General features: G+C 33.7%; 1 pseudogene; it reads left to right on the top strand.

The window, feature by feature from the left end:
- The first annotated feature begins 43,800 nt into the window (after positions 1-43,800).
- On the top strand, positions 43,801-44,718 carry LOC115275893 (annotated as a pseudogene).
- The last annotated feature ends 23,966 nt before the right edge of the window (positions 44,719-68,684 follow it).

Here is a 68,684-nt window from a genome sequence, read left to right as displayed (position 1 = left end):
ACACACACACACACACACACAGAATCTGAAGCAGGCTCTAGACTCTGAGCTGTCAGCACAGATCTCAACATGGGGCTTGAAACCACAAACTGTGACATCATGACCTGAGCCAAAGTCGACGCTCAACCAACTGAGCCACGTAGGTGCCCCCTAAATATTATTTTTTAACTGCTAACACAATGGATAAAGTTACTCATAATACTGGCTATGGATAATGCTGATTACATTATGCACAGTGACAGAGAACTTTTAGTAGTTCAAATACATGTGCTTTTTTTGGTAGCATAATGATGTTTTTTATGTGTATATTTTGGCTTCTGATTTCTGGTTTTCATTGTTAATGTAAAATAACAGTTACCAAAGAAACTAAACATGGTATGTAAGTGTGTGTTCTCCTGTGGTCCAATATGTTTTTAATCCTTGTTTCAGTGTCTGAATAATAAAATATCAGAAAGGACAGGAATAAGAATGTAGAATGTGGTGTTTTGGTAATACTTTTACTTTCCAAAGTTGCTTCTGATTTTTATTTGTATAAAATTATTAAAATACATTTTACTTTGTTGTTTGCTTAAATATATATCTAAACATAAAATATGAAGCCTTCAGACATTAAAATAGTTTGCTCTATTTTCTTTAATGAAATATGGATAAACTTCTTATCCCCAAATCTTACATTAGTGAACAGATCTTAGAATTAACATAGACACTATAAAACTGATATATTAGTATTTAAATAGAGAATTAATTATTTAGAATATTCTGTGGTTCCAAATAAGCAGATAATAACTAAATTTGATTTTGTATCCAAACTATGTATTACAAACAAATTCCAACTTAAAGCACTCATTAACACAAATTTGGCAAAGTGGAAAGAATCATAAATTAATGTTTTCTGTTTTCTTTTTCATCTTTCCATTTCCTTCTTGTCCTTTCCTCCGTTCCTACCTTCCTACTTGCCTTCTTCCTGCCTTGTTCAAGGAAATCTGCTAAACTGTCCTTCTGTTTCTTTAATTCCATGCCCAGCCTGTACCCAAGCACATTTCCTGGACATCAAAAAGAAGACTTTTATTTAAAATGAAAATCTACAAGGAAAGCATTGAAGAATATATGAATAAGGTGAATTTTAATACATATGGCTTGCCCCTTCTACAAATTATTTTAAAAATTCCACCCAGAATGAGTGTCTGAAATCCATAGTATACAATTATTTCTCTGATGATCCAGATTCTTCTGAGATGAATTCTTCTGCCTTTTTATATTGAGGTATAATTTTAACTAGTAAAATGCCCATATTTTAAAGATGTACCTTAATTAATTTTACTAATGTATATATTCAAGATTATATATGTATATACACTGAAGATTTGATATATAAACCAGTATGTGGGTATATAGTTTTATCTCATTATGCTTATAAATTACATTTCTCAGATGCATAATTATTTTTAAAAGTTTTGTAGATACTGTCCTTGGGAATGTTCTTATCTGTGAAGTATCTATTCAAATTTTTTACCCAATTATAAAACTTCATATCAATTTCATCTTATTGATTTATACGTATTATTTCTATGTTATAAATACAAATTTTCAGATATTTTCTCCCACTCTGTGGCTTGCCTTTTCATGTTTCCATTACCCACATGGTATAAAACACAATTTATTTTTATTTTATTCCTTAATATTTTACATAAAATAATTATTTTTATTGAATTAATGCATTATTCAACTTTCAATATTGGGATATAATGGGAAATAGATAACATGACTTATAATGATTTTTTTATAATTCAACAATTAAATAGATAATCCAACATAGAAAGTTGTACATCATTTCTTTCCATCTTTATTTATTTTGGCTCAACAGTATTGTGATTTCTCTAAGAATCAACTACTAGGAAAATTATTCATAAAAATAGACCCTTTAATTTTACTTAATGTGCTCCTTTATATGATTGTTATATATCCATTTTTTCCAATCACTATATTTCCTGAGTAAATTGGAGATATCTCTGAAATGGAAGTTCTGTGAGCTTTCAAAGCAGGTGTTATTAATTTAAGCGAGAGGAAAAAACGGTTTAAAAAATATTAACAGGGGAAATAAGGGTATATCTCATAGCTGGCAAACTACTGATTTATGGCTTTCATTATGCTTGTACAATTAGAACAAGGATGTGAAACCTTGTGGTTAAATTATTATTCTTTCTATGACCAGATTTAGTTTTAGATAAACTCCATGAAATAGTCATGTTAATAATCTTACAGAAAAAGAAGAATCATACAAAATTCCCAATGCAGTTTGCTTTGTTTTCTGTTACAGTCTCTTTCATTTCCTTTCTTGAGAAGGCATAATATACTAGAATAATTGAATCTAAATTATTCATGCTTTTTCCACCTCAGCTAATTTTTCAATAAAATAACTGGAATATATAAACTATGCACATAATTCTCTGTGAATAGTGATTGGAGGGCAGAGTTATTATACTTTTTAGCAATACCATTTTTCTGGATGTTCTAGAAACTTCTTAGCAAATATAATCATTCAGCAAATATTTAGTGCCTAGTAATTTCAAGGTCCTATGAGAGCCAGAAAGATAAAAAGATATTCCCCATCTTTAAGGGAAAAGAAAATGATACCAAGCTAAAAGAAGAAGAATGTACAAATTATACTATAGAGGGTGATAAAAAGGATACAATGTCCATGCAAAGAGATTAAGCGATGCAAGAAGGTGAATGTACAGGGTACAACGAGGGCACTAAGGGGAAAAGCCATTGCAACATGTTTAGAAAATAGAGGGAATGCTTAAGAGGGAAGGCTTAACTCACTCTTGAAATTTATTTTGGTTTCAGGCAATTGATCTTTGAGAAGATAGTCTAGCTAAGGCAGAGCACAGGTGAAAAGTCATAAGGTTATGAACAGGGATGGAAATCTTAGGATCTTACATTAATTTGATATATCCTGGTGCATATGTTTGGAGACAAATGAGTGGAAGGATTACCCTGTGGCCAATCTGGATTTTATCCTTTAGAAGATGGGGATATCATTATGCAGAAGTATAATGTGTTTATTTGGAATTTGAGTTAGATCACTGTAGCCCGTGGTTGTGAAGATAGCAGACATAATAAACAGACTGGTAAATTACCACAGAAGCTGAAAATTAGAGCTCATCTTCTCAATTCATGTCCTCGGCTTTACAAGTGGTGGAATGGTCAACTCTGTCATCTGAAACTGTCCTGCTGACGCTGCCATTAAAACCGTTTATGTGCCCCTGCACACAATAGACAGGTTCATAGGAAGTCATATTGCTAGATGGCAGCACCCCCACCTGATTTCTGGTCTCTAGAAACTATTTACATCACTCTATGCTGGTTTTTCTGAGGATCACTATATATGGGTACGTGAACAGATGCCACATGTAGGAGTAATGGACTTTAATTAAAAATTAACAAAATTACATCAAAAGAACAGAAATAACAAGGACAAAAATAGAGAAAGGGGGACACTAATAGAGTGACCATGAGCAGTGACCACAGTTTGAGAAGGAAAAGTTGAGAGACATGGAAGAGAGGATGGAGGGAAGCTTATGTTAACAAAATCAGTAAGATCCTAGACTTTTACTTCTCTCTTGGTTTTACACTTCAAAGACAACATACTCGGGTCTACCTGGAATTCACTGGTCTACCACGTGAACTTGTTTCTACCTGTTCCACTGTCACTCAGTCTAATTTGCAGAAATAGCCAAGAGGAGAGGACTCAATGCAAATGTTCTTTAGAAAAAGTATATTAGGACGCCCTGGTGGCTCAGTCGGTTGAGCCTCTGACTCTTGATTTCAGCTCAGGTCGTGATCTCACCGTTCATGGGACTGAGCCCTGAGTCAGGCTCTGTGCGATCTGTGTGGAGCCTGCTTGGGATTCTCATTCTTTCTAAATAAATAAATAAACAAACAAACAAACAAACTTTGAAAAAAGAGTAGATAAAAATGCGATGTAAGGATCAAAGGTGTAAACTAGTCTCCTTATAAAAAATAGATGGGCTTTCATGGGAAGGGGAAGATACAGAAACTCTGAAAGGATGAGAAATGCCATGAGTCAGGAAATATGTGGACTCAGAGACCTAGGATTATTCATCCTTGTATTTTAATACCTGACATAATTCCAGGCACATAAAAGGTACTTAACAAAGTCACTGAATCAATGAATTGGGAATGTTCTTTAGCCTACTGAATGAACTTCCAGCACATACTACGGCTGCATTATTTTTATTGTTGTGATGAAGAGGAGGGGAAAGATAGGGAAAGTAGGTACCATAGCTTAATGAGATTGGATTTGTCCAACCTGTTTAGTACAGATTTTGTGTTTTGTTTTGCTTTGCTGTAAGTATTGCACATAAGTTTGAAAATGACCATTATCAAATGACTATATAACTTTAGAGAGTAGGATGTTGCTATTTTCTTAAACACCAAACATGCTACGCTGTCTTTCATTTGCTTTTTAAGATTCATTCTTCATCTTCCTCATCTGACTGCCCCAGAAAACTGACCTCCATTGATTAAATTGGCTGGTTCTCTTGCTTTCTGGCTTCCTACTGACTTCAGCCAAACCGGATCACCATTTAAAGTTGTCAATAAGGGGAAGGGGAAAAGATCACACAGTTCATGTGCCCCTGGTACTTGTCCTGCAGGTCATCTAGGATTGGCTGCATTCCAGTTAGGGGGCTGCCTCACCTTCTGCTCTATCCCATGTCTTTTCACGCCTGGGGGGATACTTAGCCTTATTATTGCTAGCCCATATTGCTGCAATATCCCTGTGATTCCTCTACACCATGCAGAAATGCTTATTTGACTCTGCAAATTATTCATTCCTATTTTGACATTGATTTTGTGGTGGATACATATGATAATCAATAATAATCTAATACATCTAATTTGACATTAATTTGGTAAAATAGTCAACATATTTATAATTGATCTATTTTAAAGCATAAACAAGTAGAACTATTAAAGCTATGGTAATTTTTTGCTTTTAGAATCTAGTCTCATTCACTTATTTAAATTCCTCATTTGATGGCTAACAAACTATAAAAGAAACAGAAACATATAATCCTAGCATGGATTATGTGAGAAATCAATAATGTTTGCTACTAAGAACAGAAAATAAACCTAGATGGAAACAACTGTGAAAGCAGTGCCATTCAGTTTCATCAGTGACATTTATAAATGAGTTTAATACAGAGAACAAGTATAAACTATTCCAGATCCAATAAGGATATGGTTCATAACCCCAAAGGTCCATGTTTTCAGATTATCTGTCTTCAAATATATAAAAATAGAAATTTATAAATTTGTGAATTTTTAAGTTATGAATTTATTTATGGAAATAAGAATTTTTTTATATTTCAAGGGAAATCATCTTGGGAAGCTTGGTACTTAGGTAGAAAATGATATTAAATAGATAAAATATGAGCCATGTCTATAATGTCATTATATATATACATGTAAATCTTTATAAAGAAAGCTATAGTTTACATGTTACTGTTTCAAATTAGAAGATGTTTTATTTAGATTTTTAAAATTTATTACTACAGGGATTTCCTGTCAAATCTTAATTACTATCAGACTAAATACAGCATGAAAATTTTAGAAAAAGGGGTGCCTGGGTGGCTCACTCTGTTAAGCATCCGGCTTCGGCTCAGGTCATTTTCTCACGGTCTATGGATTCAAGCCCCACATCAGGCTCTGTGCTGACAGCTAGGTCAGAGCCTAGAGCCTGCTTCAGATTCTGTATCCCTGTCTCTCTCTAACCCTCCCCTGCTTGCACTGTCTCTCTCTGTCTCTCAAAAATAAACAAACAAAAAAACATTTAAAAGTTTTTTAAAAAAAGAAAATTTTAGAGATGAAAGGCTATTAGAATAAAAGTACTTGAATGAATGACATTTTATTTTGAAAAATTAAAAACACTATAGAACAAGCACTTTAATTTTATTGTTAACTTATATATTATCATAAGTGCTTTCATTTAATTAAATGTGAAAAATAGTAGATTATTTCAGGATTTATCTTCTTTTGTAAAATCAGAAGCCAAGGTAATTGTAGATATTGTAAATAATTATAAAGTTATCTTTACCAGAATATTTAAAAGACTTCTGCATGCAATATTGATGGGAAACTAATTTACTCCTCCTATATCCTGATCACTATTGAAATTAATATCAGAAAAATAAGATTCAAGGAGGATCACAGACAGCTCTGAAACTTGAAAAACTATTCATCCATATGCAGAATCTTTTGCTTTAGAGAGTAAATCTGGGAAATGTGTTGATTTGTGGTTACTTCTCTGAAGATGAAGGAGAGACAATGGCAAGTATACAAAGCATCATTAATGTCCCCAGGTTGTAAGGAGCAAGGACTGAAGGAGACAGTAAGCCAAGAGAAGCTCTTTATTACCTGTTAGAATCACCAGCATTTGAAAACAAGTTTTCTTAGGAGGCTAAAGGTAATAATGCAGCAGCAGCTAATTTAAAGCAAATGCAGTAATGAGATTATCTTTGATTTGGCAGTGCCACTATCCTATAACAATGGAAAGAGAGCTAGGCATAGACACAGTTTGTAACAGATGTAATGCCTGGGCCAAAAAATTTTGGGATATGCAAAATTGGCTCCTTACAGAGTGCATACAAAACCTTCATCAAACATCGAACTCTTGTCAAACATCTTGTGCTGAGACCACCTATGGTTCCAAATTTGTTGGAATTGGTACAATGCTGTGATAGTAATGCATGTTTATGTCAACTAAGCATTTAATCTAACGTACATTGGGTCGGGTCTAATGGTAACCAGGTGCACTGGATGTTGGCAAAGAATCTCATTTCCCTTGCTTTGGGGAAGATATCAAAGTCATAAAAAGCTCTGTTTATTTAAGGAGGAGTAGATTTTAGAACAAAAAACAACAAAGTGCCTGGAGCACTTAAAAAATGTCCATCATAAAATCCAGAAAATGTGTTAGTTAAGATTCAGTAAGTAGAAATCATGCTTAAAAATTTCCACAGTAGAGAAAAAATGAGCCGTTTCTCAATGGATTTGAGGAAGAAGTGGTAGTTAAGGGAATTACAGAAATCAAGTTGAAAAGTTAAGATGTTGTAAGAGAGTGGGATATTTTATGGAAAAATTGAAGATTTAATACATAGACAACTTCCAGGTAATGATGAATTACCAAGGAAGCTATAAGAGTAGGTGACTGAAGTGGATTGGAGGTGAAGCTCAATAGATTTCAGAGAAAGGAAGCAGAAACTCAGATGTGGATAGCCTAGCCTGGAGGTCATTGAAGATAGTGTAAAAATAATTAATATCAAAGGTAAGTAGAGCCAGAAATGAGTACAAATTCTAGGATATCAAGTGGCAGCAATAGAAACAGGTTATAAAGTAGTGCTGGGGTCCATAAGCCCCAAACATTTTTCATATTCACGTGAGGAGGAGGACACAGACTGAATAGTCTGTCAGGTCGACAATAGTATGACTGACACACCACAGGTGCTCCATGTATGTCAACTAATATCATTGTGGGTTTTGTCATAAAGCAGGATATCAGGTGGTCTACATTTTATTAAATAAATGATTTCTTTTTCCTTAAAGGCATTTTAATTGTATCATGGAGCTGCCAAAGGAACATAAAAAAGAATGAGTGCACACTACATATTATAATTGGTGGTAATCCAGATCAAATGCACATCTCTTTTAGAAAGTCATTCCATACTACTTACATTTCATGATGCCCAAAGACTTTGGCAAAACTCATCTGAATAATATAATACTAAAAATTATTAAATGCATTTTAAACACCTATAGTTATTTTTTCAGGGCCAGAGGTAGGGATGGGGTAATACTATGCATTCTCTCAATAGCACACATCAGCTCTGCTAAAAAATAAAAAATACAACTGTACAATTTAGGCTGCTGATATACTTGCTGTACCACATGTAGAGATGCAATTGGCCTTTTCAGATGTTGAAACATATGACTGAATTAATGTAACCCATTTCACAAATTCTATTTCTTTATTGTGTCATATATGGAATATAACAATGCATGTAACTACCATATTTTAAGTTTATATTTTAGGACAATGGCTACTGTAAAGCATCATCTATCCTGAGCTCTCAAAGAGAAGCTAGCAGTGGGTTCTTTGGTGAACCTGCCTGGGTTCATATTTTGCCTTTACTTTGTACTAACTGTATAATCACAGATGATTTACTTAGCTTTTTGGGACTTAAGTTAACATCCATTTTTAGTTACTTCAGTATGCAGACTGGTTAAACATATGATTTTAAATACTATGTTATAGAATCCGTGGTGGTTGGAACATCACCATATTTTTTTAATTTTTTGTGTATAGAAGCAACTGGTACTTGATTTAAGACAAATATGACCTTGCAATGATATTGATTTCCACTTTGTTCATTCTCTACAGTATTAAAAGTGTTTATATAAGCTAAATTAACATTGAGCTTAAAAAATATTTCCAACTGTTTCTGATTGCACTTAAGGAATAGGTTAGAATGCCATAATATGCCTTACAACCTTTATCTTCCAAAAATATTCTTTGTATCGCTAATAAATTTGGTAGTTTTTAAAGGAATCCTGATAATCTAATGTTATCCTGTTTTGTACATTTAATATAACATTTTCACTCTATCTGTGCCACCATCTTTAAGTTTGTTGCACTTTTTGACATGCTTGGTTAATATTCCAACTCTAGGCCATTTTGTAACCCGAAGACAAGGAAATCAGAGAGATACACAGATAGATGTAACATGTCACAACCACTTCTACCAGCTCCTTCACCTGGCAGACTACTCAGTCAGGGCGTGTATATGTAAGTATATATGTGTGTATATATGTCTAGTACTTTTAGAGGAGGCCTATATACTTCCTCACAAAACTTAAAATTTCCCTTATAGCTTTGAAGAAGCTCGCATTTTCCTATGTGTCTTTTTCTAATTTAGACATTTTGATGTAATTTATTTTAATCCATTACAATACAAACCATTTTTAAATGGTGTAATTCATTAGAAAGCAAGTATTATCATTTTATTAAAAATTCATTATCTAGGTATCAGTAATCGCTCTTAATATTTGCCTTAGAGATGAAACAATGTTGCTTTACCTGCCTCTAATGTTATAGTAAAATAGAGGTCTCTGGTATCAATTCATTTAAAAGAGCATTTTTTTTAACCTGTTCCAGGCAACTAATGCTTGCCCCTCAACCTTGAAAGTGGATTCTAACCAGTACACTTCTTTTTCTCCCCATCGTTAAATAATTCTAGTTTATATCTTTAAGACTTTTCCAGAAAAATATTCAATATTAGCTCAAACATGTCATCTATTAATGACTCAGTCATAGTTACAAGTCAGGAACGAGAGACTATCACTACAGGCTTTACTGAAACAAACAGACAAAAATTAATGACAACAAATTAGATAACATAGGTGAAATTCCTACAAAGAAAAATCTTCCACAACTGGCTAAATAAATAGCGTATCTGATAGTATATAACTAAAGCTGATTCTGATGAGTTTATATATGATAAACCTTATAGCAACCAATAAGGAAATAACCCAAAAGATACAGTATAAAATCACTACAAATTTATAATCCTACATAGAATATACTAATTTAATACAAAATAAAACAGTAAGGAAGAAACAGATGAATAAAAGAGATGAGGCATATTAAAAAAATAAAACATATTACTATGTTAGTAATACTAAATATGAATAGATTAAGCAATCCAGTCAAAAGGCAGCAACTGTCAGGCTAGATTAAAAATAAGGTCCAACTATATACTATTTATTGGAGAAATAATTAAGATTCAAATGTAAAACAGATGAAAAGTAAAATAAAATCTCAAAAGACTGAGAGAAGATAACTCATGCAAACATCACTCATAAGAAAGCTGAAATGGCCATATTAATATGAGAAAAATAGACTTTAAACAAAAATTAAAAAGATATTAGCAATACTGCTTATAATGATATAAAGATAAATCCAACAGAATTATATAACAATTAAACATACATTATTTACCTAACAGCAGAGCCCCAAAATATGATTAAGCAAAAACTGGCAGAAATGAAAAAAGAAATACATTAATATAAATTATTCAATACCCTACTTTCTTTTTTTTTAAGTTTATTTATTTATTTGGAGAGAGATTGAGCAGGGGAGGGTCAGAGAGACAGAAAGAGAATCCCAGACAGACTCTGCGCTGCCAGCACACAGCCCAGTGCGGGACTCAATCCCATGAACCTTGAGATCATGATCTGAGCAGAAATCAAAAGTCAGACACTCAACTAACTGAGCCACATAGTTTCCCCAACCCTACTTTCAATAATTGATAGAACAAGGTAGAAAATCAACAATGAAATAGAAGACTTGACTATAAACCAGTTAGACCTAACAGACATGTATAGACTTCCCTCATGACAATGAACTATTCATTCTTCTCAAATGCACATGAACATTCTTCAAAAACTGCAATGTTAGGCCATAAACAAACTCCAGTTATTTCTTTTAAAAATGGAAATAATAAATACAAAGTTTGATTATTGAATGCATTGGGATGAAATTAGAAATCATAACAAAATGAAATTTGGGAAACTCAAAGATTTGTGAGAATTAAGAAACATGGTTCTGAATAACCAGTGGATCGAGGGAAAATCAAAAGGAGAATTTAAATATTTTGGGATGAATTAAAATGAAGGCACAACATTCAAAAATTTATGAGATTTAGTTAATGCAGTGCTTAGAGATTTATAGCTGTAAATGCTTATAATTAAACAGTAAAAATCTCAAATCAATAACCTCACATTCCATTTTAAGACTCTAAAAAAGGGGCGCCTTGCTGACTCAGTTAGTTGAGCATCAGACTTCAGCTCAGGTCATGATCTCACGGCTCTTGAGTTAGAGCCCTGCATCAGCACAGGCCCATAAAGCCAGCTGTGCTGACAGCTCAGACCTGGAACCTGCTTTGGATTCTGTCTGTCTTTTTCTGCCCTTCCTCTGCGCTTGCTCGCTCTCTCTCAAATATAAATAAAAAATTTTTTAAAAACTTTAAAAAAGACTCTAAAAAACAAGAGCAAGTTAAACCTAGAGCAAGCAGAAGGGAGAGTATAACAAATATTGGAGAAGAAATTAGAATAGAGAATCAAAAAAGAAATAAAGAAATTTGGGGTGACACTTTGGTTTGGGTTTCATCCAAAACTTGTTGCATGTACATACACACACATGCACACATATATTTTAAAAGGACAAAAGACCTTAACACTTATGCAAAGATTTCAAAAGATACATAAGCATATCAAAAGACATAAGTAGCATTAGTCGTAACTGAAACAAAAAGGTACCACTACATACATACCTTTAGAATAGGTAACATCCAAAAAAAATTGACAATATTAACTACTGGCAAAGACTATGGAGCAACAGAAAGTCTCATTATTGCTGGTGGGAATGCAAAATGCTACAGCCATTTTAAAAGACAGCTTGAGGGGCACCTGAGGGGCTCAGTCATTTAAGCATCTGGCTCAGGTCATGATCTCATGGTGGGTTTGATCCCCACATCGGGCTCTGTGCTGACAGCTAGCTCAGAGCCTGGAGCTTGCTTCAGATTCTGTGTCTCCTCTCTCTGACCCTCCCCGCTCATGCTCTGTCTCATTCTCTCTCTCAAAAAATAAATAAATGTAAAAAAATTTTTAAGTAAAAAAAATAAAAGTTTTATTTTTTAACGGTTTCTTATAACAATACGGTACAATCATACCACATAATCTGGCAATTGCGTTCTTAGGTGTTTAGTTCAACTGATTTGAAAATGTATGTACACCCAAAGACCTACACACACACGTCTATAGCTGTCTTACTTATAATTGGCCAAAACTGGAAGCAACCAAGATATCTTTCGTTAGGTAACCATGGATAAATTGTGGTATATCCATAAAATATAGTATTAGTGATTTTAAAAAAAGATCAAGCACAAAACAATGCAGATGAATTATAAATACAAATTACTAAGTAAAAAAGATCTGCCTAAAGAAGCTACATACTCTGTCATCCCAATTATATGGCATTCTGGAAAAGACAAAACTGTAAAGATTGTAAACAAATCAGTAATTCAGGGAGTTAGAGATGGTGAGGAGGCTGAAGAGGTGAAACACAGGGATTTTTAAATAGTGAAACCATACCATATGATACTGTAGTGGGGAACACAGACTTTAGGCATTTGTCAAAAACCATAGAACTTTACATCACCCAGAAATTTACAACTTTAAATAAACCTTGATGTATGCAAATTTTAAAAATCAATAAAGAGGTTGGGAAATCTCAGGATGGAATTCGAGAAGTTACAGAACAATCTAAATATAGTACGATGTATAAAACATCATATAAGAGGGGCACCTGGGTGGCTCAGTCGGTAAAGTGTCTGGCTTCAGCTCAGGTCATGATCTCATGGTTTGTGGGTTTGAGCCCAGCATCAGGCTCTGTGCTGAGTTCTAGTTCGGAGCCTGGAACCTGCTTTGGATTCTGTGTCTCTTTCTCTCTCTGCCTCTCTGTCTCTTAAAAATAAATAAAATGTCAAGAAAAAATAAAATACCACCTAAGAGAACAGAAAATAAAGTGCTGATTTAAGTAACTTCTAAAATGAGTGGGGTCTCTAAGACAAAAGACAAAAGAATGTTATGTAACCACTGTACTATTGTTGATAAGGTTGTTTCTTGTGTGGGAATGGATTAATAGTTCAGAAGTTACTGTGCATATATATTAGAATTGAACAATTAAGTAAATGGATGCAAGTGGTGGGAGCCAGATGTCTCATTGTTGGAGTAAGAAGATACAGATAGGAGAGGAGAGTAGGTTAGAACATTTCATGTGGTAATGGATTAGAGTTGGAGACATCAATATGGACTTAACGTTTAACTGAATATAGATACATCTGATTAAATATAGAAATATATGTGTGGAGGTTGGAGGCTTACCACGTGAGTTAATCTACACAAATCTATGTCCTTGTTTTGTCAGATAAGAGGACCCAATAACAATGAGCATAGGCAGCATCTAGATCTTGGATTCAAATACTGTTCTCCAATGAAAGGAAACAGGGCCACTTAGATAAATCACTGATCCTACATCTGATACTGGAGCAAGATTGTACAGGATGAGCTGCAGCATCTGGTAGTGACAGAAAGTAAGAATGTGCTAGAAATAACTGTAATAATAATGAGACTTTGTCAGAGGGATCCAGGAGCCAATGAAAGAGCTCCCAAAGGTCAAAGCTGGAACTATCTAAACAATTAAATAAGGAAAACAGTACTGGATTATAGCCCAAAATAGAAAATAAATATCCATGAGCCTCTACTGAGATAAGTAAATAAATGGAGAAGATTAGACTAATCTTCCATGGAGAAACTTTCCAAATAACTCATGTAGATACTCCATTCTTAAGGAGGTGAAATGTAGTTCCCCACTCTTTAAGTGGGAACTGACCATAGTGACTTTCTTCCAAAAAATACAATATGAAAAGGCGGGGGGCGGATGTTAGCTGTAAATCTGACAAGAGAGGAATGTGACTACCAGCTCAGGCCAGGTGATCAAGGTGAATCCCAACAGTGATAAGTCATACTGATAGTACATGTTCTTGACATATGATGAGAATAGCACCTGACCTCTGTGCTCTTCTTCCCCCAAAACATGACCCCAGTTTAATCATGAAATGAATAGCAGACAATGCTCAATAGCAACATAGTTTACAAATTTACCTGACTAGCACTGTCAGGTACTAGTTAAGAACTGTTAAGGTCATTGAAAAACAAAGAAAATGTGAGAAATTGTCACAGCCAGGAAGAGCCTTACGAGGCTAATGACAAAGAAATATAATTTCCTAGATGGTATTCTATAACATAAAAATGACATTAATGAAAATTGAGGAAATCTGAATAAAATATGAACTTTTTTAAATAGTAAAGTATTCATTTTTGGTTAATTAATTGTAACAAAATTACCATCCTAGTGAAAGTTGTAACTAATGAGACTGTGGGTCATAAGGTAGATGAGAACTCTTCTCTGTGCTCTCATTACAATAAAACTTCCAAAATGCTTATTTAAAAGACTAGTTAGAGAGTGCTTGGGTGACTAATCAGTTAGGTGTCAGACTTCAGCTCAGGTCATGATCTCACAGTTCATGGATTCAAGGCCCTCCTTGGGCTCTGTGCTAACATCTCGGAGCCTGGGGCCTGCCTCGGATTCTGTGTCTCCCTCTCTCTGTCCCTCCCCCACTTTTGCGGTCTTTATCTCAAAACTAAACATTAAAATTTTTAATATCAAAATTAAATAAAAGACTAGTGAGTAGTCCCTAATAGAATTTCTGGTTCACCAAGTTCCCCCGTAAATACTTATAAAGATACGGGGCGCCTGTGTGGCTCAGTCGGTGAAGCATCCGGCTTTGGCTCAGGTCATAATCTCATGGGTCGTGGGCTCCTGCCTGATGACTCTGGGCTGACCCCTCAGACCCTGAAGCCTGTTTCAGATTATGTGTCCGCCTCTCCCCTGCTCACACTCTGTCTCTCTCTGTCTTACTCTGAAATATAATGATTTTTTTTTAAGTTTAAAAAACAGTTGTAAATCTGGCAATCCCATTTCCAGAATTCTGCACCAATTGCTAAAAAGGGACTGAATATCCAAACAGAAAGTTCTCAATCATGGAAGCTCCTGAAAAAAGACTATCTTGATTTAAAAAAATGATTATTCTTTCTACCAGACCTGCTCCCCTATCCCACCTATCCTAATGTCACCTTCCACCTTTCCTGGTACTTTATGTCATTACTACCTTTTATCTCACATTCACTTAGGCAATGCATCTATCCAAAAACAAAACAGAATATTAATAGTTAATTGCATTATATGAAATAGATTACTTTTTCTAAGTAGTGGAAGAGTCATAAAATACCCTAAGGGAATACTAGAATTTGAGAATTTTCAATAATCACTCCAGAATATAGAAATTCCAAGGTTCCTAATAGGAAATAACATAACTGCCTTTGACAACAGTCCATCCCAAAGTGGATATTGAAAAGTCAGCAGTTTCATCAGTATGCCCTTAATTCTAGATCTATAAAGAAATATCAGTGTTTCAGTGGAGCCTTGAAGTCAAACCACATCACTGCCTGCTGTCATATGCTGGCTATGAGTGAATTTTACCAAATAAGAAAAAAGTAAATAGAAAACAAAAACAGGCTATTAAAAATTGCAACAATGGGGAAAACAATTTGACAATAAAATATTAAAAAAAATTGCAACAATGGGAAATGAAAAATACTGTAAAGTTGTAATGCAAATGCATATTTTTAGAATTTACTCACTGTAGCATCAAGCAGAAGAGTCCATGAAACTGTATCCATCCTCAATAGAATGCAAAAGGTATGACTTCCATCAAATAGAAGCAGAAAGCTCAAAGAATAGAACAGAATGAGATGATAAGATACGTGTAAAAATAACAAGAGGAGGAAAGATGAAGGAAATTGTATAAGAAAGTATTGTAAAGTAGCTAAGAACGTGCCAATAAAATTAAAATCCATATTTATAATGACATATAAAAGGTCACAAGTCATAAGCCTTTGCCAAAATTGTCGTTCAAACTATAGGTCATACATTTCAATAGAATTTATTGAAAATTTGAATCAATAAATGTTTTCACAAACGCTTTTCAGAAAACAAGCATTTGCAACAAACAAGAATACTGGCCAAATATATATAAGATAAACAATTATTTATAAATGCTATCATAAAAACAACATCCAGGTGAGGTACAGTTCTGTTTAGAGAAGTGTATAATCTGCAACTTTCACCATAAAATTGAATTCTCTGGCAGTGTACTTGTCAGACGTGTTTGGCAGAATTTTATTTAACTATAATGGTTTTCTATTATTTCCTATGAACTATAACTGCTTACTAAAAGGCTATCCTTGCTATAAATTTTTATATGTTTACTGTTAGAAATTATGTTTACAAAGTATATTTTTATTTAATTTATACATAATTATTAACTTATAACTTTGACTCAGTATGTATGGCTTTTCTGATTTTATTATAATTAATGCAACTGATTTAAATAATGTATAGAACATTTCATAGTTAGTGAATCCATCTCTAAGGTTATCCCATTAGCTAGATTTATGCCAAGAAAAAAAGGAAATTATAATAAAATTATTTTTAAAATTGAATGCAGGAAATTTACTTCTTATTTATGAGAGGAAAAAATAGAACAGTGAAATCAATCAGTTATATGAAGGGAAAAAATGAAATTATTTCAGAATAAAAGCAATGAAATCAGTGAAAATTAAGAGATTTGCAAGATATGCAAATACAGATACAAAATTTAAAATATTTTTGTTCCTTAATAAAGCCTAAAAGCAAGTGGAGTTAAAGCTTTTATAAAACATGTTAAATATTATATTCACTTATATGAAATGAACTTTTTTGACAGGGTTTACATTGTTTCAATCGGTATACTAGCAAATATAATTAAAAATACCTATCCAAGAAATTTTTTAAAAATTTTTATTTATTTTTGAGAGAGGCAGAGCATGAGTTGGGGAGAAGCAGAGAGTAAGGGAGACACAGAATCCAAAACAGGCTCCAGACTCTGTGTCAGCACAGAGCTCTATGTGGGGCTCAAACCCACAAACCATGAGAACGTGACCTAAGTTGAAGTTGGAGGCTTAACTGACTGAGCCACCCAGGTGCCCCATATCCAAGAAATTTTAAAGTTAGATTAGTTTTATTTTTTATTTTCAAACTAAAACATGTTATTAACAAGTCAACAATACAGAAAATCATAAACAAAAATAAAATTTTAGTATTAATCTTATAGTGTCTGCATATTTTGATGAGTTTCTATGTATATTCTAACATAACTAATGTATTTCCCAGTTAGGATAATACTTAACACATTCCTGGAGTTATGATAACCACTGTTTTTAAATTAGGAAAACGTCATGAATATGTTTCTATATTAGTGTCTGATAGAGTTAATATCAGTGTTTGATGGTCTTATAACTATTAGATTATAAGGTCTTCTGCATTTTTTACCATCTTAAACAGTACTATAATATACAGTGTGAAAGAATGTATAAAGTGATGAACAAACATGGTATTGAGGATTGGTGGGTAATGTATGTGGTGTACATACATAAATTCATTATAAATTTTATGGAATGTGAGACGAGGGTGCTGACAAATGTAGAAAAATAAATTGCAGTGGAGTGTCTGGGTGGCTCAGTGGTTAAAAATCCAATTCTTGATTTCGGTTGATGACATGATCTTGTGGTTGGTGCTATTGGGCTCTGAGTCCCGCTCTGCACACAATACAGAACCTGCCTAGGATTCCCTGTCTCCCTCGCTCTCTGCCCCTCCCCCACTTGCACACACTAGCGTGCGCTCTGTTTCTCTCTCTCAAAATAAACGAACAAACATTTTTAAAAATATTTAGAAAGGTAAGTTGCAACCAAGTAGTGAAAAGACTATCTGCTGTAAAATTGAACAATACCAAAAAAGACTGAAAGTCTAACTCATGTTAATCTTGGGTGTAATTATTTCCCACTTTATTTTTATGTAAGTGTACCATTTTTTTCATGAATTGTATTCCTGTTTTAAGTTCTGATATAATTTTATTCATGTAAATTACTCTAATACTTCTTTTTTAGGGGGCAAATTTGTATTTCTGCAGTGCATCAATACGTAACCATAATCACCTTACCTTAGTTAGCTTTGTAGAATGATAAACTCTAATTTGGAAATCCTGCATCTTAGATCTAGTAGTTTATATGACTTACCCATACCAAAGAAGTTCTATTTCTTAGATTTAGTAAAAACAATAATTTAAAATATGTTCAGTTTCAATCAATGCAGATTTTCTTCCTTGGGAGACATTTTACTATGAAGTAATTATAATCACTTTTTTTCAAAAAACTGATTAGGCACTATTTCATCTTCACGAGAAATACAGGGGCTGCTTTGTTCAACCATTTTTTAAAAATGAGAACTATAAAAGAGGTGAAAGTGAAGTGATTCTGAAATTCTGAAGTACTTTAGTTTTAAAATTAAAGATTCTCTAAACCTGCCGTTTTCATATTTCATTAAACTGTTTGGAGAAAAATTATAATGCATTTTCTAAATTAACTTTCTAGGCTCATAACAATTTTTGATTGTGGAATTCAGGCAAAATATGTTAAATTGCTCCAGTTCCAATCTCAATAACTTCCAATTTCATCAAAACAAATATATAATTAGTTATGAAGAAATACTTAGAGTGTGGAGAGTTAGAGACAGACTTTAACACACATATTTTTTTCTGTTTGGACAATTTGGGTCAACAGATGAAACTCGATGCTTTATGATACAGAGATAGTCAATTAATCAAATAATCCTTCTATTAGGTAACTAATAAATATTGATAGGAGCACATTATAATAAAAATATTCAGTTGTTTGTATTAATATTAATTTCATCTCTGACATAAGTTAAAGGGTCAGCAATCTATGTTGAAATTTAATGGATTTTAAACTCAGAATCTTATATGCTTGTCATAACAATAAAGATAGAGCATTTAAATATTTTATAATTAAGTAAAGGTTGAATTCAAGCTTGGCTTCTAAAATTTTTAGGCAAATAACCTTTTTAAATAATTCTCATTAATGGTGCATATTTAAAAAGAGCTTCTAATGTGTGAAATAATTAAAAACAAACATTTATAAACATTGTAGACATTACCACTATTAATTAGGATTATAATGTTATCTGTAGTTTAACCTTAAGGTTAAAAATAAAAAGTAAACATTGTTTTCTTTTAGTGTATTGATTTTTAAATGGTGAGAAAGTAAAATCTACAGAATAGTTGGGGATATGAGCATACCGGAGCTGCAGAGGCCAAGATAAATAACATTAATACTGTGGTTATATTAATGCTTCAATTTTTCCTTCTAGACCTCACATTGCTTATTTACTTAATTGAATAGATGTCTACTAGCCATTCAATGGCATTCTTCAAGCACTTACTATTGAATTAATATGTTGCTATGAAAACCAAGAAAACTTTGGTTAAATTTCAAAAGTTTAATTACAAATAATTGAAATGAGGTAAGCACACTCACAGAATCTTTTGAAAATTTTTTTAATGTCTTTATTTTATTTTGAGAGAGATAGAGAGTGAGTGGGGGAGGGGCAGAGAGAGAGGGAAACCCTGAATCTGAAGCAGGTTCCAGGCTCTGAGCTGTCAGCACAGAACCTGACGTGGGGCTCGAACCCACGGACTGTGAGATCATGATCTGAGCTGAAGTCGGATGCTTAGCCGACTGAGCCACCCAGGCGCCCCATTCACAGAATCTTAAACTTTATTTTATTTAACCAATATGCCTGTTACATGTATTTAAACACACTTAAAGAGACAAATGAAACCAAATGTTGAAGGGAATTTTTATTTCATTTTTTGACCATAGTCCCAAATATGAGGAATGCAATCACTAAGTACATATATTGTTCTAGAGAGAACATCAAGAAAAGATAGGACTGTGGCACTACCTGTAACCATCTGGACATACATGTAGTTAAAGAAAAAGTGGAGGACAGATTCCATGTTTATAAATTTTAAAAACAAGCAAAAGTAAACTTATAAAAGAAAACTAGTCATAAAACATTGTAAAGAAGTAAAAGTAAAGAAAACAGATGATGATCATGAAAGTCAAGGCAGTGGTTACCTTTGTGGGAAGGGAGACATTAAGACTGGTAAGATGTGCTAGCACTTTCTTGACCCAGGTGATGGTTATATAGGTTTCACTTTATAATATTTGTGAAAATCTGCAATTATGTTCATGCCTTTTTTGTATGTGCATTATTTTGCAAAATAAAATTTTCAACTAACTAGTAATAAAACAACTTCTTGTTTATACTCTAGGGAGGTAACTCATCCAGTAACTTAGTGTGACACATATTTAAAGCTCTGCATCGCTGTACGTTGGATAGGCCATAAACAGAAAACAGTTTCACAGTGTGTAGTTCTCCTCACAGATCCACACTTAACTGGGAAAAAGGTTAACTAATTCTATCAGTTACTACACAGGAGGACTTCTTTTCTGCTTTGCTAAACACCAAACACCCATGGCTAGTGGGCTACTCTTCCCTAGCCTGGATGCTTCTGTGAGACCAGTTGAGTTGTAAAAGAATGCAAAAATTAGTTAAGTTTGTTTACAGAGTAGCTGTTATTTTTTACTACACTTGTTAAAACAAGAATGTTGTATTTTAAAGAAATATCAAAATCTGTGCCATAGGTGATATATCATAATTGCAGTTTATGTAAGTAAGATTCTTTGAGCTTCTAATCAGCAAGATTTCTCAAAGAAAAGAACTTAGCCCTACATTAAATGATGGCCATTAATTTTTTTCTAACTTGGTATGTTAAAAAAGATGTATCCTAATCAATGAATTTATTTAGTTATATGCTTGTATGTGTCTATCTGTGTATACATGTGTTTGTATAAAATTAAAGTTTATATTTCCAATTATAAGTAACTTTTTCAGTTATCCAACCAGACTGTTTCTGACTGAATAATATACCAGTGTTTTTACTGTCCTTCTATATATTATCAATCATAAAAATAAACAGCTAGAAACCATGAAACAAAATGAAAAGGCAAATACTGGATAGGAGAAAATATTTGCAAATCATGTATCTGATAAGGGGTTAATATCCAAAATATATAAAGAACTCAGAATACTCAATAGCAAGAAAAATATATCTGATTTTGAAATGGGCATTTTTCCAAATAAAATATATACTTAGCAGGTACATGAAAAGATCCTGAACGTAATTAGTCATCAAGGAAATGCAAATCAAAACCCTTCTGTGATATCACTTCATACCTGTTTGAATGGCTGTTATCAAAAAGATACGAAATAAGTGTCAGTGATGACGTGGAGAAAAGGGAATCCTCATGCACTGTTAGTGGGAGTGTAAGTCTGTTCAGCCACCTGGAAAACTGTATGGAGTCTCCTCAAAAAATTAAAAATAGAACTATCATATCATCCACTTCTGGGTATTTATCTAAAGAAAATGAAAACACTAACTTGAAAAGATGTATGGACCCGTATGTTCTTTAGAGTGCTATTTGTGACAGCCGATCTATGGAAGCAACGAAGTGTTCATCGACAGATAAATGGTAAGAGAAAACTGACATGTGTATGAAATGGAATATTATTTAGCCTCGAAAAAGAATGAACTCTTTCTGTTCGCAATAACATGGATAGACGTCAAGGGCATTATAATAAGTGAAATAGATCAGGGAATGATAAATACCATATGATCTCTCTTATATTGGACTCTTAAAAAAAGCTCATAGAAAACAGAGAAAATACCAATAATTGCTAGAAGCAGGGAATAGGGTGTGTGTGTTGGGGGGTGAGTGTGGAGAATGAGGGAAGGAGGTATTAAATGTTTTAAAAAATGAATCAAGAAGTCAACTATATATATTACTATGTCAATTAATAAGTAGAACTTAAATTGACAACACACTTTACAGTTTAAAATAATACACTCAAAGTTTTATGAAAACTGGGGTAGAGCCATGTATTATTTCAGGATGATAAAACTAAAATTTGGAGTTACTAATTGATGCATTAAATATCCATTTTCAATTCACACTATTATTTCACTGATAGTGCAATTACTTTATAACAATATTTCTAACTACTCCCTATGATCTTTTATAAAATTGCGGTCATTTATTTCACTTATTCTATAATCAGATGTATATAGTTACTATTTTGAAATGTTATCCAGTAGTCTAATAATGATATAAAAAGACAAGATTTTAGGGGCTCCTGGAGTGGCTCAGTTGGTTAAGCATCTGACTCTTGATATTGGCTCAGGTTATGATCCCAGGGTTGTGGGATCAGGCCCTGCCTCAGGCTCCCGGCTGGGCATGGAGCCTGCTTGGGACTTTCTTTCTTTCTCTTCCTCTGCCCCTCCCCCCCCTCAAAAATAAATAATGAAAAAATAAAATATTTTATTTGCTTTCAAAAAAATAATTGATACTGTATTCTTCTGTCCTTAACTTTTATACAATGAATTTTTCCCACTTGGTTCTTAAGTATGTTTGAGAACATGTTATTTATTGAATGCACAGTTATATATTTTGTGGATGCACTATAGTGATTTTTTTTTTTACTTCTTCACTTTTGGGTATTAAACCTAGGCTCTAAAATTTCTCTCTGCATTTTCCTTACTTTTGAGGATGAAGTACCTCTTGTGTTTTTAGAGAAGTATATGTCATCCTCTCATCATTTTCGTTACATATTCCATGTTGAAGTTTCAGATTCCTGAGAGAAGTAATATGCACAGTCCTGCTGAGTCAGGTATTAACAAATATCCATCAAGTACTTGTATTTGGCAAATACTATTCTAGAAACTGACAAAAACAACAACAAAAGGCATGATTAAATATAGTGGTTAGGTTCCCAACTCTGTGAAGCCAGCACAGAAAGGTACTTACAAGTGAAAGAGTTGTTGAGAGCTGAGTAGACGTAACAAAATGTGCTTACTACAGAAATAAAAGATCTAAATCTTTTTCCTCCACTTTTATTTTTAAAAGGTTGATATCACTTTAAGATGACCTACACACTTTCCCATGTTTTTTTTTCTACTTTCATGGGGCTTTGGTTGTTTTACCTAGATTCAAGTGACAGTGTTTTCATATGTAATGCCAGTATAAACATAACTTTATTTTTTAACACTTAATTGGTTATCCCCATCCCAACTATTAAATAATCCAAACTTTCCCTACAAATATGAATTGACATATTTATTTTCCTTGCATTTGTTTTTAGGTTTTCTATTCTGCTCTTTTCTCTGCCTGACCATTATTATGACTGCATTACACTATCTTAATTTATGTAGCTTGTTAAAATACTCTGAATTCTTGATTATCTCAAAAAATAATTTGGAATAAGTTTTAGGTACCAAAAATAATTGTCATTATTATTTTATTATAATTACATTAATATAACAAATTGATTTGAAAGTATTATTTTTTCTGATATCTTTCTACCTATTTTATATGCTTTTACTTCATTCTATTCTTCTACATATCAGAATGAAATTTAAAATTTTCACCTTTGCTTCTTATCCATTTCCTGCTAATGTTTTTATATACTTAATTTTAGTATAATTTTTCTACTAAAGAAATATAGGAAATTATTGATACAATTACGTATCTAAAGATTTATTTGCATAGAGCCTTCTATTTTCATTCATTCTCAATATGGGAGCACAAAGTATACAATCATATTATCTCTAAGTATTGATCCTTTAGCATTTTCTTTTCCTTATCTCTTAATAATTTTTACTCTGTTGCATATGCTGGAATTTTAAGACCAGTATGATATAATACTGTTGAAACATACATAATTTTCATTTTTATGATATCATTAGAAATAACTTTATTGTAAGTATGACAAATTTGTTTTATATTATAATGCTGAATCCCATCTACTAACAGTTGCTTTGAGAAATACACTGTGAAAGTTTCTAAAGTCATGTCTGTGCTCAATGAAAAGTAATATCATTGTTAGCAATATCTGTTAAATGTATGGAGGTAAAAAAGAAAGAAACAAAAATGTTACATATTTGCCATCTCTGTTTTAGTGTTTAATAGTAATGACAAACATTTTGGAGGAAAATTTGAAGCTAGAATAATTAAAAGCTTTGAAATGTTCCAAATATTTCACACTTTTAAGATAAATGCTAAACAAGTAGAATTTGATGGAGGAAAAAATATAAAAGCTCTATATGTTCAAGAAGACACACAACCTTAGCATTACCCCTTTACAAATTAATATGCAAAGGTGATGATCTCAGAGCAAATCTCTAACCTAATGAACTGGCTCATCCAGGCTCATGAATCTCAATGGCTCAGAATACCCAGTGGAGATAAGAGGCATTGTACATGGATGACTTTCACTTTAATAGTGAAAACTTTGAGCACCATGAGGAAAATGTTATCTATTATGTAGGATAAGTTAGGGTCAGGGAAGAGTGTTGATGCATCCTCAGAAATAAAATGTAAACACAGGAGCCTCTATTTATTATCTCAGCAAATAAAAAGACATAGTTGTCTATTTTATTAACAAACTGCTTTTAAACTTAGTGAATTGATCACTCATTTTATTATCTGTTCTGTTGGTTGATGGGTTCACCTTGGGAGTTATTTCAGTTGAAATCTTTTGTGAAGTTGAATGAAGGCCCCAGCTGGTGTTGGAGTTTTCTTGACCCTCAGCTGATATGTTGGAATGGTTGAGTCTCTCTTCATGATCATGTAATATCAGGGCCTCTCCTTTCCACATAGCTTTTACATAGGTCTCTACACATGATCTATCTGACAGAGTAATTATACTTTCTACATGGAATATTGGGGTTTCCAAAAGCAAGAGTTCCTTCCAGGGGAGAAGAAACAGAAACTTTCAGTCCTCTTAAAGCTAAGGACTGGAAATTACACAATAGCAGTTCTGTCAGATTCTATTGGTTGTCGAAAGCCACTGACTGTCTTTGTAAATTAGCAACCACAGTTGACCTCGTTGCCCCTAAAGAGTAATACTCTTCTCACATAAAACTGCACTGAAATCCAAACCTTACACTACTGTGGCATCAGGCTCAATCTTAAGGCTTAATAAGTCTTCATTAAAGGAGGTCAGGATATAAATATGGTTTATTGAGCTTCTCTTAATCTGAAAACCTATGAACTAAAATGGCAAATTATCTATACTCTACTTGCACAGCATAAGCATAATTGTGAAACAGGTTCAGGACAAACAACAACAACAATTAAAAAGGGGGGGGTGTCAAAATGGGAGGCACATAGCAGCCCCTGGCCATAGCAATGCTAAAATCCAGCCAGGTATGGGTTGACAATTGCTCTTGCTCCACTGATAAGGCTCTTTTTCACTCCCTCGTTCTCCTCAACTGAGTTTTTTTACTGGGGTCTTAACTCTTTCATTTTCCATGAAAAACAGTCCATTTTTTATATTGCCTTAGCTTTCCTATTCTGGTTCCTCATGCAAGAAGCTGGAGACTCAAAGATTTCTTTGCATTTTGAACTATGTACTTTTCAGACTGTGTAACTCCTTTGAAATCTTTGCAGACTCTGTGTATCAAGTTACAATCCACTCCATTAGACAGAAGCCATACCTACAAATCTCCTTGAGACAAACCTCTCTCTCCCTTGGCCTAAGAGTAAAGATGCTAAGTGAGAATAATTCAATAGATTTTTGGAAACCCTCTAGAGGAGAGGCTCTAAGAAGAATGCTCATAGAAACCTTTGTATCTAGCTGAGAGCATTTATGAGGCAGCATCATAAATCTTCTGGAGGTCTTACATAAAAGTATTTTTGTAAGTGTGGCTATAGCCACACCCTTGGGCTATAACCCCCCAGACCATCTTTGACTGACAGAGCCCTGGATTTGATCTTTTCTCTCAGGTCATTTCTTATTTTGAAACTTATATGAAAACAAAGTTTCAAACCTAGCAGTTCCATAAATGGAATTGTATTCTCTAGGTTCTGTTGGAAATTTGTGTTTCTTATTTGTTCATTTCTCTATATCATATGGCAGATAGATAAATAGATAGCCTTACTAAAACCAGTTGGCACTTTCAAACTTCTTCCCAGAAATCTTCTTACCCAAATGCTGAATTCCATTAGGTATATTATTCACTTTACAGTTTGTTAGAGGTATCATCGGTGGCTTAACTTTTGATCCCTACATAAAACTAGTTACTTTTTTCCCCAGCTTAGAAGCAATGAGACGTGATATGGGTAGCACTTTTAGGGGGATCAGCAACCCATACAGGGTGGAGATAGTCACAGGTTCTTTATTCAGGGAGAGATTCACCTCCTCCAATGTGGAAAAATGGTTGCTTGTGCTGTCAAAGCAGGGTTAAAAGATGCAGGTCTTCAAAATCCTTAGCTCTCCTGGAAATTGCCCAAATGAATGCATAACAAGTTTCAGGGGTTCCTTTCCAATAAAGCCTAAATTTAATGTTAGATTCTGCAAGATTGTGACTGTATCTTGTGGAGTAATGCAGTGACCTACATGATTAGAGTGTGTATTTAGTTTTGAGAAAATCAGTCCAGTGGTTATAGGGGACATGGTTTCTTTTAAGGCAGTTATCAAAGTGTGGATCATTGCCAAAATCTGAGTAGAGAATTAAAAGCCTAAGCCTATTATCTTATTTCTCCAAGTTCTCCAGCACAGTTTAAAATAACATATTAAACTCATTATATTCTTTATGTTCCATTATGACATTATTTTCACTCTTGCAGCAATTTTGTGTTCACCCAATACTTGGCTTTTATTGGTGATTGTTGCGTTGCCATAGTGAGAGCTTCTGTAATTTCATTGCCAAACCTTTGGGCTTTGGGTTGCTATTGTCCATCATGGCCAGCAACTGGGAAAAATACATAAATGTGTAGTAGATACAAACAAGGATAACCTGGATACTGCTGGGATATCTCACTGTGCCTCCAGCAATGACATATTCTAATAGTGCCTGCCATTTCACTGAACACATCCCAAAGCTCATGACTGTCTTTGTTTTTCTTTTCTTTTCTTTTGACTAATGTTAACCTAGAATTAGAGTAAGTATGCTCAGAAATTCAGCTTCAGCTGAGCCAAGTTAATATAATTCAAAACAATCACAATGGAACCATAAGGAGAGGTATCAGTTTAGCCAAGTTGACAGCAGCTTAGCCAAGTTAACACAGATAAGAATGTAATACTTTTATGAGCTCAAGTTATCAATATTTGTTAATATTAATTTCCTTTTTTTCACATAAGCAAAATTTCTTTTAGGCAAAAAAAGCCATCTATTTTTATGTTCTAGGCATTAAAGAATTAGCAGATTTGAAGGAAAAAGTTGTTCACCCATTCAGGTGACAGGCTTGGAGGATATAGAATCAGAGATATAATAAATGATGATGCATCCCATAAGCATATTGTATGGGACCTAAAGCAAAGTAATACAGGGAAATAAAGAGCTGTTGGAATTTGAGAATAAAGCCCTAAAAGATGGTAATAAACAGGGCGCCTGGGTGGCTCAGTCGGTTATGCCTCTGACTTCAGCTCAGGTCAGATCTCACGTTCGTGGGTTTGAGCCCCACATCAGGCTCTGTGCTGGCAGCTAGCTCAGACCTGGAGCCTGCTTCCGGTTCTGTGTCTCCTTCTCTCTCTGCCACTCCCCCTCTCATGCTCTGTCTCTCTCTGTATCAAAAATAAATAAAACATTAAAAAAAATTTTTTTAAAAGATGGTAATAAACAGGTTATGTGGCAATGGCAGTGTGTGTGTGTGTGTGTGTGTGTGTGTGTGTGAGTGTGTGACCTGAGATATGGAATAAGAAACTTATTCCTTGATTCATTCTTGACTTTGAGCCTTTGTAATTTCTGAAAGAGAAACTGAAATAGAGTATATGTTGCTTAATATAGAATTTACTTCTTGCCAACAACTTCGATCTTAAGTTTTGAATTTTAGAGAAATCATTATGTGTTATTATCTGTTATTTACAATCCTATGAATAATTTAAAATAAAAATGAAATGAAATTATTCCCATGTATCAAAATAGGTATCTTGAAATGATTATAAAATGAGCAGTACAGGTCCATAGGAAAAGCACTAGACACTTGATGGAAGAGCAGAATAGAATAGGAAAGACAAAGATTGATTTTGCCAAGTCATGCTTTTAACCTGTTAGAACTTGAAGTCCAGTGGACTCTGGAGAGCAAAAGTTGATTTAGGAAGTAACAAACCCAGGAAAGCCACAGTGGAGGTGAATGATACAAAAGCATTGCCGTGAACAAACATATCTCAAAAGAGAGCACTGCCCTTTACTCTTTGGAGTATGTTGCAAGCATCCACATAATTCTAAACAAGTGAGAATAACAGAAAAATAAAATAGTTTGCTTGCTTTTGCCAGCTTTTTCCCCCCATTAACTCTTTCTAAGATGCACATCTGAACTTTACATCAGGTCAGTGCTCAGCTAAAGCAAGAGCTTCTTGGAATAAGGATGCCTTGATTTGCCCTTTGCACCACTTTTAATGAGCAAATTACGCACAGGGATTTTTTTCTGGGAAAGACAGAGCAAAGGGACTCAAGGAATATTGGTAAGTGAAGCTTTATCAGCGGGCGAACACCTTTATGTAACTAAAAATACATTAACAAGTATTAGTCTTAAAACTATATCTGTTCTGTGCTGTCTGTTCTGTGCAGTTTTGTTTCAGTGTATGGAAATAAATGGGGGTGGGAAAATGAGACATTGTATTAGTTTGCTAGGGCTGCCATTACAAATTACAATAAACTGGGCGGCTACACCAATAGAAATTTGTTTTTCATAGTAGTGGAGGCTAGAAATCCAAGATGGAGTTGCCAGCAAGTTTGGTTTCTCCTGAGGCTTCTCTCTATAGTTTGTAGATGACCTTCCTCTCACAACTTTTCACATTGTCCTCCTGCTTTGCACTTTTGCCCTCACTGTCTCTTCCTCTGCTTCTAAGAACACCATCCATTTTGGGTTAGGGCCACACCCTAATGGTCTCATTTTAGTTCAGTCACCACTTTAAAGGTCTTATGTCTAAATGTGGTTACATTCTGAGATACTGAGGGTTGGAACTTCAACATAGAATTTAGGAGGAATACGATTAGGCACATAACCAATATTTTTAAAAAAATTTAAGGCAGTAATAAAAGCCTAATGCATGTAGTTGTGGGGCTTTTTTTTTTTTTGCAAATATCTTGATGAAATAATGTATTCATATATTTAAAAAAAGATCTAAACTATGCCTTGTCTGGATTTCATGATAGGCACTGTTTTTGTTTCTCACGTCAATAGCAGGGGTTCATATTATTATTACTATTTTCAAATAAGAAGGCAAAACTCAGAAAGATTTAATCAGTTGCACTTTTTCATTAAGGAAGAGACTGCAATGTCAGGATCTGATCCTAGTTTTGCTGACTTCAGTACTCTTTCTAATAAAGCTGCCTCTGGATTTTATTCAAGAAGTGTTAATAAGTTGTGACTCAACATGAGGAATTGGCAGATGGAGCCTAGCTACACACATCATTCAGTTTAATTATATTTAATTAGAATGATCAAAATGGGTATGTGCAGGAACATAGAAAATGTGTATTTAAAACACACTAAGTTTATTAACATGAAATTGAATAAACAGTCCATTAAATTGTCCTTTAAAATCTTAATTTCTTATAAACTTCTCTTAGAAGTCTTTTTTTTAATTGGAAATTTGATTATCAAACAATTTCTACAAATGTACATCATGTACCCAATTCTAATGCAGTGTTTATTATGAAAGATGGACATAATGTAGTCTTAAAATTGAATAGTCGAAAGTAACCCTTTATCTTTAAAAATTATAAACTACAATTTAGACCAAGTAATCTAAAGAGAATACAAATTACATTGCCCCAAAAGTTACTTACAGATTTTTAATATGTGATGGGCAGTAGCCATTGAGTTATTATAATTGTGAATATGTTAAATGGAATTTCAGAAATGTATGAGGTCCCTTAACAGAAGCAATGAATTTCATGAGGTTCAGTCAAAAAATACAAGATGAATAATGTTTAGCCATTCTTCCATATTGGAGCCAGGTGGTCCTCCTTAGTAGACCCCCAGCCAATAGGTCATGTGCTCACATGTCCGATAAAGGCAGAAACAACTAGCCCCAGTTTCTATATTCTGCTTGTGATCCTTATTCTTGTCTGGTTTTCTTATGTTTCATGTTGTAAGAGTACTTCTCAAACCCACCGTTTCAGTTAAATTATTTATTTTAACAATCTGTCTTTCTTTGTCTTTGACTCTAACCTTTTTTCAAACCCGTTAGCCAAACCCATCATAGTGGGCACATCTCATTTCATCTCAGTGCTCAGTGTATGGCACAAATCACTGCATTCTAAGTTACATGCAGTGGCTAAATAATAGGAAACGATTAATCTTTAAATGTTTATGGTTTACCAGGCAACAAACTAGGTGATTTATATAAACTTAATCTTTTCAGCAGCCCAGTGAGGGAGAATCTATTATTTTTGATTCAACTATTACTTTCAGAAAGCTGAGATACTGTGATAATTTAAGAAGTTTGCTCAAGGTATATGCATAGCAGGGGCGCCTGGGTGGCTCAGTCGGTTAAACCTCGCCTCTGACTTTGGCTCAGGTCAGATCTCACATTTGTGGGTTCGAGCCCCACCTCAGGCTCTGTGCTGACAGCTAGCTCAGGGCCTGGAGCCTGTTTTGGATTCTGTGTCTCCCTCTCTCTCTGACTCTCCCTCTCTCATGCTCTGTCTCTTCTGTATCAAAAATAAATAAAACATTAAAATATTTTTAAAACAGATATATGCATAGCAGAACTGAGAACAAAATCTATACATTGGGTATGTGGTGAAAAAGGCATAGCTGTTGTAGAAAAATAGAGCTTGGTTGAAATATCAGCTCTGCCAGTTACCAATGAAACCTTAGTTTTCTTATCTTTAAAATGAAAGGATAAATGATATTTATAGTAAGAGTATCACAAGAATTAAGTGGAAAATAAAAATGGAAAGTTCTTATAACATTATTTGGATCAAAATATATCATCATTCCTGTTAGGTTATATTATTTCATGACTGCACTATTATCCCACCAGTTAGCACTGCTGAATTACTTGAAGAATAAATAGGGTTGCTCTAGGATAATAGCAGCTGCCTATATCTAAATTTCTCAACACATCCTCCCAGAAAAGCATAATATGAACAAACAAAATAAAACAAAGAAATATGAAATAAAAGCACATGCTTCACGACTTAGCAATACTAGGATGCAGAGATTTTCACAGATGTAATTATTTATAGAGTAACATACACCAAATTTCACTAGTGTGTACTGTACATGAAAGGAATGGGAAAGAGGAGAAGTAAGAGACTCTGAAAAAGAGAAGGGAGTGGAGGTCTTATACAAAGCACAGATAAAATCACCCACAGGAAGAGAAAAGCTAAAATTCAGTTTGAAATATTCATCACATATCTAGGACTTAACAAGTCACAGGACTAGCTACATAAAAGGGGGTTCAAGGAGAAATGGACCAGAAGTGACACTCCCAAGAAGCATTTTTTTTTTTCCCTAGGAGAAAACCAGATATATAGAGACAAACAGTTCTTCTTAGCAAAATGTCAAGTGTGGGATAGAAGACATGATAGGATATCCAGAAATAGGAGAAAGTCAGACCAACTGTGTATGAAGCTACTATATTAAGCATGCAGAGAATGTAAATCAGCTGATTAAAGTTTCTCACAACAAAAGAACTTCAAAATGAAAGGAAACTATAATAAAATACTCCAAATCCTCAAATATGAACAAATATTAAACTAGAATGGAATCTGAAATTCAAAAATTAACAATGAATTTAGAATGAATATGGATTTTTAAAATGTGGCATGAAATATGATGAGAGTTGATTGAACTTAAGGAAAAAAATTGATTTTAATAAAGTCAATCTCACTAATGAAATAAATTATAAAATACCCAAGAGAATATAGATCAAAATGATTTAGTAAGGGCCTTTGAATAATGATAGGAAAAATAGCCAAGAGAATAAAAATTACATTCTAAAACGGATCAGATTAGAAGTGACTGAAATGAAGACAGACAAAAAACTAACCAACCAAACAAACAGCCCATTAAACCCAGTGTATATATAATTTGGAGATATGAAGGAGAAAAAGAAAACAAAAAACCAGAAATGTTTAAAATTATAATCAAGAAAAATGTTCTTATATTTAAAAAAAACACGTGAACTTGGAAAAATTGACCTAGAAAAATCCACTATAACACATAATTAGTAAAATCGCTGAGCCAAAATTCACAATATAGATATAGCATTTTAAATGTTGCTATGTCCAACAACCACATTTTGAAGAGAAACTACAGTGGATGAAAAAAGAAAAAGAATACTCTGATAATTGAATACTGTGATGTAACATTTTTAGTGCAACATATGTCAAGAGTTTAAAAAGTTAGTAACGATGTACCTGGGTGCTCAGTTGGTTGAGTGTCCAGCTCTTGATTTTGGCTCAGGTCATGATCACAGTTGAGCTCCACATCAGGCTCTGCCCTGACAATGAAAAGCCTGCTTGAGATTCTTTCTCTGCCTTTCTCTCTCTCTCTCTCTCTCTCTCTCTCTCTCTCTCTCTCTCTCTCTCTCTCTCTCTCTCTCTTTATGTCATATGTACATATGTATATGTGTTCTTCTGGAGGACCTGTCATAGTTATAAAAAACTGATCATATATTAGGTCACCAAAAATAAAAAGAACGAATTCTATAAAATATAACAATTGAAAACAACACACTCTGATCATAATGGGATAAACTAAAAACTAAATTTAAACTTAAATATAAAATTATTTTATCTAAGATATGTAAGTTATCAATATCTAAGTTAACTATAAAAATGAAAATAAACCTTATATTCAACATTATTGTGTGAAGAAAAAAATAAATGAAGAAATCTCTAAAAAATAATGATGATGAGGGGCACCTGGGTGGCTCAGTTGGTTAAGCGCTAACTCTGGATTTTGGCTCAGGTCATGATTTCACAGTTCATGAGTTTGAGCCCCATGTCAGGCTCTGCAATAACAACACAGAGCGTCCTCCGGATTCGGTCCCTCCTCTCTCTCTGCCCCTCCCCGCTTGCTCTCTCTTTCTCAAAAAAAATAAATAAATAAAAATAAACTTAAAAAAGTGTTGATGCAAACAACACATATCAAATCCATGGAATGTTTTTTTTAATGTTTTATTTATTTTTGATACAGAGAGATACAGAGTATGAGAGGGGGAGGGTCAGAGAGAGAGGGAGACACAGAACCGGAAGCAGGCTCCAAGCTCTGAGCTGGCTGTTAGCACAGAGCCTGATGCGGGGCTCGAACCCACGAACGTGAGATCTGACCTGAGCTGAAACCGGAGGCTTAGCCGACTGAGCCACCCAGGCGCCCCGAATGGCATGTTGTTTTAAGCAGTGATCATTAGTTCCTGACTAAAAATACTAGAAAAAGATTTACAGTGAAATCCAGAGAAAATACAATAAAAAAAACAATACATAGTAGATAACAGAAAAAATAGATCATATTAATAAGTGAAATCTTGGTTTTTTTGTAACAGAGTTGAAAAATCAATTGAGTAATTTGATTAATTAAAAAGGAAGTCATCACCAATATAGAAAACAAGAAAGGACAAATGGGAAATTAATATCTACACCTAAGAAATTTTAAAAATCTGAAGTTATTAATTGGTACATCTCTACATAAGTAAATCTGAAAAACAAATAAACCAGATACTTTCTTAGCCAAGTAGTTTATCAAAATGAATCCCAGCAAAGATTAAAGGATTAAAGAGACCAATTTACACATATGGACATACAAAGTTATCAAGAGAACATCCCCTTTAAAATGCACTAGTAATAGTTGCACAAGTATTTGGAAAATAGAGGATATTAATTCTGCATAATCTCAGAGAATTAAAAAACTAAAAACATCTCCTAATTCATTTAATGAATCAAGTATTAAATTGATGAATAAACCTGACAAATAGTACCAAAAAACCAGATTGATATCATTTGTGATTATTGGTGTAATACTCCCCAAAAAAATATTAGCAGATAAGTCACATTAAGAGATGTTACCATGAGATGATATCAAAATAATGTTATATGTTGGGGCGCCTGGGTGGCTCAATAGGGTAAGCCTCCAACTTTGGCTCATGTCAAGGTCTCACAGTCTGAGTTCAAGCCCTGTATAGGGCTCTGTGTTGAAATCTCAGAGCCTGGAGCCTGCTTCAGATCCCGTGTCTCCCTCTCTCTCTGCCCCTCCCTAACTCTTGCTCTGTCTCTCTCTCTCTCTCTCAAAAATAAAAATAAACATCAAAAAAAGTTTCATAGTAAAATAATGTTATATGTCGATTGTGTCTCAATAAAAAGAGAGAAATAACAAAAGAAAGAGCAAGAGAAAGAAAAAGAATGGAAAATCATGCTTATTTCATGGGGATATTAGAAAGATCAAAAGTGTTTCTATGTATGAAGTGTTAGAAAAGTGCTTGGCTCCAAATATATTGATCATTATTTTTGAATCAAAACATTCAATGAGTATAATACACACACACATACACAGAAATTATGCCAGGATTTCTATGTATGGCTATGACTTTGTCAGAAGAAATGCACGTATTTTCCTCTGGTCTTGGTAGCGCTGTGATGACCATGAGAAGAAAAATTACCTGAGTCCCGTGAATGTCCCAGCGTACTACTTGAAGAGCTTTCAGGCTCAGACCGGGAGTGGTAATCCAAAGAAAACCAAGGATCTTACTGATATACATGATAAAGATTATTGTTTAGAAAAGGCATGGTAGGGGCGCCTGGGTGGCTCAGTCGGTTGGGCCTCCGGCTTCGGCTCAGGTCAGATCTCACGTTCGTGGGTTCGAGCCCCGCGTCAGGCTCTGTGCCGACAGCTAGCTCGGAGCCTGGAGCCTGCTTCAGATTCTGTGTCTGTGAGAAAAAAGAAAGAATCATTGGAAGGAAATATATTAACATACTTGCATTATTGTAACATACTTGCATTATTCACAGAGATTAGTTTGTGTTTCCACCTATCAGAATGGAAAAACTTCATAATGCATGAGTAATAGAGTAGCGTCTTCAGATCCAATATAAATATATTTCCTTTGTTTGAGAAAAATAGAAAATAGTCACACATTAAATATAACAAGAAAAAAATATATCAAAACCTCAAATGGAATTCTGGACATCAAGAAAAGAAAACACAAACACACTAGATAGGATAAGCAGTATGTTTGAAACAGCAGAAGAGAATACCAGCATACTTGAAAAATATACAAAATGCAATAAAAGAAAAAAAGAATTAAAAATAATAGACAAAGACTCAGTAAGCTGTAGGTCAATATCAAACAGCCTAACATTTTGTTTTCATTTTAATTCTAATTAGTTAACATACAGGGTAATAGTTTCAGTGTACAATACAGTGATTTAAAACTTCCATACATCACACTGTGCTCATCACAAGTGCCCTCCTTAATCTCCATCACCATTTTAACCCTGCTCACCTCCCCTCTGATAACCATCAGTTTGTTCTCTATAGTTAAGAAGGTTTGCCTCTCTCTTTTTCCCCCCATGATCATGTGTTTTGTTTCTTAAATTCTATGCCTGAATGATATATTTGTCTTTCTCTGCCTGACTTATTTCACTTAGCATGATACCCTCTAGCTCCATCCATATCCTTGCAAAAAACAAGATTTCATTTTTTATTATGGCCAAATAACATTCCATTGTACATATCTATCACTTCTTCCTCCATTCATCAGTCGATGGACTTTTGGGCTGCTTCCATAGTCTGGCTGTTGTAAATAATGCTATTATAAACAGGGGTGCATGTATCTCTTTGAATTCGTGTTTTTGTATATTTTGGATAGATTGCTGGATCACAAGGTAATTCTATTTTTAACTTTTTGAGGAAACTCCATACTGTTTTCCACAGGGGCTACACCAGTTTGCATTTCCACCAATAGTTCACAAGTGTCCCTTTTTCTCCACACCCTCACCACCCCTTTTTGTTTCTTGGGTTGTTGATTTTACCCATTCTAACAGGTGAGGTGATAACTCACTGTAGTTTTGACTTGTATTTCCCTGATGATGAGTAATGTTCAGCATCTTTTCATGTGTCTATTGGCTATCTATATGTCTTCATTGGAAAAAAGTTTACTCGTCAATCTGCCCATTTTTAGTTGTATTTTTCATTTTGGGGTGTTGAGTTTTAAACATGTTTTATATATTTTGGATACTAACCTTTAATCAGATATGACATTTGCAAATATCTTCTCCCATTCCATAGATTGCCTTTTAATTTTCTTGATGGTTTCCTTCACTGTGCAGAAGCTTTTTATTTTGGTGTAATCTCAATAGTTTATTTTTGCTGGAGCTCCTGTGTGACTCAGTAGGTTAAGTGTCCAACTTCAGCTCAGGTTGGGATCTCATGGTTTGTGAGTTCCATCAGACTCTGTGCTGGCAGCTCAGAGCGTGGATCCTGTTTCAGATTCTGTGTCTCCCTCTCTCTCTGCTCCTCCCCCACTCGTGTTCTGTCTCTCTCTATCTCAAAAATAAATAAACAAAAAAAAATTTTAAGTTTATTTTTGCTTTTGTTTTCCTTATCTCTGAGACATATCTAGAAAAAAAAGTGGTTATGGCCAATGTCACAGAAGTTACCTGTTACCTGTGTTCTCTTTTCAGATTTTTATGGTTTCAAGTCTCACATTTAGGTTTTAAATCCAATTTAAATTTATTTTTGTGTATAGTGTAAGCAAGTTGTCCAGTTTCATTTTTTTGTATGTTGCTGTCTGGTTTTCCCAACACCGTTTATTGAGGAGACTATCTTTTTTTAAAATGTTAATTTATTTATTTTGAGAGAGAGAGAGCACAGATGTGGGGAGGGGAAGAGAGAATGAAAGAGAGAAAGAATCCTAGGCAGTCTCAGTGCCCAACATGGGGCTCAGTCTTACAAACCATGAGATCATGACCTGAGCTGAAATCAAGAGTTGGATGTTTAACCAACTGAACCACTCAGGCACAAAGAGACTCTCTTTTTACCACTGGACATTCTTCCTTGCTTTGTTAATTAGTTAACCATATAACTGTGGCTTTATTTCTGGCCTCTCTATTCTGTTCTATTGATCTATGTGTCAATTTTTGTGCCAGTACTATAATGTTTTGATGACTAGAGCTTTGTAATTTAACTTGAAGTCCAGAACTTGATGCCTTCAATTAGTTTAACTTTTTCAAGGTTACTTTGGCTATTCAGCATCTTTTGTGGTTGCTTACAAATTTTAGTAATATTTTTTCTAGTTTTGTGGAAAATACTGTTGGTATTTTGATAAGGATTATATGAAATATGTAGATTGCTTTGGATAGTAAAAATGTATTAATGATATTTGCTTTTCTAAACCATGAACATGGAATGTCTTTCCATTTCTTTGTGCTGTCTTCAGCTTCTTTCATCAGTGTTCGAGAGAATCTCAAAAATAAGTCACACTTGATTGTAGTGAATGATTTTTTTTAGTGTATTGTTAGATTCAGTTTGCTAGTATTTTATTGAGTATTTCTGAGACCATGTTCATCAGGAATGTTGGTCTATGGTTCTCTATTTTTATTAGAGGCTCTGTCTGGTTTTGGTACAGGGTAATGCTGCCCTCATAGAATGAATTTGGATGTTTTACCTCCTTTTATGTTATTTGGAATAGTTTGAGAAGAGTAAGCATTAACCCCTCTAAATATTTGGTAGAATTCACTTGTGAAGCCATCTAGTCCTGGACTTGTTTGTTGGGAGTTTTTTGATTCCTAATTCAGTTTATTTGCTGGTTATTGGTCTGTTCAACTTTTTTGTTTCATTTTTTTTTTTTTTGGTTTTAGTGGTTTATATGTTTGTAGGAATTTATCCATTTCTTCTAAGTTGTCTAATATTTTGGCATGTATAGTTTTTCATAATGTCCTCTTATAATTGTATTTATGTGGTGTTGGTTGTTATTTCTCCTCTCACTTGTGATTTTATTTATTTGCATCTTCTATATTTTTTTTGTTTTTGGTGAGTCTGGCTAGAGGTTTATCAGTTTTATTGATTTTTTCCCAAAGAGCCAGCTCCTAGTTTCATTGATCTATCCTTTTGTTTGTTGTTGTTGTTGTTTTATTGTTGTTGTTGTCATTTTAATTTCTATATAACTTATTTCTGATCTAATCTTTATTATTTCCTTCCTACTCCTGGTTTTAGGCTTTGTTTCTTGTTCTTTTTCTAACTCCTTCAGCTATAAGGTTAGATTGTTTATTGGGTTTTATTCCTACTTCTTGAGGTCTTACTAAAAACTTCCCTCTTAGAACCACTTTTGCTGCATCCCACGGGTTTTGGGCTGTTTTGTTTTCATTTTCACTTGTTTCTATGTGCATCTTAATTTCTTCCTTTATTTTATGGTTGACCCACTCATTATTTAGTAGCATGTTATTTAACCTCCATGCATTTGTGGTCTTTCTAATTGTTTTTCTTCTTGTTGTCTTCTAATTTCATAGTGTTGTGGTCAGAAAATATACATAGAATGATTATGATCTTCTTGAATTTGTTGAGTTTTTTTTATGGACTAATATGTGATCTACCCTGGAGAATGCTCTGTGTGCACTTGAAAAGAATGTATATTCTGTTGTTTTAAGATGGAATATTCTGAACCTGTTAAGTCTACCTGTTCCAGTGTGTCATTCAAAACTTTTGTTTCCTTGTTGATTTTCTGTTTCTGTCCATTGTAGTAAGTAGGGTATTAAAGTACTCTATTATTATTCTATTATTATTAATTAGATCTTTTATGTTTGTTATTAACTGTTTTGTATATTATGGCACTTTCATGTTGAGTGCATATATATTTGCAATTGCTATATTTTCTTATTGAATTGTCCCCATTATGATTATATAGTGTACTTCTTTGTCTCTTGTTCACTCTTTATGTATGTATTTATTTATTAGAGTTATTTTAAAATCTATTTTGTCTGATAGAAGTATTGCTACTCTAGCTTACTTTTGACATCCATTTACATGATAGATGTTTCTCTATCCCCTCATTTTCAATCTGCAGGTGTCTTTGTGTCTAAAATGAATCTCTTAAGCCAGCATGTAGATAGGTCTTGTTTTTCTATCACCCTATGTCTTTTTATTGGAACATTTTGGTCCATTTACATTCATAGTAATTATTGATATACATGTATTTATTGTAATTATATTATTTGTTTTGTGGGTTGTTTCTGAAGATTTTTTCTGACCCTTTTCTGTCTTTCTTTTGCGGTTTGCTGATTCTCTTTAGTGATATATGTGGGTGTCTTTGTCTTTATTCTTTGCATATTTATTAGTGGTTTTTGATATATGGTTACCAGTTTTGCATATAACCTGTTCTGCATATAGCAGTCTACATTAAGCTGATGGTCATTTAAGTTTGAACCCATTAATTACTCCTCTCCTTCCCATGTTTAAGCTATATGCTGTTATATTTTATGTTCTTTTATTCAAATAGCCTAACAAATTTAAGTAGAGCCACTGAAGCTGGAGGTGGGGGACAGAAAAAACATTGAAGAAAAATGATGGTCAGAATGTTCCAAATTAGAAGAAAATTATACTTGGGCAAATTCAAGCAGTTCAAGAGACCACAAAAAAATTTAGAATACGGAAAATACTGTAAAGAGACATCATAATTAAATAACTGAAAATCACATAAAGGAAAAATATTAAAGGAAGTCAGAGAAAAATGACACATATTCATTACAAATAAATAAACAGATAAATATATGATAGAACAAATCTGTTCCTGATAACAGAATGCTAATAAATTTAGAATGTATTATGACTTAAAAAATTACTATTTTAGAATTAATGCAGTAAATAACATTCTGGTAAGAACTATTGATGGGAACTGAAACCATGGAGTGGAGGAGTATTGTGGAATAGTATTACATAATCTCAAATAGCCCCCTTATAAATGTATTAAGGACAAAATGAAAAATGATAACTAAGTGGTGAAGGAATCAGAAAATTCCAGGGCAGGTCTTATAGTGTGGGGGACAGACTTTTACGTGACTCCCAGTTACGCCCTCCTCCTGGTACCCATGCCTATTATAAACTCATTTCATTGAATATGGGCAGGACCTGCTACTTAAATCAACAGAATACAGCAAAGATAATGAGATGCCACTTGGAAGACAATACTATACAAGTTTTTAACCCGTCTTGCCTTTTTGATGCTTTTGATGAAGCAAGCTGCTATATTCTGAGCTGCCCTATTGAGAGATTCATGGAATCAGGGAAGCTTCAGACCAATAACCAGCGAGAAACTAAGACCCTTAGTTCTGTGGCATGCAAGGGTTTGAATTCTGCCTATAACCATGTGTGATTTGAAGCCGATCCTTTTGTAGTTGAGACTTGAAATATCATAGCTCAACTTACACCTTGATTATATCAACATATGATTCTGGAGCAGAGAACCCAGTTGAGCCACACCCATTTTCTGACCCAATGAAATTATTATACAATAAAGGTGTGTATTCTTTAAACTGCTAATTTTGTGGTCCAACAGACAAAAGTACATAATGAATACACCAAACTATCAAAATTAACAATATGAGATGATTAGAAATTATGTACTACTGGATATGGTACTCTGAAAAAGATGCATTACTTAAGTAGTGTCCTAGCCTATAATGCATACTTGAAGCTATTCACATGGAGACATCGGCAATACCTAAGTTGAGGAATATTCTATAAAATTCCTGGTTATATTGTTTAATGACATGAAAGAAAGAAAATGCAAGAAACAGGAATCGATTGCTTATAATTTATCTGCAAGATTGCCTGAGCAAAGAGAGGGAAAGCCACAGTATCATCATCATCATACAATTACTTACATGTATGTAAGTTGAAAGAAACTAAATAATGACAGCTAACTACAATTTCTGACCCTAAACCAAATCTTATACTAGAAAATAAACAGCTATAAAGCATATCACTGTGACAATTGATGAAACTGGAATATCCAATGTAAAGCATATAAAAAATGTATTGATGTTACATTTCTTGAATTTAATTACTATATTATGGATTATAGATATGTGATTAAATAATCTTGGTCTTAGGAAATGCATTCTGAAGTATCATAGGTTTATAAAACTATTATATTATTTCATATAGAGAAGATAAAGCGTATGTGGGAAAGTGTTAAAAATTAATAAACCTGCAAAAATTGTTATTTTGTATAATTTTTGTAAATGTTCTCTCAGTTTAAATTTACCTTACAATGAAATGGTAGAAATAGTGATAAAAAGACATTCAATTTTTCCCAAATACATTGTATGCCACTGAGAAAACCTACAGAATGTAGGATTTCTCAGGATATGACCAAAAGGTTGTCACACATTGAGTCCTATGTATCATTAGTTAAGAATGCACAAACCATTAATGCCTTTTAGCTTCTACTAGCTTGCAGAAATCTTGATGTGTAGAGGTAGAAAAAATGCAGTTTTTCTCCATTTCTAGTTTAGAAAGTATCCTTATACATTTTATCAAAAGCTAATTAAAATTCCATGCCACTGGTAAAAAGAACATGAACACAAAACTTAGCAAAGGCAGATAAATCACTAGGACACTGGGAATTGACTGCAGGGGAAAAAACTTGAATATTGCAGCAAAACTAGGCCATCTATTCACTTCAACAGGAATCGATTGCTTATAATTTATCTGCAGGGTTGCCTGAGCAAAGAGAGGGATAGCCACAGTATCATCATCATCATACAATTACTTATATGTTAATTGACAATCAACTGTGATGGCATACATAGCACTGAAGAGTAGAGAAAACAAAGGAGAGGAACAGGACACGGAATGAGGAAATTTTTAGTTGTAGGGAACACTAAACCATCTTCTCTCTACAACTTTCTCTCTGATCCCTGGCTGGAAAAAAGAAAAGAATTGGATTTTACTGTTACCATTGCCTCCCTGGTAATTACAGTAAAATAGTGAAATTTAAAGTTTCAGAGCATATACACACTCTACATTATTTTCCTCTGCAATTTTCAAAATGTTATTTTATGACATAACAGCTTCAAAACCAAAGGAGTGTTTAAAAACTGTTGGCAGGCTGGATGGCTCAAGAGATTTGTAATAGGTTATACACTGCCTTTGATTTCTAGGTCATTGCTTTAAATCCATTCTGCTTAATGACTATTGGCTGTTTAAAGTGAAATGAACTGGTGAGTTTAGCAAAGTTCCATAGTCATTTGTATTATCTACTACCTTTTACAAAAAATTTATATATAGAGTCTCTAGTCACCCCTGTGCCTCAACAGCAAGTTGAGAGATTCAAGATAGAAATATGGGTTAAAATTGAAATGCAGTAACTTTTTTGACTATATAATTGTCAACAACTGGCTTGCCTTCTTTTAACCTTAATTTCTCAACATTTTACATTTGTGTCTAAATGTGGGGTATTTTACAAATAAATCATCTACTTCACTGAATTGTTTTATCAAATAAATACCTTATGTCACCATAGCAATACTTTTTGAGGGTGTTGTAAGGAATAAATACTGTAGTTCACATTACTTCATTTAATTTGATATAATGCCTATAACTCACTGTGAAGTACTTGTTATTTTTTTTAAAAATGGAAAAATCACCTTAGAAACATTATGCAGCTTCCCCCAAACACATAGACTGTTTAAGTAATCATTCATTTAATGATTAAGTCAACAGATATTACTGGTCCAACTTAATCTATCAAATATTGTCCAAGGCACTGGAGAGACAGTGGTGAACAAATGGGACAAAGACCGAGACAACAAGAGTTACTTCTAGGAGGGCAAGTCAGACAGTAAACAAACATATCAAGAACAACATTTCAGATATTAATAAAATTATAAAGTATATAAATGCATTTAGTGAAGATAAAGCAAGGAGGCACAAGTTGCATAAAATAATCCAGAAAAGACTCTAGGGAAGATGACATTTAACCAGAGACCTGAAAAATGACACGGAACCACGTCCTTTGTCAGTGTGCTAAGATTGATGTGCAGACTTGTTATAGTCCAATTTAGGTCTATCCATTTTCCTTTGCAGTCTTAATTTTCTCATTTTTGTCTTTCTACTGATTTATAAGACAGATGATTTAGCAGATTTGCAGAGGTTACTAATCCAAAATTGGAGATTACTTCACAATCCTAAAAATAGAGGGAAGAAAGAGAAAGACAGTTGAGGAAAATGAAAATAGCTTTACATAGTTCATAATAAAATGTCTATGAAGTTTAATTTGGTCTATACCACTTGCCTGTCATGTGATTTATGATTTGGTCAAATTCCCTCCTTCACACACACACACACACACACACACACTTTTGTGCAGTATACTCAGTTGCTTTGAGGAGTAAATGAAATGACTTTTATAAAATATCTGGGATATAGTTAGTGTTCATGAAATATGAGTACCTGGAATTGGAAGAGGGATGGAAATTGAGAAAGAATTCCCCTGTGGATATCTTTAGAAAATGTTTTAAAGAGTGTGACTCATCTTTTCTCTTTTTAATATAATATGCTAATGGCAGCCAGACTTGTTGGGAATTTTATTTTATTTTACTTTTTAATGTTTATTTATGTTTAAGATGTGAAAGGGCAGAGAGGGAGGGAGAGAGAGGATCTGAAGTGGACTCTGCACTGACAGCAGAGAGCCCCATGTGGGAATCAAACTCATAAACCATGAGATCATGACCTGAACCAAAGTCAGATGCTTAACCAACTGAGCCACCCAGCCACCCCAAGGATTTTTAAATATGAAAGTAATAAGAAATAAACTGTAAGGAAAGAAAGTTGGTTCTTTGTGACTCTAGAACATATCTGTTGTAAGCAAACCTGTAAACACATCCATCTATTCTCCACACAAAGAGTTATTAGTTATCTATTCTCACATAATATGCTACACATTAGAGAAATAAACTGACTAATATTACCCTTAGAAAAAAGTAAAATGAATGAGATTAAGTACCATTAACAATGCACAGAAGTTGAGAGTAGACCTGACCTTGCTGCGCTACCCCAGGAGGTGTCCATATGGCATTGCTCTGCCATTCTCATAACTCAAAGGAAAACTTTCACAGTGTCCTGCAGGTGAAGGAGGAGGATGTCCCTAAATTACTTGTAGCAGGATCAAACTCTGGTGGCAACAACTTTGACTTCCAAATGGAACAGCACATCTACAAAAGGAAAAGTGATGGTGCCTGCATCATAAATCTGAAGAGAACCTTATAAAACCTTCTGCTGGTAGCTCATGCCACTATTGTTATTGAAAACCTACCTGATGTCAGTGTCATATTATCCGGGAGTACTAGCCAGCAAGCTGTGCTGAAGTTTGCTGCTACTACTGGAGCCATTCCTATTGCTGGCTGCTTCATTTCGGGAACGTTCCCTAACCAATCTAGGCAGCCTTCCTGTAGCTGAGACCTCTGATGGTTATTACTGATCCCAGGGCTGACCATCAGCCCTCCACAGAGGTGTCTTCTGTTAACCTGCCTCCCACTGCTCTGTGTGACACAGATGTCCCCTGTACTCTGTGAACATTGCCATCACTTGCAACAACAAGGGAACTCACTCAGTGGGTCTGATGTGGATGCTAGCCTGGGAAGTTCAGGGTATGTGTGGCACTATTTCCCATGAACACCCATGGGAGGTCATACCTGATCTCTACTTCTACAGAGATCCTAAAAAGATTTAAAAGGAAGAGCAGGCCACTTCTGGAAAGGCTGTGATCAAAGACAAATTTCAGGATGAATGGACTGCTCTAGCTTCTGAGTTCATGGCTTAGCCTTAAATCACAGACTGGTCTGAAGGCGTGTGAGGCCCTCTGTGCTACCCAGCAGTTCCCTGCTGAAGACTGGAGTGCTCAGCCTGTCACTGAAGGCTGGTCTACAGCTCCCACTGCTCTAGTCACAAGCCACTGAAAGGGCAGAAACAACCACTGAATGGTCTTAAACTGCTTTCCCCCAAGGGCGTACCAAATGGAAAGAAGGTTGATGGAAAATAAACTGTTTCTTAAAAAAAATGGACCTCAATTTCGTCTTAGACTCTATCTAGTAAATAAAGAAATATTTAAATTTTGAAAATAGAATTGTAAAGAAAACATTTCCCTTACTTAGAACAAGTTGGACAGTTTGCATATAAATATTGTAGAGTCCTGAGAAATAAGCATTATTAGTCTAAAATGTTTCTATTGATGTTTCAAATTTAAGCAATAGCATTAAGATTGGAGCCGAACCCACAGCCAGCCAAGGTTTAGGGTTGTTATCTTTCAGCCTCACTATTTTGCAGCAATACATACAGCGTTCAAAATATTTAAGGTTGTGTTAAGAATATTCTAAGAACTATACCTATTATAATATTAATGAGGCAATGTTTTATTTTTTTAAGCAAGAAAGTAACATTAAATGGGATACTTTATGGAAATCTCTCCAAATAAGTGGTCAAGTCATTGCTGTTATTGATTCCTTGTGAGGAAACATAATTGCAGAAATATAGATTTTTTTAATCTGCAATATTTAATCTTTTGGAAGGAAACCTAATGCTCATGACAGATCAACACCCAGAATATCCATGGGCAAGTTAATTGCTTAGTTGATGACAGGATTGATTAGGCAGAAAAACAATTTCTATGAAGCATAAAATTTGGGAAATGAACTGTTTAATTTAATGAGCAGAATTACTGTTTAAATCATTCATGGCTGATCCTATTATTAGTTCTACAAGTACTAAGGTGAACATCAACTCTTATCATTTATGATACCACAGACTATTCGTGTTAGATCTTTCCTTGAAAGTCTTGTTGAAGTTTTTTCATACAAGTATTCCATGGAGAAGACATGAAATATTAAAAATAACCCTAATGAGATTAATATACAATCACTCTTCTGAAAGAGCATTCCAATCAATCTTTAGAATGGAAGAACAAGTACTACTAAACTCATTATGCTTATGGAAAATTATGAGACAGTGAATTTAAGCAGCTTGTTCAAGGTCACAAAATAAAATAATTTCTGACATACAAATAGAATTTCATCCTTCAAAGCCCAGCCCAGAGCCTTGTCTACTTAATCTGCACCGTCTGTAATACATAACTGTAACCATTAACTATTTTCCCTATTTATACCTGCTGTTCTCTCAAAGGGGATTCTCTTTATGCTATTATGTTGCATTCATAATATCCTTAAGTAGAATAGAAATACATTCTGTTTAAATTGGAGGGATTTTCCTTTTTCTCAGCTTAGTTAGTATTATCTCAAATAAAAGATGAACTATATGATATCACAATCTTATATGTAGAAAAGTAAATAGTGTCACTTTTTAAATAAACCAATAGTTGATTGATTTTTTTGTAAATCCTGGTTATATACTGCCAAAGTGAAATGTGATATTAAACTCTCCTATTTCTTAATGTCAGGGTTTGTTTCTGTTATTGTGGTTCATTCTAACATCTGCTTTTCTTCTATAAATTTGAGATAAATTCAAATTTTCTCTTGTCTCAAATATTTTTCATTTTTAAGACAAAAAATCCACAGAATGTTCACTGTGAAAATGCAATAGGCATTATTTGTCTTTTCATAGAAGGATGGTAGTCAAGCTTCATGGAAAAATATAACGGGAAACTACTTTTTATATCTAAGGTATAGACTTAAATGTAAAATTATAAATAATGTTTCTGTGCATCTCATTATACTAAAACATCACTGTCTTAAGTTTTATATGGAGGGATGTTAACCCCTTCCTGGCCCTTGTTTGCTGTAAGATAAGGAGAATACACCTTGACTTATCTCGGGGCGGTCTCATATTCTCTGGGGTTTTTCCTGCTTTTCAGCTAGGATTATTTCTGGTTACAAAATTCATTAAAGGAAGATAATACTTCTTTACTGTTCAACCATTACTCTGTTTTTGTTCCATCATATTTAAGCCTATTTTCCATTAGTAACCCACATTCAAACTGTGCAGTTTAGAAATGTTTTTTATCAAAAATATTTTTTTATCTGGGGCTCCTGGGAGGCTCAGTCGGTTAAGCGTCCGACTGCAGCTCAGGTCATGACTCACAGTTTGTGAGCTCGATCCCCACATTGAACTCTGGGCTGACAGCTCAGAGCCTGGAGCCTGCTTCAGGTTCTGTGTCTCCCTCTCTCTCTGCTCCTCCCCTGCTCATGCTGTGTGTCTCTCTCCATCTCAAAAACAGATAAACATTAAATAAATTTTAAATGTATATTTTATCAAAAATTAAAGTTTGGAAAGGTGTGCAGCATAAGAAATATTGAAATATAAGAGCATAAATAAAAATGAAAAGCAACTGATCTCTCATATCATTCTGGAATGATCAATGCATAATTAATTTGGAAAAGTGTCTATCAAAGCCAACAAAAACTGACATGTGCATACTCTGTGTGCATTACATATGTGTAGCAAAAAAACAAGAATATTAATCGAAAAATTTTCTGTAACAATTTCAAAATATAAACTACCCAAATATTCTTCATTGGTAAAATTAATCATTAAAATGCTACTTTTCCACATATTCGTTCATTGGAATACTGTAAAGTGACAAAAACAAACTGTTACCACAAATAAAACATAAAGGAATCTCACAAACATAATTTTAAGTAAAAGAAACCAGACATCAAAGTGAACATTTAGGGGCACCTGGGTGGCGCAGTCGGTTAAGCCTCCGACTTCGGCTCAGGTCAGATCTCACGTTCGTGGGTTCGAGCCCCGCATCGGGCTCTGTGCTGACAGCTAGCTCAGAGCCTGGAGCCTGCTTCAGATTCTGTGTCTCCTTCTCTCTCTGCCCCTCCCCCTCTCATGCTCTGTCTCTCTCTGTATCAAAAATAAATAAAACATTAAAAAATATTTTTAAAAAAGTGAACATTTGGTATAATTCTGCTTAACTTAGGTTTAAGATTAGCCAAAATTAATCTACACTGGTAGAAATCAGAGTGATAGACATGGTATGATCTGTCTTTAATACTTCATGGATGCTCATGGTCTGTATTTTGACCTAAGTGGGGTTTAAATAGCTGTGGTCATTTTGAAACACATTACTTGAACTCTAAACTCTCTTTTACGTGTCATACTTCAATAAAATTGTGGTCCCGTCTAAAATGCAGCAATTCAACTTGGCCATCTAATTTTGTTTTGTTCTTGTTTTTAAATTTTTTTTCAGAGTGAGGAAAAAGGAACAATATCAAGCAATTTTAGATAAAATTAAATTCTCTGTTTTGTTAATTGGTTGAGAAAGATTTTTAATAGGGTCTAGTGACTTGAAGTGCTGAATTGGAGTATCACTTTAGTCAAGGGCAAAACCTGTTAACAGAAATACCCTTCCATGAAGCAATAAAAAGGTACTGATGCTGAGAGTTTGAAAGGTTCAGATCTGAGTAGTTTTCAGCTCTGTAGTCAACCAAATGATAGTGGATTGAGTCTAACATAAACACTAATAGAGAAAAAAAGGAATTTCACATCACTTTATATTATTATTTTTTTATCTGATCTGGTTTTTAGTGAGAGCTTCCTGACAGTAAAAACTTCACTAAAACCCATTTGGTAATCACAGCTTGAATACCACCAATAATGGCTGCCTAAGAATACCAGGAAAATAAAAGCATTGCTGAAATGCAGAACACAAGAAAACATACCTCAGCAGGTTATGACACATCAAGTGCCTTGTTAAGGCCTAATTCTGGTTCCAGTAGTTCACCGGTCCTATTTTCACTGTCCCTGCTTTCCTACCTGTGGAAGTCCTGGTCTTTGGTAACATATGTCATGTTTTATTGCATTTCATTCACTATTCTTAGGTTGTGAATGAACTTTAACTTCATTTTGAGATATCCTCTTAACCCGTAAATTATGTTGTGATGTCACAACATCATACATAAAAGATCTGACAAACTAGTAAATTAAATTTGTGGAATTCCTGTTGCCTTAGCTTTTTTATTTCCTTTTGCTCAGCCTTTCTGGAAAGGGCTGAATATGCAATAAGCCTCTTATTTTGTAAAAGCATATTAAAAATCTAACTAACAGAAAATCTATATAATTAATATCTAAGGCAATGTCAACAGTATATCTGGACACTGAAAAGATTTAAGTAACTCCATCCTTCAGAATCTATTGGCACTATAATTCCATAGTGGGGCAGAAATGACCTCAATGAGAACTTACTCCTTTTTATAGTCTCTCATCTTTCCTAGGACTCTGTTGATAAAAACCAGATGATCAGGACTTTTCTTTTGTTCTCAATATTTGAGTAAACATTATTTTTCATTTTCTCCCCTTCCAGAAATGGTGCTATGTCTTTAGCTGTTTTTTTTTTTTTTTACGTACATATATACAGGAAAATACAGATTACAAACAATTACTCATCTAACGTATTTTTGACCAGGGCACCATCCTCACTCACACTGTCTTTTTCAAGTGAAAAAAGACACTTAAAAAAAAAAGTCTTTGTCCATAATTCTTTTCTGTATCTTTTTCTTTTCTCTTGTATATGGGAAGACAGAGAACGCCTTCCATCCTTACTGACTCCTTCAGTGCTCTCCCTGGTCCTCAGCCCTCCATTTCTTTCCTTCTAAATTGATTTTTTCATTGTTTTCTCATCACTGCCTCCTAATTAGATTCTTGCACAGACACAAGACAGGTATCTGAGTCTGAGTTATGCTTGAAGGTCTCTTGCTGAAATTATGATACCTGAAAACTAGAAAGTTGACATTTTTTGTCCATAAAGGAGCAGTCCTGCTGCATGATTACCATGAGAAAACCCATTGTGTCTTTAATTATGGGCTGCTAGTGACACATTAGGGTCTAAACTATAAAGGTGTGGAAATGATAGTAGTTTTTAAGGCAATGAATGGCATTTACATATATCTGTTGTATACATTATATAATTAATATCAAGAAACATAAATATATAAGTTCTATAAAGCAATTTGTTATAGGATATAAAATAGGAATGACACATTTTTAGCTCACTAAAGTTAACAATTCCATAAGCTATAACATTCTTAGAAGAGAAAATGCTGTTCATCAATTTTCTGTTTTGAATAGATAAGAATGTTGTTATTCTCTCTTCCTTCTTCATTAATATTTGTCCTAATAACAAATTATTTTAATTGATACTGGGGTTAAATAAAAAAAAATAGATGTCTTACTCTATGCATTCTGAGTATAATTCTACCCCGTTCACTTAGATTGTGAAATATCTAAATTTTGGTCAAAATGTATTTACCACTGATGGCTTTGAATCATCAGATCATGATACATGTTGAGCATATGTAAAAACTGAATTGTGACATACAGTTAATGGTACTTCTTTAATAAAAAATATGGCATCTTTTCTACAGTGAAGTACTGGTTTCCAGGAAAAGCAATGACAATGGAGCAACCTATGGTTTTAGTCTTTCCTTGTAGCACTGGTTTCCTCAGTGGACTGGTTTTGTGACATAAATTTTGCCTCCCTATACTATTGCCCCTCTTCTGAACTTTCTCTTGAATATCTCCATCAACTGAGTGATTTTCTAAACGTCCTATGAATAAATTCCTTCTTTACCTAAGAAATAATGCATTTTAATCCTTTGAAAATAAAAATGCTTGTTGTCAATCACAGCCCTCATATGTCTGTGGCTGATTAGTCTAAGCCTGAAATGAATGGCTCAGAGCAGTAGAAAATAGTTATTCTGAAAGCCCCAAAATTAATCAGGACAAAATTAAAACTCTCAGTAACTATGTGTTCAAATTAATCTATATGCAAGCTTTAATACTTATGGATGTTTTTACTAAACCATTTTCAAATCTGTTTTAACAAGCTGGAAATATACTCCTCCATCAATAAAACCCATGAGGGTAAAAATAGAAAAAAACAGTATTGAGACAAAGACACAAATTCTATTATTCTTGACCTGAAATAAGATCTCATGTCCCTTGACAACCAGCCTAGTGTTTTCCTACTAAAGTGCACTGCCTCCCAGCTATTTAAGGGGAGAAAACGTGTGCTACTTAAATTACTGGTCTGGTGAATACTTTGGGAAGTGATCTCTGATCTCGTTTTCTGAAATCATGGGTATTTCTAAGTCTTTCGGGAGAAGACTGGAAATACTGAACACTGTCTTAAAGAATATACTTTTTTCTTGTGTAAAAGCTACTGCAATAAAGAGAATATGAGAAATGAGGGATTCAAAGGAGGGAGGCCAACTGCAAAAGATAGGTCCACATTGGCCATGAATTATTAAGGGTGTTAAGGTGAGAGGCATTACCTTATAGGATTTGACGGGGTTTATTTTTGTTTTGGGCTTTGGTTTTGCTTTTAATTCTTTATATAATTCTCTAAAAATTTTGCAAAAAATCCTTTTATTTTAACCACCCATAATATTTAAATATTTAGTGGAGTGTTTAAATATAGAACAACCCATATTTAAGTTCCTAACGATCCTATAGATCTAGTGAAATAAATTTATATCTGTAAAGTCTATACTTTGAATGTGTCTGGGGAACTAATTAAACAATAGAAATACACTTCACTAGTCCCTACCACATTCCTCTACAATAATTTAAAGTACAAAACCGAATAACTGGACTCGTCTTTCAAAAGCTGTGTTGTCTTTTTAAGAAGTCTACTAAATAGTTGATTCATTTTCCTGAAGAAATAGCAATAATCAAAAATAAACACTTAAAATCATTTGCCAGTTAATTTCAACCATTTCGCAAAGTGCTGAGAAATTAATAAAATATTTTTAATGTGACTTTTTCAGGATTACAAAAGAAGAAAATATATTAATTTGAATATATAAAATCAAAATGACAGTCATCTTAGGAAGACAGAAATCCAAATAAAGTGGTCTAAGCCTTACCACCAAAAGCAAAGTGGGACATTTAGACAACAGTTTATAAAGGGGGCTTAGAAAAGTGTATTGAGACATTTGTTCAGTTCCATAAACCAACTGACAGTTTAATAATAGTACTAGAAGGTGATGTTCTAAATAAAGAAAATATACCTTACATATAATTTCATAATGCATTATCTACATGTAAGTAAATATGTTTTGCTAGATTTTTTTTTACTAAGCAGAACTTTCTATTCTTTTAGCTTCTTGGAAGTTGAATCTGTGATTTGATTTGACAGTAAACCCTGAAAAAATATTTTCTAGTCTTAATATACATTATTCAGAGAAGCCATATCAGTAATACCTAAGAAGCACATAGGGTGTTAATAGAGGGTACTTGTCAATTTTCTCTTTTTCTTTGTTTTCTTTTTACATGAACATCTGGATGTTTCCTTTTTCAAGCTTTGCCTTCTGTAGAGGGTGAGAATGGGACCATCTTGGAATCCTGTTGTTAAGGAAAAAGATTAAATGTGGTTAGTTACAATTTGAGGAAGAAAGATTTGGGATGTGTGGCATAAGTCGGTGAGCCATAATAATACATTTTGTTGCAGTGTTCAAGAGTGATGTTTTTTATTAAATTAATTTGATTTGGTCTCTTTACTTTTTGTATTTCTCTGATTAAACATTACACACACACACAAACACATACATACACAGACATGTGCACACGCACACACACACACACACACACACACACACACACATACACACATACACACATTATGCTACAGCACATAAAATTGTATTCAGTTCCTCTAACATCTAATGTTTTCTCTTAGTTCCAGGCCCTCAGGCATATTATTTCCTGTGTTTATGTATTTTTTATGGCTTATTCCATCTGGCTAATTGCAATTCATACTTCAGGCTTCAACTTAGATTTCATTTCCACTAGGAAGTTTTCATAACTGCCAAGATTTCCCCAACCCCCACCCCAGTAGTTACAGTTAAATGCCTTTTCTATGTGCTCCCATTCCCTTTGATTATATCAGGTGCATTTACTGACAACATTGAACTTACCTGTGTATGTATTGATATCTCTATCTAAATTGTGATTGCTCAGGAACTGTGGAGGTCATATTTGCTCAATCTTCAGTATCTAGCATGCTTTGCTTATAGAATATCCTCAAATTATTGCTAAGGTCAGTCTTTAAAGTGGTCCTTATATCAGTGGTCAAAAATTGATCATAGTGGATGACAGACAATTACTGAAATGTCACTTCTGAAGTAGGAAAAATGATAGGAACAATGCATAGTATTGTGTTTTAGGAAAAGTACCCTTAGGATAAAGCCAAGTAGAAGAAAAATTATGAATCCAAAAGGTTGAGGAAGAAGATTATTCTGTTGTTCTACATTCATGCAGTGCTATTAATTAGAAAGTTAAAATTGTTGTGGATCTCAGCCTTGAGATTCCAAGATAACCTGAGACCTGAGATACATTTCAGATTTGTTAAGGAAAATGTTAATAAAGCAGTCTTAGTTGAGTGCAAAGTTATTAAATAAGATGAGCATTTACTTATTCATCCAATTTAATAATCTCATTGCAACCAGTAGAAGGCAGCTCCATGAAAGAAGAAACTTACCAGAAGTTTCATAATTCCACAATTCAAACCGAGTTCATCTAAATCAATAATACTGATTCCATTTTATTCCTAAGGCACAATATGATATTAATTTGTCATGGTAGAACATATGTATGGGGAGTCAATTAATCGACTTAATTATCTTAGTAGATATTTTCCTTAAGTATTTGTACTCTGTGTGTTCCTTATAGTTGACCAATTAATTGTTATTCTCAACTGTTTGCCCCAAATTTCCAACAACACTGAAACCAATTAAGATATTCATGAGAAGTAATGAAACTTGACAAACATACCTTATCAAGCATTTGCCTTCTAAAGAAAGACTACCTCTGTTTCTTCTTCCTTTTAAAATTTCTACCAGGTTCTCACTTTAAATCTAGCCTCTAGGTTTAAAATACTATTAATATCTTTATAAATGATCAAGGTCAGTGTGACCTTATAAAAAAACAGTGGGCATCTTGAAATAAAGAAAGCTATGTTGCAGAGAGAACACTTCCTCTAATAATTGTTTACTTCCTCATGTTCTTCTCACCACTATTTTTTTTATCACCTAATAGTTTCTCACTCTCTGTATGTCCATCTCCTTTGTCTTTCACTCTTTGTCCCTCTCTTAACAAACATAGAATATGACTGAGATGACACCAGTGCCTTAGTCTTTTCAAAAAAGTGCCTCAGGCAATCTCAGCTTTCAATAACCACAATATTTGAGACATTTTAACATTTACCAATATTAATTTAAACAAATGGTTGAAGATGTATTTCTCTGATACTAGAACATGGTCACCTCACCTAATAAAAATCTTCAAAATTCTCTAAGACACAGAAGGCAAAGTGTGTTATAGCTATCTTGGTCTTCCTTGATGCTTAGAAATTTAAGGTATGATCTGAGGAAATAAAAATCTTGAAAAATAACCAATTTAAGTGACTGAACTTACATTCTCATAGTGATCTTTGTAGGTTTCTATGCTTATGAGATTGTAAACTAATGGTTCTTACTCACCAATGGAAACTTCTTTTTTCATTGTTTTTCATAGAAAACTTATAAGGTTTTTGATGGCAGTTGTTCAATAATTTCACTGAAGATTCAGGCATTAAGTAATTAAGGCATTAATCACATATGATTAATTTATGTCTATATATAAAGCAAATCTCTTATATAAACAGTATATTGTAAAAAAACACAACTCTGTTCTGCCAATCTCTGTCTAATAATTGAAGAGTTTAAATAATTTTTTTATTATAGTTTCTGATGAGGACTTAGCTCTGTCATTTTGCTGTATTTTTTCTATATATCTTATGTCTTTTGTTCCTTTCCTCCACTTCTGACTTTTTTGTGTTAAATAAATTTTTAATACACCATTTTAACCCCCTTATTTATTATATTATATATTTTTGAGATTTGCTTAGTCATTTCCCTTGATAATAAAATTACCATATTATTTTATGATAATCTATTTAGGATTAATACTTCAATAGTATATAAAATCTATGCTCCTATATAAGTCCGTACCCCACCATCCTTTATTCTATTATGTTCAGAAATTACACCTTTATTCATTGTGCATCCATCAATATAGATTTGTAATTACTGCTTAATGAAGTCTTTTAAGTCAGATTGAAAAAAATTTACATATAAAAAATAAGTTATAGTTTATACTTACCTATTATCTATTTACTGTTTTACCTTTACTGGTTATCTTGACTTCTTCATATAGATTCAGGGGACTGTCTAGTATATTTTGATTTCATCCTGAAGGGCTACTTTTAGAGCAGGTATGATAGTAGTGAACTCTTAGTTTTTGTTTATTTAGAAATGTCTTAATATCTCCTTCATTAAAAAATATTTAGAGAGAGAGAGAGAAGAAACAGCATTGGTAGGGGAGGGGCAGAGAGAGAGAAAGAGACAATCTTAAACAGGCTCTGCACTGTCAGCACAGTGCAGAGCATGACGTGAGGCTATCTCAGCAACTGTGGTATCATGACCTGAGCCAAAACCAAGAGTCAGATTCTTAACCCATTGAGCCACCCAAACACTTGTTCATTTTTGAAGGAGAGTTCTGCCAGATATAGAATCCTTGGTTGTTGATCTTTTTCCTTTGACACTCAGGTCATCCTATGGCCACTGTCCTGGGATGATCAGAGGTTTCTGATGACAATCAGCTGATAATGTTACAAAAGATGCTTTGCATGTACAAGATGAGGAGTCACCTATCTCTACTTTTAAGGTTCTCTCTGTCTTTAGTTTTTGGCCATTTGATTATGAAGTGTCTAAGTGTGGATCTCTGGAGTGTCTTATTCAAGCATTTGGATGTGTAGATGATTGTAATATGTGAAATTTTAAGCATTCCTTCTTAAAATAGTCTTTCCCTTTCTCTTTCTTCTTTCTGCTTAAATATCCTATTATGCATATAATATGATACCTGATGGTGTCTCACAAATCAATGAAGTTTTGCTCATTTTTCTTTATTTCTTTTTCCATTTTCCTCAGACTGGATAGGTTCTTCTGTCTGTTTCGACCATTTCTATGCCTCTCTAGTTAATATTTCTTTCTAATTATTATACTTTTCAGCTCCAAAATTTCTATTTTATAGTTTGTATCCCTTTGCTGATATTCTCTATTTTGTAAGATGTCATTTCTACATTTTCTCACTTCTTTAAACATATTTAAAATAGCTCATTTAAAGTTCTTGTTTAATAAATTCAATTTGTTGGTTTCCACAGAGACAATTTCAATTGATTCCCTTTATCCTCATGTACATGGGCCATATTTTACTGTTTCTTTGAATGCCTTATACAATTTTTGAGGGACAAAATAAGTGTAGTATTAGATTATAAAATAAATATACATGAATATACATGAGAATATACTGACATTTGTAGTTCTAAATCCTCATAGTAAAAAAAGAGTAATTTCAGGGGCACCTGGTTGGCTCCATCGGTTAGGTGTCTGAGTCTTGATTTTGGCTCAGGTCATGATCTCATGCTTCATGAGTTCAAGCTCCACATCAGGCCCTGTGCTAACAGTGCAGAGCCTACTTGGGATTTTTTCTCTCCCAGTCTCTCTACCCCTCCCAACTTATATGCGTGCTTTCTTGTTCTCCCTTCCAAAATAAATACATAAGCTTAAAAATAAGAAGAATTTCAAATTAATAAGCTAGCTTTTCACCCTTAGAAATTAGAACATGAAGAGCAAACTGAACACAAGATAAGCAGAGAAAAGGAAACTATATGTATTAGAGATAAAACAAGTGAAAAGAGTATAGAAAAATAGAGAAGATTAATAGAATCAAAGTTGGATTTATAGATCCATTTGAGAAGACTTGACATCTTAGTATTCTCTGCAATCCATAAACTAATTAAATACTTTTATTTGCTTAGGTCTTCTATGATTCATATATGTTCTGTAGTTTTTAGCATCTTAAACTGCACATATTTTGTTGTATTTATACCAAAGTATTTTGTGTCTTTTAGGGATAGAGCAAATCATGTTTTAATTACAAATTTTTCATTGCTAATATAAAAGTTACTTTTGTATACTAACCTTGTACCCTACTAAATTGATAAATTTAGTTTTGTTAGTTCTAGTAGTGCTATTATATATTTTTTGTGATTTTTCTCTATAGAACACACTGTCATGATAGAGATGCTTTAATTTAACTTTGTCTTGATATTGTGATGCGAGCAAAGCACTTTCAAGCTTTTCACCATTAGTGAGAGTGAAATCTTATTTGCTTTTGATAATGTTATTTATTTTTCTAGGTTTATTAGAACCCAATACAAGACTAGGATAATTTCCTCTTACTATATCCACTAACTATTCAAAATGAAAACTATAAGGGATTATTACATGGATTTCATGTAGTTCTGTAACCCATTTCACAACATATTAATGGTAGATTCTATGTCCCTTTGAATTTCATTCCCCAAGAAGACTTTTATCTCAAGAATGAACAAAAATGTAGTCACTGAATAGAAAAACTCTCTTGAAGAGAATATTAGTTAGATGTGCATTCCCAGAAACAGGAGATTTGAAAATATTGGTAATTTCTGCTGACAATGAATGAAAAGTGCTCTACAAATAAAACAGTGATCTAAGACAAAGGAAAAGGTAGATACAAATGAAGGAAATTTCAGAACCTGGGTTTTAAGAAGATGATAAATTAAGGAAACCTATGTGTAATATGGAATTAGAATGAAGGGGGAATAGAGATTTATAATTAATGTCTTAATTCTGTGCCTTCCCAACACTAATGATGTCTCTTTTACAGGGTGAGTAAAATGTAGGGAGAGTTGTGTGTGTGTGTGTGTGTGTGTGTGTGTGTGTGTGAAATGGAAAACCTAGTTAATAAGGAAAACTTAATTTAAGAACAGAGACAGCTCAGGTCATGTTCTCACTGTGAGATTGAGCCCCAAATGGAGGCTCTGTGCTGTCAGTAGTGCAGAGCCTGCTTGGGATTCTATTTCCTTCGGTCTCCGCCAGTCCACTGCATTCTCTCTCTCTACCTCTCTCTCTGTCTCTCTGTCTCTCTCTCTCCCTCTTTCATTCTCTCTTTCTCAAAATAAATAAATAAAATAAACACTAAGAAAGAACAGGGTCGCCTACATGGGCATGCAACCTGGATAGTCACTCAGGGCCCCATGATCAGTTTAATGCTCTTTGGTCACTTTTGAAATTATTGTTCATTTTTTAGTGGAAAAAATCCTGCATTTTCATTTTATCCTGGGCCCCATGAATTATGTAGCTCATCTATTATTGGAGTTTTGAAGAGATATCAGTTTATATCTCTGACTACTAAGTCAATATTCTTTGGCTTTTATCAACCTGAGGACTCGGTATAAAATTCTGACCTGTGTCTGATGATTTTCTATGCAATGGAAGAAAGAGAGGTGTGCTGAGGGAATTGCTACGGAGTCCTAGATAACTAGATTTTTTTTCATATTAAGTTTCAGATATTCTGCATACAATTAAACTTACTATATTTAACATTAGCGACAACCTTTCTTCTTTATCTTCCTGTTTCCTCTGCCATCATTTCACCCAGTAAAAATTTGCTCTGGGCATTTAAAAATAGTCATTTTGTGATCTATATGTCTACATTTTCTTTCAAGGAACACTCCCTCATAGCCATACAGCATCAAATGACCTGATGAATATTCCAGCTGATTGTCAGGCTTATTTCATTTGAGTTTTGACTTTTGTTAATAAGCTACTTTGCTGAGGATGAGAAACTCAAGAACTCTTCTTCAGTCACTATCTACACATGTGACATTTAGCATGTCATTTTTGAGTGCTCTATGATTCTGTTTTCTGAGGCCCCAACACTCTAAGATAATGGAGAGGTTGAAATAAACTTCTAGAAATGTCTTCAACCTGACAGTGAAGTTTTTCTCAGCCCTGGAACTCTATTAATTAGCTGGCATTATATATGAAAGCAAGTCAAAGTAAACTATTAAGAACAGTTGGGGAGGGAGCAATCCTCGCATTACAGGGGAAGGAGCAGTGACTCTGGTGTCAGGCTGACTGATTCAAATCCTTTCCCATCACCACTACCACAAGGTACCTCCATCTGTCGTCTGTAAAATGGGGTGTGTGTATGCATAAATGAATCGCTGATATTAAAACATTAGTCCCCTTACCCTTACTAGTACTTTGTGTATTTGCATAGCCATCATCAGCTACTATACCTCAGTATTTGGTACCCCTTTCACTCTCCCTATGCTTTACTTATTTATTATTTTCTCTTTTCTCCATTAAACATTTTTTCATGTTATTGCTCCACCTCTTCTAATGGAAGCTACCCTGAGTAGCTTCTGGAAAAATTAAGTTCAACAAAAATACATTGAATTAATCAAATACAAAGTCATCAATTTTGTGGACAAGACAAAACACAATTTAGATATCTACCACTGGCATCTCTTTCAAATGAACTATATTCAAAATATATTTAGCATCTGATAATTGCAGCCAAGTAAGATGATGTTAAATGCAAAGAAGCACTATCATTTAATATATGCTCATATTCAACCAGAAAGCTCTCAAGAATGCATACATTAAATGTTTTGAGAAAAAAATAGTTTTATTCAGATATGTTTAACATCCTAAAATATCCAGGTAGTTATCTCTAACATATAATTTTTCTTAATCTAAATTGCCTTGGAAATTATACAACAAAGATACAGTTATGGGACTAAAATAAAACCCTAACAAGATTGCTCAATCTTACTCAATAACATAGCTCATTTTTTTAAAAAGCTGCATGCTCTTGTTTCACTTTCAATTAAAATCACAGTTTGATTCCTTAACTTCATTTCTGTAGCTAATATTTCCTTAGAGACAAATATCTACTATCCCCTAGGCTAATCTGCTCCACTTCCAACAAATTATCTGATCTCAGATGTCACTTAGTAAATATAAATATCGCTTTAAATATGTTTTCAAATACCACTTAGCAGTGTTTAGTTTATCAGAAAATATTTGGAATGACATCAGGGATTCAATTGCCCTCCTCTTAGGCTTTATTTAACATAATTAAAATAAAAAGCAATGAAATAAAAGTGAAAAAAACACCAGTATTTAGTCCAGATATTTCATTAACTAGCTTATCTTGAAGTTTTCTAACTACTTGTAAAATATGGGTTTTACTAATGAACATTCAACTTATGGCTTCTATTTAAACATACAATTTTCTGGGGATGATACTCCCCAAAATGTTGGGTGTTAAAATTCTATTATTTAGTTAAACTTATGGAAGGCTAAGGTAACATCACAACTGCTTTTACAAACTGCAAGCTATACACTTGCACTTGTATGGTTATAGAAAACACACACACACACACGCACACACCTGCCCATTTTACCTGCTATTTGTGAACACCATGTAAAAAGCATAGTACCAAAATGTAGTATTCTACATAACAAAGGTTATGTTTCATTCCTTTCTGTGATTTGCAGGCATTCCCCTTCTGACAGAGTTGCCAAGGCCTAGAAACTTTTCAGTAGCTAATCAGTAGCTAATGTGGTCAGTTGCGATGGAACCTCTTTCTACCCTGAGCAATATACCCCATTAATTGACAAGGAACCTAATGAATCAAGAAATATAGAATACATAGTAAAGAAGACACATTTCCTCAAATGATCAATGCTTGATGAAATAACAAGTAAGATTTTGAATTTAACACCAAAAACCTCATTTTTACCTTTCTTCTTGCTTGACAATGCATAGTTTATGTCCTTTAATGGCCCTTTTCATTTTGAAGGTTCTTTTCCCTTAGATTTCACATTGAACTCTAATTCTGCATATCTGCATATCTAATTCTGTATATTTCCTTCTGAAAACTCTTTTTACTCCCATTCCTGGATTAGCTCAGCATCCCCAGAGTGGATATACACATTATATACACACTCTGAGGTTGTTATACATATATGCTTGTGTATATATGTATATACATGAAATCTTACTGAGTTCTGTCCTAAGCCTCTAATCTTCTCAAGTATTATATGTTTTTTGGTCCTAAATCTATATCTGTACTCACTGAGAAGGGATTGCCTAATTGGAAACATCCAGTAGGTAAACCAGATACATCATCTTCCCTGCACTCCCCTTCCCAACAAGCTGATTTTCCTCTCTGCTAAATAGTCTGGCCACTTGTTATAATAGTATGTATTAAAACCTTATTAATCAATATCAATATTTTAGACACATCCCTCTCAGTAATGTGTCTTCAAGCCACTCCAATATTATTTTGCAAATATATCTATCATGTCACATGTTTTCCTTTGTCCCTTTTCTACCCTAATTCAACATTTCTTAATTTTGTTGGACGATTGACATTGCCTCCTTGAGATAAATCAGGTTCCAATTTCTGTCCAAACTTTATCTCCACCAGTGAATAATTCCCCAAATTAAGTTATAGCTCTCTTTATCAGATTTAAAAAGCTAATCATCATTATTGCTACTAATTTTTGCTATAATTAAAACAATACATACACATTCAAATGATTCCCAGTTCTTTAAAATTGTATCTGTGGCTATGTTCATATGTTACTCACTTGCTCTCAATTCTAGATGCACAAGACATTTTAATACAACATTCTCAGTAATTAACAAGACAAGTAGGAAGAAAATTAGTAAGGATAAAAATTATATTAAAAATACTCTCAAAAAAGTTGCACTAATTAATATTTACAGACTAATACACCTAAAGCTTCCAAATATACATTACTTTTCAGTGCACCCTGAAATTACATCAAGAAAGAATTTTCAATTGCAATCTTATATAGTAGAACTTTCGACTACAAAGACATTTAATTGGAAATCAATAGCAAATATGTATCTGCAAAGTACTCCATTTGTAACTTAAAAGAAAGTGAGTATGTACTGAATCAAAAAAAGAAATCACAAAGAAATAGAAAAAAATACCTTGAATTGATTGTATAAGTACAATATATCAAATTATATAACAATGGAACTACAACTGTTAAAAATTTGTGGAATGCAGATATACTACTGTGCGTGCATATATATATATATATATATATATATATATATATATATATATATACACACATATATATATAATCAGAAAAGATGGAAAGCTTTATTTCAGTTATCCAAGTAGAGAAAAGCAATAAGGATAATAGTAGAAATCAATGAAATTTAAAAAAATAAGAACAATAAAGAAATCATAAAGACTAAAGCTAGTTTTTAATCCATACTAAAATGATAATCTCATACCCAACAATAGTAAAATAATACAACAAAAAAGACACAAATTACCAATATCCAAAATGAAAGTAATTTTATCAGTATAATTCTTCCAGATAATAAAAGAATATTAAGAAACATTAACAATTATATGTTGATAAATCCTATAATTTAGTTGTAATGGACAAAATCTCTGAGAGACAGCTTACCAAAACTGACTAATGGTAAAATACAAAACATGTTTTGCCTTCTGTCTATTAAATACTTTAAATTCATATTTGAGAACTTTCCCACAAGGAAGTTCATTTCGTCAAAAAGAAATTCTCTTCTTAGAAACCCATTTTCAAGAAAGCCATAGATTGGAAATAATTAATTGTATTACATTATTAAATAGAAGATTTATATTCAGAATATATGAAGAATTCTTATAACTCAATAACAAGAAAACAATTCTTGAAATGTGGGTAAAACCTTAATAGACACATCATAATGGAATAAATACAAGTGGCTAATGAGCACAAGTAAAGATGCTTATTATCAATTATATTCATAAAAATGCTAATTCAAATGCTACTGTGATATTTCATCCCAAGAATCATGAAAAGAATAAAGATGGGAATATCAAGTGTTGTTGAGGAGAAGCACTGCTAGTAGGAATGTAAAATGGTGCCACTACTTTGACAAACAGTTTGGTAGTTTAAAGTTTGACATGCTCATAACGTCTCATCCACAGATTCCATTTCTAGGTATTTATGCCAAATAAATACAAATATGTCCCCACAAAAAGACTTATAAATAATTGTTCATAACAGGTTCATTGGAAATAGCAAAAAAAAAAAAAAAAAGAGAGAGAGAGAAAAAAGAAAAGAGAAAGAAAGAAAAAAGAAAACAACCTAAATTCTCATCACAAGGCAAGTTGAATGATTATTCTGGTATATTAGTACAAGAGAAAAACATGCAATAACAAAATAGAGCAAACTACTGATACATGCAACAATGTGGATGAATCTCACAAACATTATGCCGAGCAAAAGAATATAGACACAAAAGAATAAATACATGGAAGATGTTTCTATTTTATGGAATTCTAAAATGAGAAAAGCTAAGTGTGAACAAAATCAAATCAGTGATTGCTTGGAGGAGGGGAAATTGAGTGCAAAAGAAAAAATATTCTGAGGATATTTAAATATTCCACAGCTTATTGCTGTTGTGATAACTCAGGTTAGATATTTGACAAAAGTAATCAACCTATAAATATATAGAGATTTCATTTTATGTAAATTGTAATATTATATTTGATACTAAAAGTCTGAATGTTCCTGACAAATAACTTCATTCTTTTAAAATGCACTAAACTAGATGTTTCTAAAATGTTAAAGTGTAATGATGTATATTTCAATGAAAATCAAAATAATTTCAGTTGCAAAATAATAGCTGTTTAGTCATGAAGATGATGATATCAACAATAATCATAAAACATGTTTTGCCAAAATTTATAGGTTATATGGCACTAGATTAGACAATATCTTTTATGAACCTCACAACAACCTCGTGAGGAAGTCAAGCTTGGTATCACTCTAGGTATCCATTCACTATTAAGAAACAAATGCAACATTGTAAATGGTTCACACAAACACTGCAACAGAACTTCCTTTGAAATCCAGGTTGACTCAAGATTCCATATAAATTTGATTAGTAGACTCTTTATTTACTTAAATGAGTGATCAATACTATGTCTAAAGGCATAGTATTTTTAAATTTTTTTAAATCTATAATCAAAAAACTAGATTTCCAAATCTAATAGGGAAACAACATTAAGAGAATTTCCAAATTTTCTTTAAAGTATTTTCTTGTTACTGGAAGTTGAGAGCTCCCTATAAAGCAATGGTTTTAAACTTGTGTAATAAAATCATGGGGAACTTACAAAACAAAATAAAACAAAACCCTGATTTCCAGGCCACATCCTTAACATAATTAGCACCTATGCCTCAGGACTATCTTTATTATTCCCAGGTTTCCCCATATACAGCTTCACTGTAAGTACCACTGCTATAAGGTGATTGGATTTGGCTTTACACCAGAGCATCTCCGCCTTTCAATTAAAATTTAGAAAGTAGTTCCTAGCTTTCCATTCCTTGCCTATGCATAGCAACTTACCTCCTCCATCCTTAGCTCTTTGTTCTAAATATTACCCAGCGGCCGCTGATTATTTTTGTTATTTCTGAATTATTCCTGGCCAATTTACTCTTGTTTGTTAATACTGTTTATAATAACACTGGCTTCTGTAGCCACTCTTTAAAGGATACTTGTGTCTGATTTAGTGACAGATTGTTACAAATGGAATAGTTCAATTCTTGAATCCACTCCTCTTTTCACATGCGTCACCAACATGGCTTTGGCAGTCTTTTAGACATAACTACTTAGTTTGGACTTAGGGCATGTGTGTCTGGACTCTATTTCAATTTTGGACTCTGCTCTTAGCTTAAGAAATATGACTCGCTCTGCAGGTGCTGGTAAGTGGTAATGCCTGAATTTAATTTATCTCCTCTGCAGAAAGGGAAATAGACCTAAACCATAAATATCATCAACATCACAGAATGGATCAGGCCAAAACTGTATAAAAAATATTTAAAGTGTTTTTAAATGTTTATTTTTGAGACACTGAGAGAGACAGAGCATGAGCATGGAAGGAACAGAGAGAGAGGGAAACAGAATCCAAAGCAGTCTCCAGGCTCTGAGCTGTCAGCACAGAGCCCAATTCAGGGCTCTAACCCACAAACCATGAGATCATGACCTGAGCCAAAGTCAGATGCTGAGCCACCAGGCACCCCAAGAAATATTTTAAATCAAAACAAAAATCTAAGACTCCACAGGAACTTTCTTATCTGTAAGAATGGAAAGCAGGAATATTGAAATTTGGGTCTCAGACTGCAATGAGGCAAACATTGTTGGTGTCTGTTTTACTGGAAGAATCTCCTACTATAGGGATATGTGAAACGTCTCTCTATATTAATGTGAGATTCCTGAAACAAGTGCAGGTCAGACATCACAGTGGATCTGCTGGAAGAAACACTGAAACCATCATTTAGAAGCAGTTCTCAAGACAGAAATGCCCCACCTATCAGATAATATTTAAGAAAACTAAAAAATTAAGATTCAATTATGACATGGGCATGAGGAAAATTATTGAAAGAACCTTATTACTTTTATTGTCCCAGCATTTGAAGATGGTATATTGGGATTGTTGATGTGGGGTTGACACAGTATTACAAGTTTATATTTGCCAAAAATACAAAAGTTGGCTGTTTCTGTTTATTTCATCACTAGGTGCCATTAAAGAGAAAATTCTACCTGTGCAACATTACAGATGCAAATTATAAAACTAATCCACTCGGACTTTTTTCTCTCTAACTTCACAAATACACATGAAGCCATAATGTTTTTGACTCCATTTCTCGGTGGGACATTTTTAAATTTCTAAAGTTTAACTTATCTATGTTCCTCACTTGGCTTTCTCTGTTGCACATCTCCTCCAACCGTCAGCTCCTTCAGTATTTATGTGGGAACAGCAAAAGTCAGAATTCTACTACCTCCTACATTTGTAACAAAAATACTTGATAGGTAGCAGTTGGAAAACAGAAGGTTGAGAATTCCTGTTAATTGAACTGTTTCACGGTTTAAATATTCATGGGAGAGCCCTTCCAGGCTCTGTTTAATTGGCCCAACCTGCTTTAACATTTACATGATTGTCCTTGCCCTAGATTTCATTCACTAATGTTAGAGAATGCGGGCTTTGATGAGCAGCCTGCTGTTTCTGGTTACGTTTTATCAGCTAAGGTGCCATTTCATGTTTGAAGTTAAGTCACAGTGTGAATGATCTTATAACAGTCAGCATGTCTTTCTAAAGGGTGATTAAAGAATAAAACATTTCCACTAATACTATTTTTTTTTCTCTTTAGCAAACCAAATCTTTGGACCTTTTATTCCACTATTAAACATTTTTAAAATGTAAAAAAAAAAAAAATTAAAAGCAAAGGTCTTGTAAGTAAGTCTTAAAAATGCAGAGATTGTTTTTACCTTACACTATTTTACCTTAACTATGATACAAAACATCTTTCAGTGGTTCAGTAGAATTCAGAATGGCTTTCCCTGTAACACAAATACTTGACTTAAGGCCTCCACTAAGTGAAATGCTTGCCCAGTGCTGTTGTCTATTGACCGCTAATAACTGAGCTAATGTCAATTATTTTCTATTTCCATTAACTACCCTTCCTCTCAGCTAGAAAAAATGAAATGAGAAAAAGTGAAATCTAGAGAAGTTATGTTTATAAAATAAGTCTACAAATACTTGTGCTGTATTTACCTGATTATCAATCAGCAAATATTTTTGTTATGTTTGTATGATCCTTTCTCTATATTTTGGCTTTGATCTTTAGACTTGTGTTTTAAGTTAAGGGGCTCTCCATCATACAGAGGTCATCCAAGGTAAAGGTTCAAACACTGATAAATTAAATTCACATCTTTGAAAATAACACAGAAAATGATGAAATTACACTAACACAGTGGCCCTGCTAAGGATATAGCATAGAGCAGCGTTTCTCATTTTTTATGTATGACCTGATTACTTGAGGCTCTAGTTTTAAGTGAGATCCAAACATGAATCCTGGATAATTCCTAGTACGTTTCTAACAAGCACCCTGCTGATGCTGGTACTTCTACACAGATCACACATTACGTTGGAAGGCCCTACAGAAAATAAGGCACGTTCTATATAAGAATACATTAAAAATATTCATGTCTGTATTTTTCATAAAAGTTAAAAACTGAAATCAACACAAGGACCCATCAAAAGTGAATTGAATAAATTGTGGTATATTCAAACAAGGGAATATTGCACAGCAATGAAAATGAAAGTTTGATAATGATACAGAACAATTGTTGAAAGGAAAAATTCACAATTATTCCATTTATGTTAACAAAACCTTAAGAGACAATACTATAGTGTATGGTGTGTAGATTTCCTTCTGCTTCATTAAACTATAAAGAATGCAAGGGAGCAGTGCCTGGGTGGCTCAGTAGATTAAGTGTCCAACTTCAGCTCAGGTCAGGATCCTGTAGTTGGTGCATTCGAGCCCCGTCTCAGACTGTGCTGACAGCCCGGAGCCCAGAGCCTGGAGCCTGTTTCAGATTCTCTCACTACTCCTCACCCCTGGTTCACTCTCCTGCTCTCTCTCTCTCAAATATCAACATTAAAAAAAGGAGAGAATGCAAAGGAATAGTTTTCATGAAATAGGATAGTGTTTACCTGTCCTCAACCTTATGGTAAGAGAAAGTATTATGATTAAAACAGGACATGCAAGAAGCGTCTGGAGCATTCATAATATTCATTCTAAGCACAATATTTTTAAGCAGTACATTCATGTTGCATGCTTTTTACCTGTGTATGTTTTATTTCACAAAATCAAAAATAATGCAAGAAATTAAATACAACATTATCAGAGAAGACATGACAATACAACAAAAATAAATTATAAAAAGAAAAAATTGAATTAGGAACAAAATAGAAAAAAAAAAAAAACCAAAAAGTGCTGACAGAAGCAACAGCTTATATAAACATCTGAATTAATAGTTTAAATTAAAAGTTTGAGAAAATCACACAGGAGAAATCAAAAGATCAGATTACACAATATAAGTAAAAAGACAACTATAGTAAGATGAAATATTGTAGACATGGGAAACAAACAGAAATCTAGGGTAAACATTACCAGTATATTTAACAAAATTATTTATGCATTAAATACATATGACTGAAGATATAATTTAATCAATACAAAACAGACCTTAATAAAAAAAAGACAACTTGGGAAAGGAGAAGGAAAATAATAATACTGGAATCTTATTATTGTATTATTTATTATTATTAATTATGGAATTAATCAAAATAAAGATGGAATTTAAAACTTTAAAAAGCGAAGTTAGTTGTGGGAGTGTAAACAGAATTTTTGAAATATAAACTACCACTGTAAAAGTAGTTTGTTGATAAAAGCCTGTATAAATCCTCAGGAAGAAGAGGAATCTCCGGTGGACAGGGAGAAAAGGCCTCTAGCCTTTGTTCCTCATGTTAACGGATTTGTGACATTAGGTATTGCTTAGTGTCTCCACCCATGACTTCTCCCTCCTGCGTTATTCTTTTCATCACAAGGGAGGAGCTTAGAAACAAATGCCCCAGGATCATTTTTCATGTTTACTTCTACGTTAGCATCTGTCCGTGAGGAGAACTTGTTCAAGAGGCAAAAGCCCTTATTTCATGGGCAGTTACAGGCAGTCGGACAGCAAACTCTGTAGTCACCTAATCAGGTGCTACAGGCAGCTGAGGTACTACCTGGTGGCAGTTTTCCTGCTATTCTTGAAATTCCAAACAGTGGCAAGTAAACTACCTGTGTTCTGCAGGGAGCAGGGATACTGGAGAGCGAGGTTAGTAAGAGTGTTAAGAGTCTTTGGTGGAGTAAGCAACCGAACGACCTGCTCCCGCCTCACTGTCCGCCCCCCTCACACGCCCACTGCGGTCTAAGCCTCTAATGTCCTGTGTAAAAACTCTTCCCTACTACATAAATTGTAGTAGCTTCTCTTTTCCTACCCAGTTCTTGACTGGTTTGATTATTTCTTCAACCCTATAATTGAGATATTGAGAAAAGTTGTATTTAATGTTATAAAGGTAACCACTAGTGAAACTAGGCTACCGTTCCAAATTG

This window comes from Suricata suricatta, chromosome 13 (genome assembly GCF_006229205.1).
Source record: "Suricata suricatta isolate VVHF042 chromosome 13, meerkat_22Aug2017_6uvM2_HiC, whole genome shotgun sequence".
Taxonomy (NCBI): domain Eukaryota; kingdom Metazoa; phylum Chordata; class Mammalia; order Carnivora; family Herpestidae; genus Suricata; species Suricata suricatta.
This window is presented reverse-complemented; position numbering and strand designations above follow the sequence as displayed.